Raw genomic sequence first — 72089 nt, forward strand, 5'->3', positions numbered from 1 at the left:
AATATAAAGTGACGTTCTTTCGCATTAAGATTTTGTGCATCCAAACAATAAAAGCGCATGAAAACCTCTGCTTCCCTCTGCGTAGGGCCTATCTTTTACTTTTATCTCCTACCTTACATAAGAGTCATGGTGATCTTCACCCTTCCTTTTTAAAATGTTATCTTTTGGCAAGCACAACATGTTGGAAAGATCCTGGTATATATGGCTAATTGGATGTGAGTTTTCATGAACTATTATTGTTGACACTACCCTTGAGGTAAAACGTTGGGAGGCAAAACTATAAGCCCCTATCTTTCTCTGTGTCTGATTAAAACTCCATACCCATAAGTATTGCACGAGTATTAGCAATTGTGAAAGACTATATGATACCTGAGTATGTGGACTTGCTGAAAAGCTCTTATATTGACTCTTTCTTATGTTATGATAAATTGCAATTGCTCCAATGACTGAGATTATAGTTTGATTAGTTTTCAATGAAGTTTATGATTCATACTCGAAATTGTGATTTAATTGTTACTCTAGCATAAGAGATCATATGACAAGAATTATATAAGTTGTTGTTCTAAGAATGATCATGATGCCCTCATGTCCGTATTTTATTTTTATCGACACCTCTATCTCTAAACATGTGGACATATTTTTCGATTTCGGCTTTCGCTTGAGGACAAGCGAGGTCTAAGCTTGGGGGAGTTGATACGGCCACTTTGCATCATGCTTTTATATCGGTATTTATTGCATTATGGGCTGTTATTACACATTATGTCACAATACTTATGCCTATTATCTCTTATTTTACAAGGTTTACATAAAGAGGGAGAATGCCGGCAGCTGGGATTCTGGGCTGGAAAAGGAGCAAATATTAGAGACCTATTCTGCATAGCTCCAAAATTCCTGAAACTTCACGGAAGTTATTTTCAGAATATATAAAAAATACTGAGCGCAAGAAGTTCCGGAGGGGGGCCACACCCTGCCCACGAGGGTGGGGGCGCGCCCTACCCCCTGGGCGCGCCCCCCTACCTCGTGGCCCCCTGGTGGCCCTCCGATGCCCATCTTCTGCTATATGGAGTCTTTCGATGAGGAAAAAATCATAAGCCAGCTTTCGGGACGAGACTCCGCCGCCACGAGGCGGAACCTTGGCGGAACCAATCTAGGGCTCCGGCGGAGCTGTTCTGTCAGGGAAACTTCCCTCCGGGAGGGGGAAATCATCACCATCGTCATCACCAACAATCCTCTCATCGGGAGGGGGTCAATCTCCATCAACATCTTCACCAGCATCATCTCCTCTCAAACCCTAGTTCATCTCTTGTATCCAATTCTTGTCTCCAATTCCGGGATTGGTACCTGTAGGTTGCTAGTAGTGTTAATTACTCCTTGTAGTTGATGCTAGTTGGTTTATTTGGTGGAAGATCATATGTTCAGATCCTATATGCATATGAATACCCCTCTGATTATGAACATGAATATGCTTTATGAGTAGTTACGTTTGTTCCTGAGGACATGGGAGAAGTCTTGCTATTAGTAGTCATGTGAATTTGGTATTCGTTCGATATTTTGATGAGATGTATGTTGTCTCTCCTATAGTGGTGTTATGTGAACGTCGACTACATGACACTTCACCATTATTTGGGCCTAGAGGAAGGCATTGGGAAGTAATAAGTAGATGATGGGTTGCTAGAGTGACGGAAGCTTAAACCCTAGTTTATGTGTTGCTTCGTAAGGGGCTGATTTGGATCCATATGTTTCATGCTATGGTTAGGTTTACCTTAATACTTCTGTTGTAGTTGCGGATGCTTGCAATAGAGTTTAATCGTAAGTAGGATGCTTGTCCAACTAAGGACAGTACCCAAGCACCGGTCCACCCACATACCAAATTATCAAAGTACCGAACGTGAATCATATGAACGTGATGAATACTAGCTTGACGATAATTCCCATGTGTCCTCGGGAGCGCTCTTCTCTATATAAGAATTTGTCCAGGCTTGTCCTTTGCTACAAAAAGGATTGGTCCACCTTGCTGCACTTTATTTACCTTTGTTACTTGTTGCTCGTTACAAATTATCTTATCACAAAACTATCTGTTACCTATAATTTTGGTGCTTGCAGAGAACACCTTGCTGAAAACCGCTTATCATTTCCATCTACTCCTCGTTGGGTTCGACACTCTTACTTATCGAAAGGACTACGATAGATCCCCTATACTTGTGGGTCATCATGCATCCAAACCCCGTGATATGATACGCTCTGTCACACATAAACCTCCTTATATCTTCCTCAAAATAGCCACCATACCTACCTATTATGGCATTTCCATAGCCATTCCGAGATATATTGCCATGCAACTTTCCACCATTTCATTTATGACACGCTTCATCATTGTCATATTGCTTTGCATGATCATGTAGTTGACATCATATTTGTGGCAAAGCCACCATGCATAGTTTATCATACATCTCACTCTTGATTCATTGCCCTTCCCGGTACACTGCCCGAGGCATTCATATAGAGTCATATTTTGTTCTAGTATCAAGTTGTAATCATTGAGTTGTAAATAAATAGAAGTGTGATGATCATCATTAATAGAGCATTGTCCCAAATAAAAAAATATAAAAAAAAGAAAGGCAAAAAAGGCCCCAAAAAGGAAAAAAAATAAAAAATAAAAAGGCACAATGCTACTATCCTTTTTTCCACACCTGTGCTTCAAAGTAGCACCATGATCTTTATGATAGAGAGTCTCTTGTTTTGTCACTTTCATATACTAGTGGGAATTTTTCATTATAGAACTTGGCTTGTATATTCCAAATATGGGCTTCCTCAAATGCCCTAGGTCTTCATGAGCAAGCAAGTTGGATGCACACCCACTTAGTTTCTTTTGTTGAGCTTTCATACATTTATAGCTCTAGTGCATCCGTTGCATGGCAATCCCTACTCCTTGCATTGACATCAATTGATGGGAATCTCCCTAGCCCGTTGATTAGCCGCGTCGATGTGAGACTTTCTCCTTTTTTGTCTTCTCCATAACCTCCATCATCATATTCTATTCCACCCATAGTGCTATATCGATGGCTCACGCTCATGTATTGCGTGAAAGTTGAAAAAAGTTTGAGATTACTAAAGTATGAAACAATTGCTTGGCTTGTCATCGGGGTTGTGCATGATGAGAGCATTCTTGTGTGACGAAAATGGAGCATGACCAAACTATATGATTTTGTCGGGATGAACTTTCTTTTGCCATGTTATTTTGAGAAGACATGATTGCTTAGTTAGTATGCTTGAAGTATTATTATTTTTATGTCAATATTAAACTTTTGTCTTGAATCTTTCGGATCTGAAAATTCATGCCACAATAAAGAAAATTACATTGAGAATTATGCTAGGTAGCATTCCACATCAAAAATTCTGTTTTTATCATTTACCTACTTGAGGTCGAGCAGGAATTAAGCTTGGGGATGCTTGATACGTCTCCAACGTATCTATAATTTTTTATTGTTCCATGCTATTATATTATCTGTTTTGGATGTTAATGGGATTATTTATACACTTGTATATTATTTTTGGGACTAACATACTAACCCAAGGCCCAGTGCAAATTGCTGTTTTTTTTGCCTATTTCAGTGTTTCGCAGAAAAGGAATATCAAACGGAATCCAAACGGAATGAAACCTTCGGGAGAGTTATTTTTGGAACAAACATGTTCCCGAGGACCTGGAGTGGCTGTCAAGAAATCAACAAGGAGGCCACGAGGCAGGGAGGCGCGCCTGCCCCCCTGGGCACGCACACACCCTCATGGGCCCCTCGTGGCTCCACCGACCTACTTCTTCCTCATATATATATATCCATATACCCCGAAAACATCCAGGAGCACCACGAAACCCTATTTCCACCGCCGCAACCTTCTGTACCCAAGAGATCCCATCTTGGGGCCTTTTTCGAAGCTCCGCTGGAGGGGGAATCAATCACGGAGGGCTTCTACATCAACACCATAGCCTCTTAGATGATGTGTGAGTAGTTTACCTCAGACCTTCGGGTCCATAGTTATTAGCTAGATGGCTTCTTCTCTCTCTTTGGATCTCAATACAAAGTTCTCCTCGATCTTCTTGGAGATCTATTCGATGTAACTCTTTTTGCGGTGTGTTTGTCGAGATCCGATGAATTGTGGGTTTATGATCAAGTTTATCTATGAACAATATTTGATTCTCCTCTGAAATCTTTTATGTATGATTGGTTACCTTTGCAAGTCTCTTCGAATTATCAGTTTGGTTTGGCCTACTAGATTGATCTTTCTTGCAATGGGAGAAGTGCTTAGCTTTGGGTTCAATCTTGCGGTGTCCTTTCCTAGTGACAGCAGGGGCAGCAAGGCACGTATTGTATTGTTGCCATCGAGGATAAAAAGATGGGGTTTATATCATATTGCTTGAGTTTATCCCTCTACATCATGTCATCTTACTTAATGCGCTACTCTGTTCTTATGAACTTAATACTCTAGATGCATGCTGGATAGCGGTCGATGTGTGGAGTAATAGTAGTAGATGCAGAATCGTTTCGGTCTACTTGTCGCGGACGTGATGCCTATATACATGATCATGCCTAGATATTCTCATAATTATGCACTTTTCTATCAATTGCTCGACAGTAATTTGTTCACCCACCGTAATACTTATGCTGTCTTGAGAGAAGCCACTAGTGAAACCTATGGCCCCCGAGTCTATCTTTAATCATATAAGTTTCCAATCTATTTTGTTTCACAATCTTTACTTACGCTGCTTTACTGCATCACCCTTTCCTCTTCAAGGGAAAACCAACGCAGTGCTCAAGAGGTAGCATGCCCCAAGGGGGCACAACCCACCAGGGCACGCCAGGGCCCCCTAGCGCACCCAGGTGGGTTGTGCCCACCTCGGTGGCCTCCCACAACCCTTCTTTGCACTATAAATTCACAAATATTCTGAAACCATTTAGGGTTAACCTAGATCGGAAGTTCTGCCACTGCAGGGCTCCGTAGCCATCGAAAACCAATCTAGACCCGTTCCAGGACCCTGTCGGAGGGGGGGAATCATCTCCGGTGGCCATCTCCATCATCCCGGCGGCCACCACGATGAGGAGGGAGTAGTCCACCCTCGGGGTTGAGGGTTTGTACCAGTAGCTATGTGTTTAATCTCTTTCTCTCTCGTGTTCTTGAGATGTCACAATCTTGATGTATCGCAGGCTTTGTTAATATAGTCAGATCATATGGTGTTTTCCCCTCTCTATCTTGTTAAGATGAATTGAGTTTTTCCCTTTGAGATCTCATTGTCATTGGATTGAATACTTTTATGGATTTGAGAACACTTGATATATGTCTTGCAGTTGAATACTCGTGGTGACAATGGGGTATCGTATTGATTCACTTGATATATGTTTTGGCACTCAACTTGCGGATTCCCGCAGTGATATTGGGGTAATCTATGCATAGGGGTCGATGCACGTTCTTGTCCTTGTTTCTCCGGTAGAAATCTTGGGGCACTCTTTGCAGTTCTTTGTGTGGATTGAGTATTATGAATATGAATATGCTTTGGGGTTATTCTAGTACGAACTCTAGGATAGATCGAATGGAAACAATAGCTTTGTGTTATTTTAGTACGAACTCTTGAATAGATCAATCGGAAAGAATAGCTTTGAGGTGGCTTCGTACCCTACAAACAATTCCTATCTTTTGCTCTCTGCTAATAGGAACTCGGGAGTGATTCTTTGTTACACTTTGAGGGATAATCATATGATGCAACTATGTTAGCACTGTTGAGAGATTGCACTAGCGAAAGTACGGACCCTAGGCCTCCTTTTTAAGCATTGAAAAACCGTTTTTGTGCCTGTTTACTATTTGCTACCTTACTGTTTTTATTTATTCGGATTATAAAAATATATTTCTACCATCAATATTACACTTTTATCACCATCTCTTCGCCGAACTAGTGCACCTATACAATTTACCATTGTATTGGGTGTGTTGGGGACACAAGAGATTTCTTGTATTTGGTTGCAGGGTCATTTGAGAGAGACCATCTTCATCCTACACCTCTCACGGATTGATAAACCTTATGTCATCCACTTGAGGGAAAATTGAAGGAAATATGCCCTAGAGGCAATAATAAAGTTATTATTTATTTCCTTATATATCATGATAAAAGTTTATTATTCATGCTAGAATTGTATTAACCGGAAACATAATACATGTGTGAATATATAGACAAACAGAGTGTCACTAGTATGCCTCTACTAGACTAGCTTGTTAATCAAAGATGGTTATGTTTCCTAACCATGGACAAAGAGTTGTCATTTGATTAACAGGATCACATCATTAGATGAATGATCTGATTGACATGACCCATTCTATTAGCTTAGCATCCGATCGTTTAGTATGTTGCTATTGCTTTCTTCATGACTTATACATGTTCCTATGACTATGAGATTATGCAACTCCCGTTTGCCGGAGGAACACTTTGTGTGCTACCAAACGTCACAACGTAACTGGGTGATTATAAAGGAGCTCTATAGGTGTCTCCAAAGGTACATGTTGGGTTGGCGTATTTCGAGATTAGGATTTGTCACTCTGATTGTCGGAGAGGTATCTCTGGGCCCTCTCGGTAATGCACATCACATAAGCCTTGCAAGCATTGTAACTAATAAGTTAGTTGTGAGATGATGTATTACGGAACGAGTAAAGAGACTTGCCGGTAACGAGATTGAACTAGGTATGGGATACCGACGATCGAATCTCGGGCAAGTAACATATCGATGACAAAGGGAACAACGTATGTTGTTATGCGGTCTGACCAATAAAAGATCTTCGTAGAATATGTAGGAGCCAATATGAGCATCCAGGTTCTGCTATTGGTTATTGACCGGAGATGTGTCTCGGTCATGTCTACATTGTTCTCGAACCCGTAGGGTCCGCACGCTTAAGGTTTCGATGACAGTTATATTATGAGTTTATGAGTTTTGATGTACCGAAGTTAGTTCGGAGTCCCGGATGTGATCACAGACATAACGAGGAGTCTCGAAATGGTCGAGACATAAAGATTGATATATTGGACGGCTATATTCGGACATGGAAGTGTTCCGGGGAAGTTTCGGATAAAACCGGAGCAACGGGGGGTCACCGGAACCCCCCGGGGGGTTAATGGGCCTCATGGGCCTAAAGTGGAGAAGAGGAGGGGCTGCCAGGGCAGGCCGCACGCCCCCTCTTCCCCTAGTCCGAATTGGACAAGGAGGGAGGGGGCGCCCCCCCTTTTTCCTTCTCTCCTTCCCCCTCTCCTACTTGGACAAGGAAAGGGAGGGGAGTCCTACTCCCGGTAGGAGTAGGACTCCTCCTGCGCGCCTCCTACTAGGGCCGGCTGCACCCCCCTTGGATCCTTTATATACGGAGGCAAGGGGCACCCCTAGACACACAAGTTGATCCACGTGATCATATTCTTAGCCTTGTGCGGTGCCTCCTTCCACCATAGTCCTCGATAATCGAACTCGGAGGTGCCGTAGTTTCGGTGCTTGATCGGTTGGATCGTGAAGACGTACGACTACTTCCTCTACGTCGTGTCATCGCTTCCGCAGTCGTCTGCGTTGGGTACGTAGACAACACTCTCCCTCTCGTTGCTATGCATCACATGATCTTGCGTGTGCGTAGGAATTTTTTTGAAATTACTACGAAACCCAACAGTGGCATCCGAGCCTAGGTTATTTATGTTGATGTTATATGCACGAGTAGAACACAAGTGAGTTGTGGGCGATATAAGTCATACTGCCTACCAGCATGTCATACTTTGGTTCGGCGGTATTGTTGGACGAGACGACCCGGACCAACATTACGCGTACGCTTACGCGAGACCGGTTCTCCGACGTGCTTTGCACATAGGTGGCTTGCGGGCGAACTGTCTCTCCAACTTTAGTTGAACAGTGTGGCTACGCCCGGTCCTTGCGAAGGTTAAAACGGAGTCTATTTGACAAACTATCGTTGTGGTTTTGATGCGTAGGTGAGATTGGTTCTTACTTAAGCCCGTAGCAGCCACGTAAAACTTGCAACAACAAAGTAGAGGACGTCTAACTTGTTTTTGCAGGGCATGTTGTGATGTGATATGGTCAAGGCATGATGCTGAATTTTATTGTATGAGATGATCATGTTTTGTAACCGAGTTATCGGCAACTGGCAGGAGCCATATGGTTGTCGCTTTATTGTATGCAATGCAATCGCGATGTAATGCTTTACTTATTACTCAAAGCGGTAGCGATAGTGTAGAAGCATAAGATTGGCGAGACGACAACGATGCTACGATGGAGATCAAGGTGTCGCGCCGGTGACGATGGTGATCACGACGGTGCTTCAAGGATGGAGATCACAAGCACAAGATGATGATGGCCATATCATATCACTTATATTGATTGCATGTGATGTTTATCTTTTATGCATCTTATCTTGCTTTGATTGACGTTAGCATTATAAGATGATCTCTCACTAAATTTCAAGATAAAAGTGTTCTCCCTGAGTATGCACCGTTGCCAAAGTTCGTCGTGCCCAGACACCACGTGATGATCGGGTGTGATAAGCTCTACGTCCATCTACAACGGGTGCAAGCCAGTTTTGCACACGCAGAATACTCAGGTTAAACTTGACGAGCCTAGCATATGCAGATATGGCCTCGGAACACTAAGATCAAAAGATCGAGCGTGAATCATATAGTAGATATGATCAACATAGCGATGTTCACCATTGAAAACTACTCCATTTCACGTGATGATCGGTTATGGTTTAGTTGATTTGGATCACGTGATCACTTAGATGATTAGAGGGATGTCTATCTAAGTGGGAGTTCTTGAGTAATATGATTAATTGAACTTAAATTTATCATGATGTTAGTCCCTGATAGTATCTTGCTTGTTTATGTTAATTGTAGATAAATGGCCCGTGCTGTTGTTCCGTTAAATTTTAATGTGTTCCTTGAGAAAGCAAAGTTGAAAGATGATGGTAGCAATTACACGGACTGGGTCCGTAACTTGCGGATTATCCTCATTGCTGCATAGAAGAATTACGTCCTAGAAGCACCACTGGGTGCCAGGCCTGCTGCTGGAGCAACACCAGATGTTATGAACGTCTGGCAGAGCAAAGCTGATGACTACTCGATAGTTCAGTGTGCCATGCTTTACGGCTTAGAATCAGGACTTCAACGACGTTTTGAACGTCATGGAGCATATGAGATGTTCCAGGAGTTGAAGTTAATATTTCAAGCAAATGCCCGGATTGAGAGATATGAAGTCTCCAATAAGTTCTATAGCTGCAAGATGGAGGAGAACAGTTCTGTCAGTGAGCATATACTCAAAATGTCTGAGTATAATAATCACTTGATTCGGATGGGAGTTAATCTTCCAGATGATTGCGTCATTGACAGAATTCTCCAATCACTGCCACCAAGCTACAAGAGCTCTGTGATGAACTATAATATGCAAGGGATGAATAAGACTATTCCCGAGCTCTTCGCAATGCTGAAAGCTGCGGAGGTAGAAATCAAGAAGGAGCATCAAGTGTTGATGGTCAACAAGACCACTAGTTTCAAGAAAAAGGGCAAACGGAAGAAGAAGGGGAATTTCAAGAAGAAAAGCAAGCAAGTTGTTGATCAGGAGAAGAAACCCAAGTCTGGACCTAAGCTTGAAACTGAGTGCTTCTACTGCAAGCAGACTGGTCACTGGAAGCGGAACTGCCCCAAGTATTTGGCGGATAAGAAGGATGGCAAGGTGAACAAAGGTATATGTGATATACATGTTATTGATGTGTACCTTACTAGAGCTCACAGTAGCACCTCGGTATTTGATACTGGTTCTGTTGCTAATATTTGCAACTCGAAATAGGGACTACGGATTAAGTGAACACTGGCAAAGGACGAGGTGACGATGTGCGTGGGAAATGGTTCTAAAGTCGATGTGATCGCGGTCGGCACGCTACCTCTACATCTACCTTCGGGATTAGTATTAGACCTAAATAATTGTTATTTGGTGCCAGCGTTGAGCATGAACATTATATCTGGATCTTGTTTAATGCGAGATGGTTATTCATTTAAATCAGAGAATAATGGTTGTTCTATTTATATGAGTAATATCTTTTATGGTCATGCACCTTTGAAGAGTGGTCTATTTTTGATGAATCTCGATAGTAGTAACACACATATTCATAATGTTGAAGCCAAAAGATGCAGAGTTGATAATGATAGTGCAACTTATTTGCGGCACTGCCGTTTAGGTCATATCGGTGTAAAGCGCATGAAGAAACTCCATACCGATGGACTTTTGGAACCTCTTGATTATGAATCACTTGGTACTTGCGAACCGTGCCTTATGGGCAAGATGACTAAAACACCGTTCTCCGGTACAATGGAGAGAGCACCAGATTTGTTGGAAATCATACATACAGATGTATGTGGTCCGATGAATGTTGAGGCTCGTGGCGGATATCGTTATTTTCTCACCTTCACAGATGATTTAAGCAGATATGGGTATATCTACTTAATGAAGCATAAGTCTGAAACATTTGAAAAGTTCAAAGAATTTCAGAGTGAAGTTGAAAATCATTGTAACAAGAAAATAAAGTTTCTGCGATCTGATCGTGGAGGAGAATATTTGAGTTACGAGTTTGGTCTACATCTGAAACAATGCGGAATAGTTTCGCAACTCACGCCACCCGGAACACCTCAGCGTAATGGTGTGTCCGAACGTCGTAATCGTACTTTACTTGATATGGTGCGATCTATGATGTCTCTTACAAATTTACCGCTATCATTTTGGGTTATGCTTTAGAGACGGCCGCATTCACGTTAAATAGGGCACCATCAAAATCCGTTGAGACGACACCTTATGAACTATGGTTTGGCAAGAAACCAAAGTTGTCGTTTCTTAAAGTTTGGGGCTGCGATGCTTATGTGGAAAAGCTTCAACCTGATAAGCTTGAACCCAAATCGGAGAAATGTGTCTTCATAGGATACCCAAAGGAGACTGTTGGGTACACCTTCTATCACAGATCCGAAGGCAAGACATTCGTTGCTAAGAATGGATCCTTTCTAGAGAAGGAGTTTCTCTCGAAAGAAGTGAGTGGGAGGAAAGTAGAACTTGACGAGGTAACTGTACCTGCTCCATTATTGGAAAGTAGTGCATCGCAGAAACCTGTTTCTGCGACACCTACACCAATTAATGAGGAAGCTAATGATAATGATCATGAAACTTCAGAACAAGATACTACTGAACCTCGTAGATCAACCAGAGTAAGATCCGCGCCAGAGTGGTACGGTAATCCTGTTCTGGAAGTCATGCTACTAGATCATGATGAACCTACGAACTATGAAGAAGCGATGGTGAGCCCAGATTCCGAAAAATGGCTTGAAGCCATGAAATCTGAGATGGGATCCATGTATGAGAACAAAGTGTGGACTTTGGTTGACTTGCCCGATGATCGGCAAGCAATTGAGAATAAATGGATCTTCAAGAAGAAGACTGACGCTGACAGTAATATTACTGTCTACAAAGCTCGACTTGTCGCAAAAGGTTTTTGACAAGTTCAAGGGGTTGACTACGATGAGACCTTCTCACCCGTAGCGATGCTTAAGTCTGTCTGAATCATGTTAGCAATTGCCGCATTTTATGATTATGAAATTTGGCAGATGGATGTCAAAACTGCATTCCTGAATGGATTTCTGGAAGAAGAGTTGTATATGATGCAACCGGAAGGTTTTGTCAATCCAAAGGGAGCTAACAAAGTGTGCAAGCTCCAGCGATCCATTTATGGACTGGTGCAAGCCTCTCGGAGTTGGAATAAACGCTTTGATAGTGTGATCAAAGCATTTGGTTTTATACAGACCTTTGGAGAAGCCTGTATTTACAAGAAAGTGAGTGGGAGCTCTGTAGCATTTCTAATATTATATGTGGATGACATATTACTGATTGGAAATGATATAGAATTTCTGGATAGCATAAAGGGATACTTGAATAAAAGTTTTTCAATGAAAGACCTCGGTGAAGTTGCTTACATATTAGGCATAAAGATCTATAGAGATAGATCAAGACGCTTAATTGGACTTTCACAAAGCACATACCTTGACAAGATTTTGAAGAAGTTCAAAATGGATCAAGCAAAGAAAGGGTTCTTGCCTGTGTTACAAGGTGTGAAGTTGAGTCAGACTCAATGCCCGACTACTGCAGAAGATAGAGAGAAAATGAAAGATGTTCCCTATGCGTCAGCCATAGGCTCTATCATGTATGCAATGTTGTGTACCAGACCTGATGTGTGCCTTGCTATAAGTCTAGCAGGGAGGTACCAAAGTAATCCAGGAGTGGATCACTGGACATCGGTCAAGAACATCCTGAAGTACCTGAAAAGGACTAAGGATATGTTTCTCATATATGGAGGTGACAAAGAGCTCATCGTAAACGGTTACGTTGATGCAAGCTTTGACACCGATCTGGACGATTCTAAATCGCAAACCGGATACATGTTTACATTAAACGGTGGAGCTGTCAGTTGGTGCAGTTCTAAACAGAGCATCGTGGCGGGATCTACGTGTGAAGCGGAATACATAGCTGCTTCGGAAGTAGCGAATGAAGGAGTCTGGATGAAGGAGTTCATATCCGATCTAGGTGTCATACCTAGTGCATCGGGTCCAATGAAAATCTTTTGTGACAATACTGGTGCAATTGCCTTGGCAAAGGAATCCAGATTTCACAAGAGAACCAAGCACATCAAGAGACGCTTCAATTCCATCTGGGATCTAGTCCAGGTGAGAGACATAGAGATTTGCAAGATACATACGGATCTGAATGTAGCAGACCCGTTGACTAAGCCTCTTCCACGAGCAAAACATGATCAGCACCAAGGCTCCATGGGTGTTAGAATCATTACTGTGTAATCTAGATTATTGACTCTAGTGCAAGTGGGAGACTTAAGGAAATATGCCCTAGAGGCAATAATAAAGTTATTATTTATTTCCTTATATATCATGATAAAAGTTTATTATTCATGCTAGAATTGTATTAACCGGAAACATAATACATGTGTGAATATATAGACAAACAGAGTGTCACTAGTATGCCTATACTAGACTAGCTTGTTAATCAAAGATGGTTATGTTTCCTAATCATGGACAAAGAGTTGTCATTTGATTAACAGGATCACATCATTAGATGAATGATCTGATTGACATGACCCATTCTATTAGCTTAGCATCCGATCGTTTAGTATGTTGCTATTGCTTTCTTCATGACTTATACATGTTCCTATGACTATGAGATTATGCAACTCCCATTTGCCGGAGGAACACTTTGTGTGCTACCAAACGTCACAACGTAACTGGGTGATTATAAAGGAGCTCTACAGGTGTCTCCAAAGGTACATGTTGGGTTGGCGTATTTCGAGATTAGGATTTGTCACTCCGATTGTCGGAGAGGTATCTCTAGGCCCTCTCGGTAATGCACATCACATAAGCCTTGCAAGCATTGCAACTAATAAGTTAGTTGTGAGATGATGTACTATGGAACGAGTAAAGAGACTTGCCGGTAATGAGATTGAACTAGGTATGGGATACCGACGATCATATCTCGGGCAAGTAACATACCGATGACAAAGGGAACAACGTATGTTGTTATGCGGTCTGACCGATAAAAGATCTTCGTAGAATATGTAGGAGCCAATATGAGCATCCAGGTTCCGCTATTGGTTATTGACCGGAGACGTGTCTCGGTCATGTCTACATTGTTCTCGAACCCATAGGGTCCGCACGCTTAAGGTTTTGATGACAATTATATTATGAGTTTATGAGTTTTGATGTACCGAAGTTAGTTCGGAGTCCCGGATGTGATCACGGACATAACGAGGAGTCTCGAAATGGTCGAGACATAAAGATTGATATATTGGACGGCTATATTCGGACACCGGAAGTGTTCCGGGGAAGTTTCGGATAAAACCGGAGCATTGGGGGGTTACCGGAACCCCCCGGGGGGTCAATGGGCCTCATGGGCCTAAAGTGGAGAAGAGGAGGGGCTGCCAGGGCAGGCCGCGCGCCCCCTCTCCCCCTAGTCCGAATTGGACAAGGAGGGAGGGGCGGCGCCCCCCTTTTTTCCTTCTCTCCTTCCCCCTCTCCTACTTGGACAAGGAAAGGGAGGGGAGTCCTACTCCCGGTAGGAGTAGGACTCCTCCTGCGCGCCTCCTACTAGGGCCGGCCGCACCCCCCCCCTTGGATCCTTTATATACGGAGGCAAGGGGCACCCCTAGACACACAAGTTGATCCACGTGATCATATTCTTAGCCGTTTGCGGTGCCTCCTTCCACCATAGTCCTCGATAATATTGTAGCGGTGCTTAGGCGAAGCCCTACGACGGTAGTACATCAAGATCGTCACCACGCCGTCGTGCTGACGGAACTCTTCCCCGACACTTTGCTGGATCAGAGTCCAGGGATCGTCATCGAGCTAAACGTGTGCTAGAACTCGGAGGTGCCGTAGTTTCGGTGCTTGATCGATCGGGCCGTGGAGACGTACGACTACATCAACCAAGTTAACGCTTCCGTTGTCGATCTACAAGGGTTCGTAGATCACACTCTCCCCCTCTCGTTGCTATGCATCACCATGATCTTGCGTGTGCGTAGGAAATTTTTTGAAATTACTACAAAACCCAACAAAAATTGCTACTGTCCTACAAAAATCTGCTCTTGGAGGCCCAACACGTGTCTACAAGAATAAAGTTGCGTAGGAGACATCAAGCTCTTTTCTGGCGCCGTTGCCGGGGAGGTGAGTGCTACCTATTGAGCATGCGTTGGTTTTCCCTTGAAGAGGAAAGGGTGATGCAGCAAAGCAGCGTAAGTATTTCCCTCAGTTTTTGAGAACCAAGGTATCAATCCAGTAGGAGACCACACGCGAGTCACCTCGTACCTACACAAACAAATAAGAACCTTGCAACCAACGCGAAAAAGGGGTTGCCAATCCCTTCACGACCACTTGAAAGAGTGAGATCTGATAGAGATAATAATAACAAGATAAATATTTTTGGTATTTTTATGATATAAATTGAAAGTAAAGATTGCAAATAAAATAGATTGGAAACTTGTATGATGGAAAATAGACCAGGGGGCCATAGGTTTCACTAGTGGCTTCTCTCGAGATAGCATAAGTATTACGGTGGGTGAACAAATTACTGTCGAGCAATTGATAGAATTGAGCATAGTTATGAGAATATCTAGGTATGATCATGTATATAGGCATCACGTCCGTGAAAAGTAGACCGACTCCTTCCTGCATCTACTACTATTACTCCACACATCGACCGCTATACAGCATGCATCTAGAGTATTAAGTTCATAAGAATGGAGTAACGCTTTAAGCAAGATGACATGATGTAGAGGGATAAACTCATGCAATATGATATAAACCCCATCTTTTTATCCTCGATGGCAACAATACAATACGTGTTGTTTCCCCTACTGTCACTGGGATCGAGCACCGCAAGATTGAACCCAAAGCTAAGCACTTCTCCCATTGCAAGCAAGATCAATCTAGTAGGCCAAACCAAACTGATAATTCAAAGAGACTTGCAAAGATAACCAATCATACATAAAAGAATTCAGAGAAGATTCAAATATTGTCCATAGATAATCTTGATCATAAACCCACAATTCATCGGATCTCGAGAAACACACCGCAAAAGAAGATTACATCGAATAGATCTCCAAGAAGATCAAGGAGAACTTTGTATTGAGATCCAAAGAGAGAGAAGAAGCCATCTAGCTAATAACTATGGACCCGAAGGTCTGAGCTAAACTACTCACACATCATTAAAGAGGCTATGGTGTTGATGTAGAAGCCCTCCGTGATCAATGCCCCCTCCGGCGGAGCGCCGGAAAAGGCCCCAAGATGGGATCTCACGGGTACAGAAGGTTGCGGCGGTGGAATTAGGTTTTCGTGGTGCCCTCTGATGTTTTCAGGGTACGTAAGTATATATAGGAGGAAGAAGTAGGTTGGTGGAGCCACGAGGGGCCCACGAGGGTGGAGGGCTCACCCAGGGGCGTAGCCGCGCCCCCTGCCACGTGGCTTCCCCATTGGTTGCTTAACGTCCACTCCAAGTCCTCTGGATCACATTTGTTCCAAAAATCACGCTCTCGAAGGTTTCATTCCGTTTGGACTCCCTTTGATATTCTTTTTCTGCGAAACACTGAAATAGGCAAAAAAACAACAATTTGAGTTCGGCCTCCGGTTAATAGGTTAGTCCCAAAAATAATATAAAAGCGTATAAATAAGCCCATTAAACATCCAAAACAGAATATATAATAGCATGGAACAATAAAAAATTATAGACATGCTGGAGACGTATCAGCCACTCATAGGGAGGACAATCAAATAACACCTCATGTTTCAAATTTGTTACACAACGGTTATCATACGAGCATGCTACGGGACTTGCAATATTCAACACAAGTATTTCTCAAATTCACAACTACTCAACTAGCACACTCTAATATCACCATCTTTATATCTCAAAACAATTATCAAGTACCAAACTTCTCATAGTATTCAATGCACTTTCTATGATAGTTTTTATTATACCCATCTTGGAGGCCTATCATATTAGGACTAATTTCATAACCAAAGAAAATTACCATGCTGTTCTAAAGGAATCTAAAAATAATATAAGTGAAGCATGAGAGATCAATAATTTCTATAAAACAAAACCACCACCGTGCTCTAAAAGATATAAGTGAAGCACTAGAGCAAAATTATCTAGCTCAAAAGATATAAGTGAAGCACATAGAGTATTCTAATAAATTCCAATTCAAGTGTGTCTCTCCCAAAAGGTATGTACAGCAAGGATGGTTGTGGTAAACTAAAAATCAAAGACTCAAATCATACAAGACACTCCAAGCAAAACACATATCATGTGGTGAATAAAAATATAGCCTCAAGTAAAGTTACCGATAGAAGAAGACGAAAGAGGGGATGCCTTCCGGGGCATCCCTAAGCTTAGGATTTTGGTTGTCCTTGGATTTTACCTTGGGGTGCCTTGGGCATCCCCAAGCTTAGGCTCTTTCCACTCCTTATTCCATAATCCATCAAATCTTTACCCAAAACTTGAAAACTTCACAACACAAAACTTAAACAGAAAATTTCATGAGCTCCGTTAGTATAAGAAAACAAACCACCACTTAAGGTACTGTAATGAACTCATTATTTATTTATATTGGTGTTAAACCTACCGTATTCCAACTTCTCTATGGTTCATAACCTCCGATACTAGCCATAGATTCATCAAAATAAGCAAACAACACGCGAAAAACAGAATCTGTCAAAAACAGAACAGTCTGTAGTAATCTGTAGGTTTCGAATACTTCTGTAACCCCAAAAATTCTATAATAAATTTCTGGACGTGATGAATTTATCTATTAATCATCTGCAAAAAGAATCAACCTAATCTCACTCTCTAGTAAAAATGGCAGCAAATCTCGTGAGCGCTAAAGTTTCTGTTTTTTACAGCAAGATCGCTAAAACTTCCCCCAAGTCTTTCCCAAAGGTTCTACTTGGCACAAACACTAATTAAAAGCATAAAACCACATCTAAACACAGGATAGATGAATTATTTATTACTAAATAGAACCAAAAACCAAGGAACAAAAATAAAATTGGGTTGCCTCCCAGCAAGCGCTATCGTTTAACGCCCCTAGCTAGGCATAAAAGCAAGAATAGATCTAGGTGTTATCATCTTTTGTTTTTATTTTTTTAGCAGAGTCATGCTCGAATCCGGGAGGTTCTTTAAGTTTCCCATCATATTCGGAAATTTTTAGATCTAAAGGATCCAACCGCTTATTGCAAAGGGTAATCAACATATTCATGCGGTGAAGGTTTCCGCTAACACTCTTAAGAGGTTCAAGAGACTTTTGTAAAATTTTCGTTACTTCGCAAATCTTTTCAAAAACTTGTGTCTCTTCCTGGGTATGATGTGACCCCTTATGTTGAGTTAGTGCTCCCACTATTCCCTCTATGATTTCATGAGCAATACTGGGATCAATTTCGATAAAATTCCCTTTGGCAACGCAATCCAAGAGTTGTCTATGCAACATATCTAGCCCAACATAAAAATTGCGAAGTAAAATTCTAAAATTCACCTCTAGGGTGCAATTATGATAAGATTCCAACATCCTAAACCAAGCATCTTTTAAATTTTCTCCTTATCTTTGTTTGAAGTGAAGAACTTCAAATTCTGAGACAAAGGGGCAGATAAGGGACTAGCCATGACGGCACATGGGACACAAGGAACAAGCGAAAAAAAGACGAACGGAAAGAGAGGGCGAATAAAACGCAAAGGGTGAAGTGGGGGAGAGGAAAACGAGAGGCAAATGGCAAATAATGTAATGCGAGGGATAAGAGTTTATGATGGGTACTTGGTATGTCTTGACTTGTGCGTAGATCTCCCCGGCAACGGCGCCAGAAATCCTTCTTGCTACCTCTTGAGCACTGCGTTGGTTTTCCCTTGAAGAGAAAAGGGTGATGTAGTAAAGTAGCGTAAGTATTTCCCTCAGTTTTTGAGAACCAAGGTATCAATCTAGTAGGAGACTACACGCAAGTCCCTCGTACCTACACAAACAAATAAGAACCTCGCAACCAACGCGATAAAGGGGTTGTCAATCCCTTCACGGCCACTTACGAGAGTGAGATCTGAAGATAATAATAATAAGATAAATATTTTTGGTATTTTTATGATATAGATTGAAAGTAAAGATTGCGAAATAAAATAGATTGGAAACTTATATGATAAAAGATAGACCCGGGGGCCATAGGTTTCACTAGTGGCTTCTCTCAAGATAGCATAAGTATTACGGTGGTGAACAAATTACTGTCGAGCAATTGATAGAAAAGTGCATAATTATGAGAATATCTAGGCATGATCATGTATGTAGGCATCACATCCGCGACAAGTAGACCGAAACGATTTTGCATCTACTACTATTACTCCACACATCGACCGCTATCCAGCATGCATCTAGAGTATTAAGTTTAGAAGAACAGAGTAACACATTAAGCAAGATGACATGATGTAGAGGGATAAACTCAAGCAATATGATATAAACCCCATCTTCTTATCCTCGATGGCAACAATACAATACGTGCCTTGCTGCCCCTGTTGTCACTGGGAAAGGACACCGTAATATTGAACCCAAAGCTAAGCACTTCTCCCATTGCAAGAAAGATTAATCTAGTAGGCCAAACCAAACTGATAATTCGAAGAGACTTGCAAAGATAACCAATCATACATAAAAGATTTTAGAGGAGAATCAAATATTGTTCATAGATAAACTTGATCATAAACCCACAATTCATCAGATCTCGACAAACACACCGCAAAAAGAGTTACATCGAATAGATCTCCAAGAAGATCGAGGAGAACTTTGTATTGAGATCCAAAGAGAGAGAAGAAGCCATCTAGCTAATAACTATGGACCCGAAGGTCTGAGCTAAACTACTCACACATCATCGGAGAGGCTATGGTGTTGATGTAGAAGCCCTCCGTGATTGATTCCCCCTCCGGTGGAGCTCCGGAAAAGGCCCCAAGATGGGATCTCTTGGGTACAAAAGGTTGCGGCAGTGGAAATAGGGTTTCATGGTGCTCATGGATGTTTTCAGGGTATATGGATATATATATAGAGGAGGAAGAAGTAGGACGGTGGAGCCACGAGGGGCCCACGAGGGTGGGGGCGCGCCCGGGGGGCAGGTGTGCCTCCCTCCCTCGTGGCCTCCTCGTTGATTTCTTGACGTCCACTCCAGGTCCTCTGGATCACGTTTGTTCCAAAAATAACTCTCCCGAAGGTTTCATTCCGTTTGGATTCCATTTGATATTCCTTTTCTGCGAAACACTGAAATAGGCAAAAAAATAGCAATTTGCACTGGCCTTGGGTTAGTAGGTTAGTCCCAAAAATAATATAAAAGTGTATAAATAAGCCCATTAACATCCAAAACAGATAATATAATAGCATGGAACAATCAAAAATTATAGATACATTGGAGGCATATCAGGGCACCCCCAGGTGCTGCTTTGGCCCATCAGGAGTCTTCTGGCCCATAAAAAATCCACAAAAAGTTTCGCGGTGTTTGGACTCCGTTTGATATTGCTTTTCAGTGATGTAAGAAAAAAGAAAAAAACAACAACTGGCACTGGGTCAAAGGTTAGTCCCAAAAAATGATATAAAGTTGCTATAAAATGATTGTAAAACATCCAAGAATGATAATATATTGGCATGAATACTTCATAAATTATAGATACGTTGGAGACGTATCAGTTAGTTCGCAACAGTGGCGTCAGGAGCAAGGGGAAGAGAGGATGGATATCTAAGGCAGAGCTGGAAGAATGGGAGGAAATGCTCTTCCTCTGCCCTCTTTATACCCACCCGAGACAGCGAAACCGTGGCCTCGGCGAAGTGACACTTGCCCCATTTCCTCCACGATTTCCCATTTTGCAAGATACGACCGCGGGAATCCAGGCACGTTCATCATGACACGCCAGTCAATGTGAGACCAACGAGCATCGCACTAGTCTTCCTTCCAGTTATGATGGGATGGGATAAGGTGGGTTGGCGACGCCTCGATATCTAGAATGTATGTCACGGAGCTCCGACCTAGGATGCCACAACAACTCAGGACTCCGTATTTCGAGCAACGGTGGCTCTGAGAGGTCAGGAATAGGCAAGTCTCACGGGCGAACTCAAACCCCTAAGTCTCAGTGTAACACAAAACATAAAGGAATGCCCAAATCCTCGAAGCCCCCACCAGCAACTCCGAAGTCATAAAGACAACGTCCAAGAAGCCAAATACTTGGCAGGCACGAAAACCCATTTGAAGCTAGACTCATCAGGTCAAGCCATAGTGATTGTCAAGACAAGAGGAGCCCGTCTAGGTTCTCATCCCTGGAGACCAAGATACTCTAATTCCAGACACGCTCGGGGGCTACTAACGGTGCAATACACCGATCCTATGTGGCTTGGACAGAGCCTGGCAATAGGAGAAGCTCAGATGCCAGGATAGAGCTCAGAGATAATCTTGGCATGCAAGCTAAAATGAAGGCGACATGAGATCAGATAGATTCTTGTGTAAAGCCCTGTCGTCTAAGGCGGGGCTAGGGGTAGCCATTCCCATCTCCAACGTAGACTCAACTCTCGGTAGTCATATGCACATCTCCCTCGTAACCCTCTCGCACGAGGAACTCCACCATGAATACAAAATAGAAGAAGGATGCAGGGAATTACCTCAAATACGAGGGCCGGAACCTGGATACCCCCTTGTGCAATCTCCCCTCTGGTACCTTTGGCCGCATTAGCCATCCTACTGGGTACTGACGATTTTCCGAACTGAGAATGGTGCAGTGCAACATCACGCTATCTCCTGGGGTGTTTCTTCCAACGGCGACGTGTTAGCATCATCAGTTGTAGCAGCCAGGGGGGATGTGTGGATTGCGGCATCGTTCAAACATGGCATGGGGAGGAGGGGAGCAAGCCTCGATGGTGGTGACGGCCAGCTGTAGTGCTTTGTCCCGATCTGGATTGGAGGAGATGCGGGAGAGAGAGAGAGAGGGAAGATGCTCTGCAGAGGGGACGCAGGGCTGGCAACTTTAGATCATTTTGCTTGTCAATGTTTGCTAACTGACGGGTAAAAAGAATGCTTGATCAAAATTTTGCCTAACTAAGTACTCCCTCTGTCCTATAATATAAGTGTGTTTTTTTGTGTAAAAAGCGTTCTTATAGTATGGAACGAAGGGAGTATTTGGCAAGGAAAACTTGGGCTAAAACCTAACATACCCATATGGTTCCAGCTTTCGACGTATTACAACACAAAGGCAGGTAACAAGTAAGGGATTAATGAGAACATTTAGATTCAACCGACTGATTTCTCGGGAAATCACTCGGGTCGCTCGTGCTACACGTGGTCACTTGACCCCGCGACACCTCCCTTGTCCTTATCTCTTAGCCGATCGATCCTTCTTCCAGATCGAGCCGACCCCTTTTCGCCCTTTCTCACACACTCCTGTACGAGATGCGTCACAACTGTCGGCTGCTGCTGCAACCAGAACCCTGACGTCTCCTCTTCCCCTCCCGTAGCTCGACCTTCCCATTTCTTCGCCAAATCGAGTGTCGTCGACGCTGCCGAGACGCCGCGTAGCATCCATGGCTGAGAATGGGGGAGATTTGCGACGGCGTTGCAATGCAACATCCATGGCGCTGCTCGCCGGCAACGGTGCTGCAACCCCGATGCTTCAATGGAGCATCGCCGGCGCACGGTGTTGCGATGAAGCATCATCGGAGCCGTCGGTGCTTCAATGGAGCATCGTGTGGGGAGGGGGTGGGGGGTGTTGCTATGAAGCATCATCGAGCCCGCCGGTGTTTCAATGGACCATCACCGTGCCGCGGGGGTGCTTCAATGGAGCATCATTGGGCCGCGAGGGATGCTGCGATTGGACGGCTTGCCAGGTAGTTGATCTTTTTCTAAGATCAACCGGCTGCCGGCGGGTTGGAACAAGCTGAATACAGACGACGCGTTCAAGGAGGAGGACGGGACGGGAGGAGCCGATATGATACTACGAAATCATGAAGAACGTATCGTCTTTGCATCATGTCATTTTCTTCATACATGTTCTAGCGTTCTTGAAGTGGAAGTTTCAGCATGTGCGGAAGGCATTGCACTCGCCTTGGAGTGGAGCATGGAGCCTTTTATCGTCGAAACAAACTGTTCTCTGGCTGCTCAAATCTAACATCTTCTATATCTAAATAGCTAGCCCCCACAAACATATTTCTCTCAACATGCAAGCATGCCACCTCATCATTCAACATGCATAAGGGAAGGCCCACCTCAACATGCCACTATTCATATTAAAAATCCACTACAACATGCATGCATGTGAAATTTCATTTTATTATGCTATTTACATTTAATTCTTATATACTTTCAAAAACTATTGTTTCAAGAATTCATGTTCCATATAATCAAAATCTTATTGAAATATTGCAAACATTCCCGCAACAACGTGCGAAGTTGATCCCCACTACAACCCATTCTCTCACCATGCACACTGTCCACATTAGCAATCAACATGCAACCATCCACCTCAGCAGTCTAGCCACATCATCGATTCCATCCTGTGATTTAGTTTTTCTTTTGTAAATAATACTAGGTCCATGGAAAAGACTCTCGGTCTCCCAAGGATGGCAACTCAGAAAAACATACGCAAGCACCCGAAGAGACATGATCAATCGTGGGATTCAAAGAGACATGATCGATAATTATTGGCATTCAAAGAGACATGATCGATCGTTTTATTTACCTTCTACATCAAAGAGACACCCGAAGAGCTAGTGCCTCCATGTCACTTAGAATCCCTTCATAAATATCTTGGTCGATTTAGCTGGAGGATCGGCGGCGCGCAAGGGGTCAGAGGACCGGAGTACCGGACCTCATCTCGGGGTTTCGCAACGAGCCTGTGCTGTAGCTCAAGTTGGCCATCTGCATCAGTGAGGAGTAGGAGGACAGAGAAGTAGGAGCGGTGACACGCAGGGATTGGGAGGACCGCATCTCCGAGCTCCCCAACGAGGTTGTGCTACCGCTCAAGTCGGCCATCTGCAGTGGCGCGCTCCCGTCGCGGTAGTGCAACCTCTCGGAGTAGTGGCGGCCCGTGTCTCATTGTTCTGCCTCCGATTCTTGCCGGGCGCGTCGTCGATGGCAGGGACGGGGGGCCAGCTCGCGGCCCTCGGAGCAGCGGCGGCCTGTGTGTCATCGCTCTGCCACTGCCTCCGAGTCTCGCCGAGCGCGTCGACGACGGCAAGGACGGGGACAGCTCGCGGCCCTCGACAGGTGAGAGCGTTTAGGCGAAACGAGGCTTGATTGGCCGCCGGAGAAAATAGATAGAACTGTAAAATCCACCATGCCCAATGCTTCAGTGACCTTGGCCATCTTCCATGCTCACTCATGTGTCGCACGCACCAGGGCAAGGTAGAATTAGATGCATGTCTCGGCTCGCCAGTTGTCCCGTCCCGTCGTTATCCTACAACAGCACCGCCAAGACGGCATATCCGGCTCCGTCGGCTGCGGCAGACTCAACGCCGTGGAGCGTGGCGATGCCCAGCGTGACGACCCACAACGTGGAGGTGGATCGAGCAGTGCGATTCACCTGTGTTGTGTGGCTAGGATCTCGGCGAGGAGCATGCGGGGGTGGTGGCAGAGGAGACAGGGGAGCAGATCGAGGCGTGCGGTAGAAATGCCTGCGTCTTCCTCATGGTAAGAGGGTCGGTCAGAGAGCCTCCTCGGTTTTTTCCCATGACTGAGCTTATTTTATTTTGTCAGGTTCCGTCGATGCTGCATAGGTGCTAGACGTCTTGCCTGACAAGGATAGTTATCGTTGTTGCAAAAATTGGTGATTCTTTGTTGCTGTATAGGCCTATTGCTGTTCGCAGTCTACATTGCTCTCATATCATTTAGAGAGCATAGGATTCTGATTAATTCTATTTGCTACATCAGAAAACTCAACATCGTAACTGTGCTGGAGCCTGGATGACATTGAGCATGCATAATAATGTGCATTTACTGGGTTTCATGACATATATGTATGATTATCTGAACATTTCAAGTAGTAGTATAACGTTATCTCATTTTGTTGATACTGTGGTTTCAACTATCGGCGCACTATTGCCGTTTTGCTGTGCTGCCGTTATACATTGGAGATCTCTATACATTGCCCTTTGGTTTTGTCAAAAGTAAAGAATGGTAAAAAGAAAAGTTACTTGCTATGCTTTCCGTCTATTTTCCCTTTGCACATAAACCATTTACCTTAAAAAAATCATTTTTTTGAACTTGAATTCACACGTTTTACTTGATTGCTTCATTTTAATCAGCAGACTGTTGGTTCCTACTTTCATAACGTCCTACTTGATTCATTCAAAATGTTTCGCGACAACACATGCGGTACCATCTAGTGTTTACGGATGACGCGTCAAATAGATCTCCAGTGGCTGTGCTTTAGTTGAGGAAGAGAAACAACTGCTTAATTGTGGGCAGCACTCTTTGTCCAGAGGACTGTAACGAATCCCCTTGATTCAAATGAATTTATATTTCCCCGCAAAAAAAAACCCGGCTGATTTGTAGCAGCCGCAAGGATTAAACACACGGACACTGAAAAGTAGATGTAACTCGGACTCAGCAGCCGTTGGATCTCCGGTTTTCGTTCCCCCGGTTGCATCCCGATCGCTGAAGTTATACTGAACCGGCATGTCGCCATTCTTCAGAGGTGCTGTTGCAGAAGATTCAGGGCCAGGCACACTCGCCATGTTCCGCAACAAGGTCCTCGTGCGCGCCGTCCCCGTCCCCTCCTCTTCCTCCTCCGCACCGTCGCCGCCGTTCCTCCTCCGCCAGGTCTCCTTCTCCGCCGCCGCTCCATCCCTCGACCTCGACATCCTCTGCTGCAGGCTGTCCCGCCGCCACCGTCTCGCGTGCCTCCCCCAGCCCCCAGCCGACGCCCTCGTGGTCTACCAGGTCTCGCTCGCTCAACTGCCTCGCTTCCGCTCGGTCCTTGGCGAAGAGATGTAACACGTGGGTTCCGATCACTGCAGAGATGCCAGTCTCGCGCGGCCGCCGAGGTGGCCTCCGAGATCGCGGCTGCCTTCACGGGCGCCTCGGTGAGCGTGTCCCTCACCTGCTCGACGTTTTGATGCTACGAGTATTTGCTGGTTAATTTAGTAATTTTGCGTCCTCCGTTGTAAGGTTGGCGAGGAGGAGGAGGTGGTGTGCTCAGGCGCGCTGGTTGCAAAAGCGGTTGAGTGTGGACTGCGATGTCTGACGCTTGAGCGTGGATGGAGCTTTGTCGGGGAGAGCATATACGCCCAGTCCACGTTTGCTGCCAGTGAGGAGAGGACTGATCTCTGCGTGTTGAATGTGGTATGATGTTTTTCACCCTGTTCACGTAGCTTTGGATTGCTGCATGTTGGTGTGTATATAAATGCCATGCCTATGATCTCCATATGCGGACATGATTGCGCATGTTGCTAAATTGACCGATTCAAGCCTGATCCAGAAATGGGTGGAAAACGGGTATGCAGAGCACATGGCCAAATCCCACGCAGTAGTTATCATTGTTTGGTCTGTAAAGAAGCCAACTGCATTGTCTAAGCTTGATTAGAGCCAGCTTTATGCAGTCCGAATTAAATCAACTTTGCTGTACCAAGACCAACCTGTAGATTGCTGGGACACAGGAATTTTCAGTTAACTTCAGAACTTAAGTGCCGTCTCTGCAACTGAAGTGTTCATCCCTTCATAAGTATCATGTGTACATCCTCTGGTTTGGCTACACTATTTCCGTTAATTGTCATTGTCTGTCTTAATACGAGCCTTTGATATCATATGATTTTGTAGCTTACCATCTTTGGTTGTCGAATTGGTACAGGAAGTCAGATCTGGACTAAATGATGATTATGAGTTTGTTGTCTCACCTGATGCATTTCGGTTTACTACACTTAAGGTATTCTTCATTGTTCATTGGGCGCCTTACAACACAAACTAGGTAAGTTAATTATTATGTATTGCTGCTAGATCTCAGATGTTGCTAGCTCCAATGTGATGGAAACGTTCCAACATATTAAGGAAGTAAGTTTGGATGGTTATAACCTCCAGACAGCTTGTGCAATTCTTCCAACATTACAGGAAGGCCATGTGATTGGTAAGCTAGAGTTTTAGTAGTACTTGCTACATCATCTCATATTCTTCTCAAGATATTTGTTTTACTTTCATAGGTTTTAGTGAACTACCTCCTTCTGGACAGATCTTGGACAGCTTTACAAAGCTTTGCTCAGTTAAGGTGGTATATTTGGCATTTCCTACCATCATTTTTGATTTGGTATGCTTTCCCTCAGGAGTATTTCCTGCATTTAACATTTTTTTTCTCATTTCACAAATTTTGCGTTCTGCAGCATGGTTTGGAGATGAACTACAGTTATCATGCAGCAGTCAAACTGACATGCGGAGCTTCCTGCGAGAAGCAATGGTTATGATTTTTCAAGTACAATTGTACATTCAGTGCTGTTACAGTTGTTATTAACATGCTGATCATTATTATTTATCAGTTCCATGTCAACATGCATCTGATGTTCTGCTTTAATTACCTTTATCCAACTTATGTAGGTTGCCTTCTCCATTTGTCCTCCAAGGTCCGGGGCTTCAGCCTGCCCCAAAATCTGTTAGAGCATCAAAGGCAATGTCTTCCATGCGGTCTTTTATAGAATTGTTGAAAGGTGATGACTATTCTGTTGTCTGGTAGAAATATCCTCTACTAACTGTGAATTGGCATACATGCTTCTAGTTGTTGTAATCAGGAGTTGCTGAAAACCATGTTTCCCGGTGTTGTATGAGAGTTATGCATGGCAGTGTAGATATGGCTTAGCATCTACAGGAGAATCATAAGTCTGGTCCCTTGGGATGTGTGTTCAGGTCCTATGTCGGATCATACTAATAATGTTGTTTATCTTTACTCAACGACTCTAGGGACTATTTTTTTAGAATGCGAGAAATAATAACTTTGTTGGATCATACCTGACGTTTGCTTCTTATTCTAGCTTGGAATTTCTTTGGTCAGAGTCAACTAGTAATCAAGGTAATCAACTAACCTTTCAAGTAATTAACGCTGCTGTCATTCAACGCATCATATCGTTTCCCTTTTCTTCACATCATACTATAATATGGTACAAAAATGCACGTTAAAGACTATTTATATTTTCTTTTTTGTACATATTGCTGTTCATGCAAGCACTTCACTTGTATTGATAAATCACGGCTATCCGTTTTAATATGAATTTGTCATTTTGAACTATGTGAACCTTTATCTGCCAGCATGTAATTATACGTATTGGGCATAGTAGGTCTCTGTTGTTTTTAAGGTGGGCTGTAATGTTGCAGGAACAACTGGTAGTTAACTGCACAGCTACTCTGCCTACTTGGGATAAAGCCACAAGTAAACTGGCAATGCACACTGCAAGAGCCGAAAATTCAGAGGATCTTCGCTTAGTTCATCCAGGTTTTATGGCCAAAGACCAATCATTGACTTTAGGTACGTTTTGTCGAACGAACTTGTTTGCCTGTATGGCTGAAATATTGATTCACCGCCTGTTTTGACTAAATGCATATGTATTTTCTACTATCACAAGACTTCCGGACCCCCAAACCAGCTGTCTTTTGCTCTTCGGTTGCCAAATTGTGCAATACCAAAGTTGAGATAGCTCAGTCTTTGGATGATGCTGGCACTGGCGATGACACACATTCCATCAAGCATGGTTGTCAATCAGAGTCTGTTGTCCTAACCAGTTCATTCAAATGTAAGACTAGATTTCTCTTCTTTTTCTTGGTTTTCATCGTTAGGAAATGCAAAAAAATAATTCAGGTTAATAAATCATGTTACTTATTCCTAATAGGTAATTATGCTAATTGAGTTTTATCTACGTAATTCATTAATTATGACGGTCTCATTTCCTTCACAGTAAAACTGAGAGTGACTGCAGTTCTTCTGTATTAAAATATCTTCTGCAGCACAAATAACATTATTGAAGCCTTCATTTAGCAGAAGTAAACGAGCAGATAAAAACAAAACAAGCTGTTCTTCTGGTAAATATTATTACATTTGTCAATTTGTGTTTGTTGATCATCCCATAGTCAATTCATTTTCTTAGTTAGCAGATTCCTTTTACTAGAAAAAGAAACTACAATTTCACTCGGTACTATCTTTTGCATCAGAACAATCTGATGCTGATAGTTCAAACAGATCGAGTGAAACCAGCCTACCAAAATCGTCACTTGGAAGTTTTCCTAAAGCAAGCCATGCTAATCCTGTCGATTCATCATGTGCAAGTCTTCTCAAGCAAGTCATTCAGGTATACACTTACCCAAAAGGATATCCACACCTTTGATCTAGTGTGCTTGGATCATAGTTACCGGATGTGCTCCAACCATAGTCGAACTCTGATCTTGGTCGGGTTTTCATTCCCGGTTCATTGTACGATTCAGTAACAGGAGCCATGGTGGTTCGAAGCCACATCTCTGGGGCATCTAGGATTTGTAGCAGTGCTAATGCCAAGGCATGTTGCCATTGTGTCGCAAGTTGGAGCTGCGGTGGTTAGTCGCCACATCGCTGGGGTGTCTAAGATTCGTTGGCAATTAATTTCCCATATAGTAGAGGAAGCGGGTTGATTATACTGGAACACCATGTTGCAAACACCATGGAGTGATTTTCTTATGTCATATTTTCGCGCTAGATGCCTTCTTCTTTTTGTGGGACTATATATTATACTCCCTCCGCCCGGAAATACTTGTCGGAGATATGGATAAAAATGGATGTATCTAGAACTAAAATACGTCTAGATACATCCATTTCTCTGTCAAGTATTTCCGGACGGAGGGAGTAATAAACAAATTTATCTTACATACCCTGATTCGAACGTGGATTGGTACCAATGTGCTGTATTATTTATGGGACTCGAATTTTGAACGTGTCCCATCATCCTTGCAGACTTCTGTGAATCCTAAAAGGAAGCATGCAGAGATTCTAGAAAACAGTGGTGAAGGAGGAACTGTAAAAGGTATTACGAATCAGGGTAGTGTTCCAGACATATCAATTGTACTAACACGTACAGGAGATCTAATCATCCATATTTCTTGTGCAGTGCACCAAAAGGATTGTTGTGAAAAGAGGAACTTGGATACGAGGAAGATATGTCAATGCCCTTTATTTTATTTTCTCATATTATTTGCTATGTGAGAGAATACTGTTAATTCTAACAAATACTCCCTCCGTCCGAAAATACTTGTCATCAAAATGGATAAAAGGGGATGTATGTAGAACTAAAATACATCTAGATACATCCCCTTTTATCCATTTTGATGACAAGTATTTTCGGACGGAGGGAGTAAGAAGTTTCATAAAATAAGTACAATATATTTGTTTGCATAAGTAAATTTGGATCTTGTCGATACTATACGGGAATGAAAGCATCTTAAGGTGAGATATCTTGTACTTCAAATATAAAAGAATAAAAATGTTACTCAACAGATTAAAAACTGCTCAACGGGGAAGGGACACCAAGCCACTGAGTTTTTTTCGTAGTATTGTTGTTTTGTTGTGGGTGCATAAAACAAAAAATGTTCTGGACTGGGATTGAGGAAGGAAAATACCTATTTGCATCAGTTCTACAAAGTACCATCCGAATGGAAGCTGTTATCTAGGAATTCACGGAATTTGTCATTCTTTCTGCTTGACACTGCACATGCAATAGTTTGTGAATCGCAAACCTACTGGAATATTTGTAGCTGAACTTGAACACAATATAGTCTTAGTTGCCATTTCAGTAGTGCTAACTCAGATATTGTTGTGTTCACAGTAAAGATTGTGCACCTAATGTCCCGCAAGACACAGCATCAGTGCTACATATTCAGAAGGATGTGTTTAGAACAAAAGTAAAACCGACAAAATCAAAGTCTATGGTTGGCAAGAATGAGATAACTGCTGCAACAACTTCGAAAAGAAAGCCAGAAGTTGTCAAAGACGAGCTAACCAAAAAGGTGAGTTCCCTAATTTTCTTTTTATCGATGATAATCTCTGCGAAGTGTTTAGTTATATATGAGGTGATTTCAACAATGAAGTTATAGTTCGGGATTAATTTTTTTCAGGCAATAGATCATCAAAAGGATGTTACTAACAAGGTGACAAAGGCAAAGCCAGGAAGTGTTAAGGATGAGTCAACTTCAATAACAAAGACAAAAACAAAGCCAGATGTTGATAAGGACGAGTTAACTGCAAAGGTGTTTGTCATTTATTTGTGTTTGAAAGAGGGCAAGCCAGATGTATATACTGCTTTAGGCATTAACTTAATAAATTAGTAACTTGACATAAAATGCTTTCAGGTGATAGATCATCATAAGCGAGGTCAGCTGCGTCTGCTTACAGTTGCTGATCTAAAGTGCTTTCTCAGTGCAAAAAAAGCAAAAGTTGGAGGTTCAAAGGAAGTGCTTATCCAAAGAGCAACTGAACTCCTTTCTTGACATTAGGTATTTCTGTTAACACCAAGTACTTCCAGCGTAAAATGTGCAGTATTGTGTTTGCAACATGGTGTTTCTGTACAATCAACCCGCTTCCACTACTCTGTGCTTATAATTCTAGTCTGTCTTCATGATATTCAACGTACTTTTTAGAAAACAACGTGCTTATAATTCCGTGGTTGAACTTAAGTTTTCTTTTGTCGCCATCTAGGACAGTGCAACAACTTATGGGAGCTACATGCTACACATAGTCGCCCACACCAACCACGGAAACTGGTTTGGCCCTACATTCTGGCTGGTGCCACAACAGATCATGGCTAGTAAATCACAGATAATATCTGAATGACAACAAACAATTTGTTGCTCTCTCTAGGGGGCGGGGGGACGGTGCTTGATCAAGATAATGGTTTTCCATGGACCAGTTCAAGTATTTACATAATTAATCAGTAGAATTGTTGATATCATAGTTATATTGCATATGCGCTGATTAAGATCGATGGAGGGCACCTATTTCTGAGGTTCGCTAGTTACTGGTGCTCATCGCTCTCCAGCACGCATGGGAATTTGATGGAGAGATGCAAACAAAGACACTATTGGGCATGGTGGACCATGCGTAGAATGTTCACTCAAAATTCCAGTGAGGATCTTGTACTTACTAGTTTTGGTGTCTTCACCGAGATTCCAAACAACCATCAGAACGTGTGTGTCAAGTTTTCCTGGGACCGTGTACTTCTGTGTCCCTTGCGTTGTTTTTTTTGCAAACTTTTTTGTCTTCATCTATATTCTGCGGTTGGTTGGGAAGCTGCGAGATTGGCGAGAAATCCAGAGCTGCCTCCAAATGTTAACACGAAATATATAACGAGCCTTTTCACAAAAAATAGAGTATGCAACAATTCTTGTGAGTACTGACACGATGCATCTTCACGGCACCACTGCTGTCACCCATGGCGAGGTCGGGGAAGTCTTTTGTAAGTCAAAGAAGTAGTCAAACTTGTGGAAGCAAGCAGACTAAGGTGAGCTTTATATATTGGTCTGAAGCCCATACGACTCAAAACACAAAAGACATTTGATTTGGGCAGCTAGATACCGATGCTGCTAGCAACTGGAGTTGATTTTCCATCATAATTACGGTTCTACCCAAAAAATGTTGTAGAATCATGGTGACAGATTGGATATTATCTTACTCAATTAGTTCCTCCTACATTTTTAGTTGCTAAAATAGTGATCTAAACGCTCTTATATTTTTTTACGGAGGGAGTACATCATAACTCTAAAAAATAGTAGCGCGTTCACTTCGCATTTAGTTTTTGAACTGGAGCAAAACTATAATTTGAATTGTTGTCATGTTGTGAACCAGCATAGAAAACCGTCGCACATTTTCAACTAACATTTGTAACGAGACATATCCTATCATTAGCAGAATGAGGTATGATTGCAATTAGCCACCGATCCAATTCAAGTCATGATTATGGTTACCAGGAAACTGTATGAAGAGCACTCGCATGCTCCAAGGAGCCTCACGTATGTGTCAGGAAGCCCATCATCTCTCATCTTTGCGTATAGTTTATATTAATTGACCAGGCCGACTGATATGTGCATTCGATCTTCATCGCTCCGGCATACAATCTTAACTTCGTACACACACATAGTACTCCCACACTGATCTCATGTCTGCAATGTCCATCTGTTCTGATACGCAGTATCTCGAGAAATTAGTGTTGGATAGGTGCCCCCAACAACCACATATGCTAGAGTATATATATATGTGAGCACGTTGTTTGTGTTCTGATATCTTATGATTGAAAATGCTAGCTTGATGCTTGCCCAGTCGCCCTGATCTAACATGAAATATCTCTGAGAAATTAGTGTTGTATAAGTGCCCCCAACAACCACATATACTAGAGCAGTATTTATATGTGTGAGCACATTGTTTGTGTTCTGACATCTTAAGATTGAAAACGCTTGCTCGCGATCGTGCTAGAACTTGGCAAAAATAGATGGAATCAAAGATGGTACATGGGAGAAGGATTCAAATGTGTCGAAGATGCTAAGAATAGGATACATCAGGATTAAAGCTAGATCAATTCGTGTCCATTCTCCTATGCAATTGGTTTTCATTTGTGGATGAGGTGTGGTTTGAATTACAGACACCAATCGAAGCACTAGATTAAAGGAAACTACAAGTAGATGCACATTGGATTGTCGGACTGTTTCACTGTTATATATAGCATGAGTGTCTCAACTATGATCAGTTGGTAAGTTCGCTAGATATGCTTCCCGCTGATCCAGTGCATTCATATTAAAGCTCTCGTATATTGGACCATGATCAGAGAAAACTACATGTTTTTACCAAAAAAGGGTTTCCCCCCGCTTTGTATACAAAGCAACCAACCGAGTCATCCAATGATAGGTGCTGGGGCGGAAACAGCGCAGTCACGCCCAAAAGAAAAGAAAGAGAAAATACAAGAGAAACAAATGCCGACAACGGCGGATCGACAAAAAACCGGAGAAGCCTCGTGGCCGCTGCACCCACCAACGCCCACCAAGCTCCGAGCCTCCGAAGCACCGGTACCAATCAACACCTCTAAGAAGGGACGCGGCGATGACGGCGCTGTTGCCAAGGGTTTCCCCAGGTACGCGGCGAGGAGAGAGGAAGGGTAGCCCCGACGCCCTCCAGGAAGGTCCGGCGGCACCCACAAGCGCCACCGCGTCGGTGTCGGCCAAGCCAACAGGGATTTCTCCCGATCCCAACCTCCACCTCAGGCACTCCAGAGCTCGCCACCAAACAGACCCTCACCCTGCGCCAACCCGGTCACGAAGCTTCCCACGCCGTCTCACCACGACACCGTGAAGCATGGTCTGCACAACGAAGAAGAGGAGCCGGGATTAGGGCAGCAGCACCGTCGGCACGCGGGAGGGCCCCACCTCCACCGTCAACGACGGTAGCTGACCGGACGCAATAGCAGGAACATACCAGGCCCGTGGCCGCATAGGCCCGGCCGGGATCTTCGAGGCCTGTAAAGTTCCCGCTTTCGTGCTGCAGCCGGCACGCAGTCGGCGCCACCGCCCCTGACCAAGCCGCTCCCCTGCCTCCCTGCACAGAGAGCCGCCAAGTGGAAGCACCACCACCACGCGCACCGCCGGCCACCACCACCAGGTCGCCGGACCGCCACCGGCCAAACCGCACCACCGCTGCACGCCCGTGACAGAGAGGGCCCAATGCAGCCGCCAGCAGCCCGAAGCCGGACCCCAGCCGCCGCCCACGCCGCCTGCCGGGCGGATCCGGCCGCCGCGGCGAGGTGCACACCACCGCGCAGCCAGCCACGCAGCGCCACACACCGCTAGGGGGGCGCGCGCCGCCACGCCGCGGTGCCCCGCGCCTGCACTCGAAGGAGGAGGAGCCCGCGCCGCCCCATCGCGCGGAGGAGGTAGAACACGCCCCGCCGCCACCGGCGCCGGTCGGGCTTTGCCCGGCCGCGCCCCCTGGCGGCGGCGAGGGAGGAGGATGGGAGGCTGACGGCGGGGGGATCTGGGCGCCCGGCCCGTCCGCCTCGCGGGTGGCGGCGCGGGGGGGATCACGGGAGGGAAGGGTTTTTTCGCACAACTTTTTTTTTGAAAGCTTCAGAAAACTACATGTTACCTGTTGGTCAGTTGCACCCAACACATATGAATTGTTTTCATATCCTGTTGTCTTTGGTAAGCTGGACATCACTGACACAAAAACTAGACTCCGCTTTTGAAGAATATATTAAGCTATTTATGACCATGCACCAATAATATATTAAACTAGACTCCGCTTCTGAAGTTCGCATATTCTTCTTCGACACTCGGTCCTTGCGGTGCCTGAATGTAATGAATAAGTCCTTTAACTAGACTCCGCTTTTGAAGAATATATTAAGCTATTTATGACCATGCACCAATAATACTAAGATTTTTTTAACATAAACATTAGCATCTTTTCTGCATATTACAGAAGGGTGCTATTAAGCGCCCCCCCCCCCCCCCCCCCCCCCCCCCCCCACCTCAATCAACCTCATACGATGGTACAAACTGTGTGCGATAATGGCATCACACACGCTTCAAAAATAAAACCGTGTGCTTGGAAAATAAACGTGTGTGATTAGTAGCCAACCGCGCACGAATGGAAACTGGAAACTGTGTGTGATTACGTGCACACGGTTATACTGAATGAATTGTTGGCAAAGTTGTTAGTTATAACCCATAGTTTTAGAAATGGAACTGTGTGTGATAACATGCACGCTGTTATACTGAACGAATTGTTTGCCTAGTCGTCCATTTTGGAAAGTAAACCGTGTGCATTTGAGGTTACACGGTTTCGCAAAGACAATTTTCTGTGATGACTGATGACGTTAACCATTCCACACATAACTTATAGGAAAAACATGTGCCAGATGGCACAGACGGTTCATATTGGCCCACCGTGTGAGATATATTTTCCATGACATGCAGTTATCCTTATGACTATGTGTGATGGTATAAACTTCCGCACACATGTCTAATGTCCTAATTAATTGTTTGCGATACCATCAACTCATAAGAAGGAACTCTTTAATAGCACCGCGCTGCCCTTACCAAGTACACCAGACTCCTGCATATTTTTTCCGCCAAACGCGCAGATTTCCTGCCCCTCTCCACCGACGATACAATGACGCGGTCGGCTTTATATAGGCGGACCGTCGCCAACGGAAGGCGTGTTATCTCTAGCTAGCTAGCTCGCTAGTGTTCCCCTCCAATAGTTCGTGAATCGCAAACCCACTAGAATATCTGTAGCTGAACTTGAACACGATATACTATTAGTTGCCGTTTCAGTACCGCTAACTCAGATATTGTTGTGTTCACAGTACAGATTATGCACGTAATGTCCCGCGAGACACAACATCAGTGCTAGATATTCAGATACTCAGAAGGATGTGCTTAGAACAAAAGTAAAACGGACAAAATCAAAGTCTATGGTTGGCAAGAATGAGATAACTGCTGCAACAAAATCGAAAAGAAAAGCCAGAAGTTGTCAAAGACGAGCTAACCAACAAGGTGAGCTGCCTAATTTTATTTTTATTGATGATGCTAATCTCTGCGAACTGTTTAGTTAACAATGAAGTTGTAGTTCAGGATTTTTTTTTCAGGCAATAGATCATCAAAAGGATGAGTTAACTTCAACAACAAAGACAAAAACAAAGCCAGATGCTGACAAGGATGAGTTAACTGCAAAGGTGTTTGTCATTTATTTGTGTTTGAAAGAGGGCAAGCCAGATGTATATACTGCTTTAGGCATTAACTTAATAAATTAGTAACTTGACCTAAAATGCTTTCAGGTGATAGATCATCATAAGCGAGGTGAGTTTGCGTCTGCTTACAATTGCTAATCTGAAGTGCTTTCTCAATGCAAAGAAGGAAAAAATTTGGAGGATCAAAGGAAGTCCTTATCCAAAGAGAAACTCTGAACTCCTCTCTTGACATAGGTATTTCTATTAACACCAAGTACTTCCAGCGTAAAATACTGTGTTTGCAACATGGTGTTTCTGTATAATCAACCTGCTTCCTCTACTCTGTGCTTATAATTCGAGTTTGTCTTCATGATATTCAAAAGACTCTTGAGAAAACATGGTGTTGTTAGAACTTCAGTTTTCTTTTGTCGCCATCTAGGACAGTGCAACAACTTATGGGAGCTACAAGCTACACATAGTCGCCCACACCAACCACTGAAACCGGTTTGGCCCTACATTCTGGCTGGTGCCACAACAGACCATGGCTAGTAAATCACAGATAATATCTGAATGACAACAAACAATTGTTGCTCCTCTAGGAGGGGAAAATGGTGCCTGATCAAGATAATGGTTTTCCGTGGACCAATTCAAGTATTTACATGATTAATCTGTAGAATTATTGATATCATAGTGATGCTGCATATGCGTTGATTAATATGGAGGGCACCTATTTCTGAGGTTCGCTAGTTACTGGTGCTCACACGGGAATTTGATGGAGAAATGCAAACAAAGACACTACTGGGCATGGTGGACCATGCGTAGAATGTCCACTCAAAATTCCAGTGAGGATCTTGTACTTACTAGTTTCGGTGTGTTTGCTGAGATTCCAGACAGCCATCAGAATGTGTGTCAAGTTTTCCTGGGACTGTGTCCTTCTGTGTCCCTTGCGTTCTGTGTTCATTTTTTTACGAACTGGTTTGTCTTCATCTATATTCCATGGTTGGTTGGGAAGTTGTGAGATTGGCGAGAAATTGAGAGCTGTCTCCAAAATGTTAACACTAAATACATAAGGAGCCTTTTCACAAAAAGGTAGAGTATGTAACAATTCTTGTGAGTACTGACACAATGCATCTTCGCGGCATCACTACTGTCACCCATGGCGAGGTCGGGGAAGTCTTTCTGTAAGTCAAAGAAGTAGTCAAACTTGTGGACGCAGGCAGACTAAGGTGCGCTTTATATATTGTTCTGAAGCCCATACGACTCAAAACACAAAAGACATTTGATTTGAGGAGCTAGATACCGATGCTACTAGCAACTGGCGTTGATTTTCCATCATAATTACGGTTCTACCAAAAAAACTGTTGTAGAATCATGGTAACAGATTGGATATTATCTTACTCAATTAGGTTCTCCTGCATTTTTAATTGTACATCATAACTCTCTAAAAAATAGTAGCGTATTCGCTTCGCATTTAGTTTTTGAACTGGAGTAAAACTATAATTTGAATTGTTGCCATGTTGCGCGCATTTTTAACCAACAACTGTAAAGAGACATATCCTATCTTTAAGAGAATGAGGTATGATTGCACTTAGCCACCGATCCAATACAAGTCGTGATTTTGGCAACCAGGAAACTATGAAGAGCACTCGCATGCTACAAGGACCCTCACGTACGTGTCAGGAAGCCCATCATCTCTCATCTCCCCGTATAGTTTGTATTAACAGACCAGGCTAACTGAGTATTAGCATTCTATGTTCATTGCTCCGGCACACAATCTCAATTTCGTACACAGACAGAGTACTCCCACACAGATCTCAAGTCTGCAATGTCCAGCAGTTCTGATACGCAGTATCTCGAGAAATTAGTGTTGGATAAGTTCCCCCAACAACCACATATGCTAGAGTAGTACTCCCTCCGTTTTTATTTACTCTGCATATTAGAGTTGACTGAAGTCAAACTTCGTAAAGTTTGACCAAGTTTATAGAAAACAATATAGACATTTATCATAATAAATCTATACGATGTGAAAGTACATTTAATAATAAATCTAATGTTGTTGATTTGTTATTGTATATCTTAATATTTTTGTATATAAACTTGGTCAAAGTTTGTAAAGTTTGACTTTGACCAAAGCTAATATGCGAACTAAATAAAAACGGAGGGAGTATATATATGTGAGCACATTGTTTGTGTTCTGATATCTTACAATTGAAAATGCTAGCTTGATGCTCGCTCTGATCTAACATTTCTACCGTGCTAGCTAGAAGTTGGCAATAACAAATGGGTCAAGGATGTTACATCTGAGAAGGATCTCAAGGTGTAAAAAATGTTAAGAATAGGAGGCATTGGAATTAAGTCTAGATCAAATCGCTTCCATACTCTCATATACTAGGTTTTCACGTGTGGATGAGGTGTGGTTAGAATTATAGACATCAATCGAAGTACTAGGAGCCGAGTGGTAGCTAGCCATTGGATTGTTTCATTTCCTTTTTTGGAATTATTGGCTCAACTATGATTAGGAGGTAGATCTGCCAGATATGCTACTGACTGATCCAGTGCTTTCTCACAAAAGCTCTTGTATACTGGACTATGTTCAGGAGAAGTTGTAAAACTTGCATGTGAGTGGGTCGTCGATTATCTTCAATGGTGTCCCCGTTCGACGGCTTGCAGTAGGCACCATGCCCTTTGCCGGAGATGATGTGTTGGTGGAGGAATTGCTCTGCTTGGTGGGGTCGCGTACTTGTCATCCTTCCCGGCCACCGTCTGGGCCGGCTCTGCGTGCTCAGGGGTGAGCAGCTCTACCTACCAATGGCGTGGCGTCCTACGGTCCAGGACGAGAGGGCAGGGGGGCCTCTTTGGAGGCGGAGGCGGATGGCGGCTGCAGTGGTGGTGCACGGTAGGTGTCAGTGTGGTCGTCCTCCGTCGACGAGTAGTCTCCTTGGCTTCACCTTATCAATGGCAGGATGTGGAGCTCGCTGAGGACTTCAATGCTCAAGCCTTTGCTTGGTGCATATCGATCCCGTTAGTCATTCTGTAGCATCATGTATCTTTGCCGTTTTTCCTTTGTTTCATTTTTTTTTCTTTTCTTTTTGTGGTATGCTTGAATGTATTGCGGTGGTGATTGCTTTATAATATAAAGCGGGGGAAATCCTTTTTCGTCAAACTTACATGTGAATCACTTGCAGCCGACACATAAGAATCATTTCTATGTCCTGTTATATTTGGTAAGCTGCACATTACTAACACAAAAAAGTTGATTCTTTCTCTGTCGTTTGTGAATTCTTCTCGGACAGTCGGTCCTTGGGGTGCGTGCAAGTAATGAGTAGCTCCTTTCGGACATCGCTTTTGAAGCATATATTAAGCTTTTTCTGACCATACACCAAAATTACTAATGTCTGTACATAAGCATATTCAAACATCTTTTTCTGACATATATGAGGGTATTTGAAGGCCCAAGAGAGGCAATCCTGGATAGTTTTGTTTTTAATAAACCCACACTGGTTTTTGTTGAGAATAATGATATCCTTTTAAAGTCTATCTGCAAGCATTTTTGTGATGATTTTGATGAGCATACTCAGGAGGGAGATAGGACTAAAACCAGAAGGACATTCAGGATTGGCTTTCTTAGGGATAAGGGCAGTAAATGCATTGTGGTCACTCTGGAGGTTCACTCCATCACAGAAATCAAAGCATAGCTTGTAAAATTGTTCCTTGATGATGTGCATGCATTCTTTTCATGAAGAGACCATCAAACCCCTCAAGTCCAGGGGATTTATCATTGGGCATGTTCCTCATAATTAGGGATGGCAATGGGTAGGGTATGGGTGGGTACAACTCCCTTGCACCCAAATCCGTACCCACAAAAACTTTCTCTACCCACCCACTTCAATACCAATGGGCACAAAATGATACACATGCCCGTACCCATCGGGTATTATATAACTAATGGGTATCCAGTGGGTACAATATATAACATTTACATTTTAAAGAATAAAGAAATGAGTCTAAAAAACAAGTGATGATGGGCGACCAGTCTAGCAGCGACGCGGCCTTCTCCAATGGGTGGTTTCTTGGAGGCGGCAAAGGAGTACAAGCAGTGATTGGTGGAAGCCTAGCGTAGTGGGGCAGTGGTGGGAGCTGGGGTCGCTGGATCAATAGTTGGACAAGAATGAGGTGGCGATGAGTCGAGATTTTTATCATTTTGATGAGTCACATAGGACTTAGAGGGAGTGGCGAGATGGTGGTTGCGGGCCCATGAGTATGAGCTATGTTGGTTTAGGGGATAAGGGAAATGGGGTTGGGCCACATGAGATGAACGTTCACTCCACATGTCATAGGAGTTATTTTCATTTATTAATATTTTATGGATATCCATTGGGTTACCCACGGCGCAATTTCATACCCATGCCCTACCCATATATTTTGCGGGTATGGATACCCATTTCCAATGGGTACGAAATCTTGCAAAGTCTTACCCATGCCCGCTATTTTCGGGTAGGGTACCTGCAGGTACCCATACCCATGTGCAAAACCGACATCCCTACTCATAATTTCATAAATTTTCTCATTGGTGAATGGATTTTCTAGATGACTTAAACCATAGTCTCTGGATAGGTGGCTGCATAGAGACATCATTAGAACTACCCGATCCCTCTTTGAAAGGATGACAACTTTCTAGTCATGATCATTAGCAGATAAACCATCTTCAAATTTTGAAGAGGGTATGTATGCTTGTAATTCCTAGATGCAATAGTATGAAAAATGTGTCTTCATCTCGTAATTTTGCCATACGATGTTTGCCTTTTCTCTCTCTAATATAATCTCTTCGCCTCAGCAGTTTTGCGGTGTGGTCAATAAGGGCCTCTCTAAAATTACCTCCTTGTATGTAAAATGGCCTTTGATATTCAAGACCATCCAATAGGGCAAGAAAATAGAAGTATTGTTCAATTAGTTTCTTAAGGTTGGAATGTTTTTGCTCCATTTTTTTAAGTCCTCTAAGAATATATCTAAATCTGCTAACAAGATCTAATTCGGAGTTGCTATAGAAAGCAGCATTATTCCAGTTGTTTTGTGCAATGTCTTAGAAGTTCTCAAATTCCAACCAGTGTTCCTCAAATCTAAAGATTTTACCCTTTGGATATTATTATCAAATCCTTAGATATCCATATGTGGTTCTAGCCAAGGGGGTTGCTATAGTGTGAGGGTATGAAAATGTGTATTCAGGGGATGTTAATACCCAGTCAAGTTTTCCTAGAAAAGGGGAGACCTTGAATGATACTGTTGAAAAGCAACATGTTATTTTGATCTCCACCGGGACTGTTCATGTTGTCTGGGGATCTAATAAAATTAAAATCACCCGTAATAATCCAATGTTCTGATTCTAGATATATCCAGATTTGTTAACCAGTTCGTAAATTCATTTTTTTCCCTTGGGAAGAATTAGGTCCATAGACATTGGTAATATACCAGATGCCATTACTGATATGGCATTTGAATTCCACTGTAATTTAGTAGTAGGATTGGGAAATAGTTCTATCAGATAACATAGAGCCATTTCATCTGGTCATAATCCCCCCAGACACTCCCTTATATGGTACAACATCTGTAACTTAATATAAGAGGTTTTTTTACACTGTCATGGACTCTAATAATGCCTTGTGAAAAGTTATAGAGGGAGTACATAGGAAAATTAATTAAACATAGGACAAAATTTTCTAATGTAAGAGTTCTCAAAAGTATCCCTTTTTGTCTCTTGTAGACATATGACACTGCAATTACTTTCATCTATTTCCAGTCTAAGATAATCCCACCTTTCCTGAGAGTTGATACCTCTCACATTTCAATTTCTATTCATCTGGAAACAGTAAATGATAATATGTCTTGTACTACATAGTACAAGAAATTGACTGAAAAATATGCCCAATTACGGTCATGCAGTGGATGAGCATGATTAGAACATCGGCATGCAGAGAATTCACATATAGGGCATGGGACATACACACAGAAGAGCTCATAATAATCATAGGAAGTGGTTCTTCAAGTATAATGAAAGTCTGGGGGCATTGGGCAATAATCTAGGATATGAAGTACTTTGGATAGAACATAGATAAACTTGATGCAACACAAATAGGAACCAAGATAAAATAGGCAGGTAGAATTAAGCCTGCCTTCAACTCTATCCTTATGCAGATCAGGAACTATCATGGGAACTCTCCATGTTGAGTGCATTTTCAGACACCAAATGATCTTGCAGGGTGGGGAATGGAAGGTGTGGTGGAGGAGGTGCATTATTATCAGTAGCAAGTAGCAACAACATCAAGCTGAGCTCCCAAATTCAGCGCAACACGTTTTCTCTTGTCAGCAGTCTTCTGTTTCTCAGCAGCAGAACTGGCAGTAGCTTGATCCCTTAAGCCCTGATTTATACTCTGAGTCCTACAACGTTAATTTGGGGAGAGATTGATGCACTGGCAAATGGCATTGATTTTCCATCCTAATTATGGTTCTACCAAAAAATGGTCTATAATCATGATAATAGATTGGATACGATTATAATTTTATCTGAAAGTTCATAGTACGAGTGTACAACCCCTCCACATTTAGTTTTTGAACTGGAGTTTTAAAACTGTAATTTGAATTGATGTTTTGTTGCAAACTGGCATAAGAAAAACCGTCACGCATTTGACAACCAGGGAAACTTTACGAGGAGTCTAACATATGTGCGCCAGGAAGTCCATTGTCTCTCATCTTGCCTTCTACTTTGTATTAATTGACCAGGCTGATTGAGTATCGGTATTCAATCCTCATCACCCCGCAGATACTTTCAGCTTCGTACACACACGCAGTAATCTCATGCATGCAATGTCCAACAACTCTGATATAGAGTATCAGGAGAAATTAATGTGGGATATAAGCGCATCCCCCCCCCCCCCCCCCCCCCCACACACACACACACACAACCATATATACTCGTACTAGTATATACATGTGAGCACATTGTTTACTTTCTGATATCTTAAGATTGGAAATGCTTGCTCGCGCTGTGGGAGTAGGATCCAAAGGTGTCGAAGATGCTAAGAATAGGAGACCTCAGGATTAAAGCTAGATCAGTTCGCTTCCATACTCCCTTACACTGGGTTTTCACGTGTGGATGAGGACTGGTTAGAATTACCTACAGGAATCGAAGTACTAGACGCAGGGAACGTATGAGTAGTTACACACTGTATCCTCGCATTGTTTTGTTGCCATATATAGCATGAGTGTCTCAACTATGATCAGTGAGTAGGTCCGCTAGATATGCTTCCCGTTCATCCAGTTCATTCACATAAGATCTCTCATATACTGGATCATGATCAGAGAAAGCTACATGTTACCTGTTGATTATTTGCGTCCAACACATATGAATTGTTTTCATATTTTGTTAGTTGTTATCTTTGGTAAGTTGCACGTTACTGACACAAAAGAGTTCATTTCTTTTTCGGACGTTCGCTTATTCTTCTCGGGCACTCAGTCCTTGGGATGCATGAATGGAATGAACAAGTCCTTGTTTAACTAGACGTCACTTTTAAAGCATGTGTTAAGCTTTTTCTGACCATACACAAATATTACTATGATTTCTTTATGTAATCATAAGCATCTCTTCTGCATGGAGTTTTACGCACGTGCTAAAATATGTAGGTGATATAAGCAGTGCTATAGCAGCACGGTTCTTGTTGTGGCATATATTTTCAACATCAGTAGCGTATTCACACTGGAATTGCCGACGGTTGGTGAAGTAGTAATCATTTGAGTTTTCAAGCAGGGTACCCATTAGCAAGCCCCCCCCCCCCCCCCCCCCCCCCCCCTTCACCATTAGTTCTAAATAATAAACATCATCAAGTGCACACTCTCAACAACCAACCTCTCGTCTCTAACATAAGGTCATAGGAGAACAATATAGAGGAGGCATGAATGGCATCGATGAGTGATGTAGAGTATGTCTGAGCTCGAGTAGGAAAGAAAGGCATCAGGAGTTCATGCCTATAGTCTATAGATGAAAAGCAGGGCCATTTGCATGTTCGTCTAAAACAGTTCAGGCCCCTCTTGATTGCTAAAAAGTGGAGCGGGCGTGGGCTGGCGAATAGATCATCACGATAAGCTCAAACAGTTGTGGGCAATGTACTTGCTCAAGATGGTGACATATGGTGTAGAAAACGGGCACTGATGTATGCTTGTGATCGTGTGTATGTGAATCTTCAGAAGGACACAAGCTAAATATAGTTTATATTAATCATGACGCATGACACCGGCCACGAGGCTTCCATCAGTAACACGCGTTGTTGCTTGTTTGAGCCTGAGAGATATCAAGAAGTGGAGACACGGCCATCTTAGAGCAACTCTAGCGAATTCTGTAAAATCTTAGCCTAAAAAATGGCCTTTGAGGCCGGCAGCTTCTGCCAGTCCGGTGGCGCCCTCTTGGCGGTGCACCCGGGCTTCGGCCTGGTAGCTCTGCACTACTGGATGGGGCGGGGTGGCGCCCCCCTCTCCAGGCGCTGCAAATCTGGCCAGCTTGCTAGCCCGACGTGGCTGGCGGCGTGGTGGAGGGCGCCGGGGTGGCGGCCCCGGACTCGGTGGCAGCGGCTTCGGCTGGGGTGGCGCGCGTCTGGACATGGTGGATCGTGGGATCCCATGTTCAGTTCGGGTTTGGCCTCAACAAGAAGGATGGTGATTGTTGGCTGTGCAGGTACGGGCAGGTGGTGGTTCAGCATCTCCAGAAGAAATCTAGTTTCCGGCCTCTCCGAATCCGGCGACGTTGACGCGTGCGGGTGTCGCACTCTTTCTTGAAAGCGTCGTTGTTGTGGGGTGCTCTTTCACTCTTCCCATGGCCTTGGCTTTGGAGGAAAATCTCAGATCCGTGGGATCGGGCGATGAAGGCGCCTTCAGGTCTTCTTCCTCCTTGGGAGCGTCGTTTCAGAGTCGGCCACAACCTGGAGACGAGGGGATGGCGGCATCTTCGCTGCGTGGTTTGTTGAGGCGGCCGTTCCGGGGCGCCGATTTCTGTTTGGCAACGATGATGACGTTGAAAGGAGCTTGGGTCGCGGCTCGGGCTTCGGCAGTCGGATCTTCCCGGCATGTCCGAGGTGCTCTTCCGTTGGTTGCTGTGTTGTTTTGAAGTCGGAGCTGCGGTGGAGCGAGTCCAGCTGGTACGATGACAGACACTCGGTGATAGTTTGCGGAGGGCGCGGTCGGCGCAAGTCCTGCATATTTCCCTTGCGAAGCTCGTTATCAAAGTCGGAGCTATTGGTTGTCTGTGTGTGTGGCCATCTGTTGGCATGTGGCCAGGTTGGCCGGTGGTACGCATGTTGTGTGGGTTGAGTTGTATTGGTTTTAGCCCGGCTTTTCTTAATTAACCGGGCAATTCTCACTATCTTCTTAATCAATAAAAATGGCAAGTATTTTTGCCTTGTTTAAAAAAAATGTCCTTAAGGGTCTAATGGAGGGTGGGGGATCCTGCGCGAGAACTAGGGTTCTTTGTTCGACAGCGGAGAGTCCTTTTGGGGGAAATCATGGCGCCTCTTCGGGATGAATGACAAAGTCATGTAAAAGGGGATAGCCAGGGCATGTGTGGGCTCCATGGGCCATGGGATTATGACACATGGAATCCACAATTGCCTCTCTGAACCATTTTCCAGCACATGGCTTCTTGATTTTTCGAACTATTTTTGCTTTACTTTTCCTCGCCCCAGAAAGTGCCTTTCTTCGTGGATTCTTCAATATGCAGTTTCTAAAATTTTGTGCCCCCTCCCGGTGCAATTCTACAATAAGACAGGATGAATTTGATTGAATAATCACGATAATCAAGTAATTTATGTCCTGGAATTGTGATGCAAAATACACATATATCAATGACCACGGGCATTTTTTTCGTGACATCACTATTGTCCCTCACAGCGAGGTCAGTGAAGTCGGATTTGAATTCAAGGAAGTAGTCAAAGTTGTGGAGGCACGCAAACAAGATAAGTAGTCGTGTTTAGACACTTCCAAAAACCTTAGCTCACCTGGTGCAGGTTTTCAAAGATGAGTAGATGACCCAGTCATTACCAGTCCACCATCCGAACAAATAGGAAACTGTTCTTTCAGTGAGTATGTTAATGACCGGTAACTAATACTCTCTCCGTAAAGAAATATGAGAGCGTTTAGATCACTTTAGAGGTATCAGCGTTGACTGTTGAGAACGAATAACTTTGGAGAAACTCCGCTGACGCCTGAATTAGGATCGTGCCACGCGCTCGACAAAAGGAAAGAGAGGTGTGTGCCTTATCAAAAATTAGGACAACCCAATCACCCCTCGAGTGGAGAAGATTGCCTCCGCATGTAATTCCCAGATCTCAGGCATAAACTTTCGGTAAGCTTTAGCCTTTGTCCATCTTATCATTACAGTTCTTCTTTTTAACTGCATCCTAGTTACAGTTCTAGAAAAAGTGTCGTAGGATCATGATAACAGACTAGATGGAATGGCGCGCTCTGCCGCGCTCGGCTGTAGCTGTTTTCTCCGCATCCATATTTCATCTGTAATGTACAACCATTGAAAAATGCAAGCCAACAACTGCATATTATTGATGTATTGGAGAAGTGCAGGCTCGGTCACTAGGAATACATGTTTCAATCGTGATATATCAGGAAATACAGGTCAGGTGCAGGTGGTGCATGTTTCCATTGTGGTGTATTTGAGAATTTTGGTTCACACAAAATGATAGTGAAAACAGTAGCCCTCCACAGAAAATCATTGTAGCCAGTTTGTTCTTTATTTCTTCCATATATACAACTAGAAGATACCCCGCGCGTTGCGGCGGGAATCCTCGAGAACTTGTATGGAAATTCTGAGTTGAGAAGCAAAGGAAAGTTATCTACAAAAAAAAAGGTAAAATGAAGGGAAGTTTAATATGCATAGTGTAATAGTTGCAATATGAAATGTCTTTTGCTTTTATTAGTTCTCAATGTATTATGTTAAGTCTAGGAATCATTGGGTAATCAAACGGAGGAACCAATCTGTATAGATTACATTTTAATCATGAGAAAATGTATTATTATTTGCGATGGTTACACCGAACAGACAAAATCAATAAAATAAGCCAAAGGGTAGATAAAACACATCATAAATAGGAGGTGAAGCGAGGAGACGAAGTGTGGATGGCCCTTGTATTTTGAATTGTGATGACATGATATGGCAAGTTCGCATGGGAAGGAAATATAGTTAGTCCAGATCAACTTATTGCTATAGGATATGATGTAGGGGTTGTGTTGTGTTATAAAATTGAGATGTATATATGCATGTATCAGTGCATTATTCATCACCAAAAAACTAAACAAATGACCTGTACAATGAAAGATAGTTGCAGGGTTTTTATGAACATAATCGACATGTAAGAATAATATCACTTTGCAAGAACATATAGGTGTAAAAAAACGAACTATAGTCTATAACCCCAAAGAAAAATAACACACACCGGGCACATCACTATAGAAATGATCATTACAAAGGGTACAACTGAAGATAGTTTATCCAGAGGGTAAGAACAATTGCACCGTGTCTTTTTTTTCCTGGCCCTTTCTTATCCCGCTATGAGAAAAAACTGAAGTACAATATATGATTCCAACTGAAAAGAAAACACACTGAGCACATCAGTAAAGAAATGAACACAACCAAGGGCAACCAAAGTGAGTTGGTATCTGCGTATATATGACAGATGTAATGAAATGGTCTACTCAGATTTGCAGGCATGAACGGAACACCTGGATAATGTAAGAGGCCGTGATAAATTGTAGAGTAGCACCGTTTGAGAATAAAATTGTCCATATCACCATCAGACTGAGAATAAATGGTCATAATCACTTAATCAGAGAAGGGAAAGGAACCACATGACCATTAGGGCATCATACAGAATATATGCAAATATTATTTACAATCCGATTTGTTTGTCTGTACCTTGAATAAGAAACACCCAGCTTTGATCTTTCTCGTGTACATAATGTGTTCAACCTGCATATCATCCAGACTACAGACAATTTTGGCAATAGTTTGGAAGAAGTCCAACTTGAACTGCTGCTGGCTGGATCAAGACAGAGGAAGAGAAGAGAGAATAAATTTGCTTCTTGGATGTCTGCTTGATGGCGCGCATCTAGGAGGAAAAATAAGGCACTGGAAACATACAAAGGTGTCATTGGATTCAAGATGCAAACCTGTATGCTCTTTCAATGGTTCTTCTACCCCGTACAACATGTGGATGTGCCGTAGCTGTGTGAAACCTGCTCCTGTGTACGGGATCAAAATCCAACAGATGAGGATAGAGATCCGAACCTGTCTGATCTTTCAATGGTTCTTCTACCCCGTACAACATGTGGATCTCCTGCAGCTGTGTGAAGACCTGTTCCTGCACGGGATCAAAATCCAACAGATGAGGATATAAATCGAGATCGAGATCAAGATCAAGAGAGAACCTGTAGATAGGGAAAGGCGGCCTCGTCCATCCGTCATCACGCTCGAGGAAGACGGTCAGCGGGAAGCCCTAGCGGCGGAGGAACACCTGGTTGTGGCTGGTTGAAGTAGATGTCAAGTTGTCTGCCCCCTAGTGGGGAAGGGAAACGATGGGTTCCCAAGCAAGATCGCCCCTCGGTTACAAACTGCAGCGGATCTTCACGGCTGAAACGAAAAACATGGGAGCTCGAGTAATTGTCACCATAATACTAAACGTTTTCCTAAGCGAGCGAGGAACTATCCTTTTATTACGGAGAGAGGTTGAGCTTTGATCGGCTGTTCCGTTTGGAAACGGACCTGCTGGGAATTAAATAGAAGTACATATTGGATGGTGGCTTGAAAAAAACCTTGCAGGGGGGATATGCCAGCAAGCGATGGTAAGTATATGTGGAGAAGGAAAAATAACTAAGAAATGAAGTGACGTGGGTGGAATTTGCTGAGGTGGCATGATGATGATGTGGACGGGCTGGATGTTGAGAGAATAGGTAGTAGTGGGGATCAACAAAATGCCCACCCTTCATAGAAAATCATTGTAGGAGCACATGTGAAGTTTTTTCTTTTCAATTCGTTCACTAAAAGGTTCAGGTTCATTTATTTCGCTTTTGCCTCTTTCAGTATGATGGAACCCACAGTGGGCTCGGAAGATTGAAGTGTAGCTCTTGCTATGGGTGCTTGGCCCATGCCTCAGCCACAATTGATTTTTTTTTTTGAGAAACCAGCCACAGCTGATCTGCAGATGGCCTCAACGCTTGCCCTACCCAATCATGCGCGCGACAAAGAAACTTCTAGGTGATTTGATATGATCCTACACAAAAAAATTTGAAAGTTTTTTTGAAGTTAAATGCCACATATCAAGTACTTCCTCCGTCCCAAAATTCTTGTCTTAAATTTGTCTAGATACGGATGTATCTAATATTAAAATTTGAATTGATACATCCGTATTTAAACAAATGTAAGACAAGAATTTTGGGACGGAGGGAGTAGTACAAACCCTTACAAAAATATATGTACAAGAATTTAACAAATACATTCAAATCCTAGTGGTGCCGATGTCTTCTTTCTTCTGCATCCACCAACGACGCGTGATGAACAAAACTTGTTCCCCCCTCTGGATCTCCTTGTGAAACAAATTTGTTTAAAACCAAGACATGATCCTTACCACTGAGCTATCTGTAGTTCTCAAACTCCTACATTTTTAATTCCTACAATATAGCTTTCTCTAAATGTTTATGCGTACGGTCCCTTTCACATTTAGTGTTTAAACTATAATTTGAATTATTGTTCGGTTCCAAACTAGCATAAGAAAACGTCACACATTTTCAAGGATCAATTGTAACGCGAAATATCCTATCTTCGGCAGATTAGGTATGATAGTAATTAACCACCGAGCCAATCCAAGTCGCAGTTCTGATAACAAGAACTGTACGAAGAAAACTCACGTGTTCACTCACATACGCCATGAAGCCTATAGTCTCCTATATTGAAAAAGACTTTCACCGCTTTATATATAAAACAACGATCAACAACAATTCGATACAAATGCACACCATCACAACATACGCACACCCAAGTCAAGATACATAGGCGCTGAACGCAGCAACATTGTCCCAAGCACTACAAGAGCAACCGGGGTCCTCAACTGTGAACACGCCATCGCGAAGAGATGAAACCGCATACGATGAACTGTGGACTCCATGGCGGTGCCTTCAGGAAGGATACGACACCAGAGTGCCGCCACCGCCCGGCCCGAGGTTCAGAGTTTTCGTGGAGCGACACGACGGGCACGAGAGCCGCGACGACGCCTTTAAAAAGGGAACGAGTTTTGCCACCGCCGGTCCGTCCAAACATAGAACAGATTTTCACCCCAGCTAACACTCGTCGCCACCGAACGCCACATCCCAGAAACCACGCTGCCCACACGGTCATGGTCACCAGGCAGCACCGAGCCACGGGCTCAGTCCCTGAGCACCGCGCTACCATCAGGGCCGCCGCCCCGGCATCCAAGACCTAGACACCACCTCACCCGTGATCCGCCGCTACCCCAACCAACATGGGGGTCCCCCAACACCGAGACCCAATAGGCCGGTCAAAATGGCCTCCATCGACCCGTGTTGTGGCACCGGGCTCAAGACGAACTCGGTCTTGCTGCCGGGTGCGAGACGAGTTCGGTCCTGCTGCCGGGCGCGAGACGAGCTCGGTCCTGCTGCCGGGCGCGAGACGAGATCGGTCCTGCTGCCGGGAGTGAGACGAGCTCCGTCCTGCTACCGGGGATGAGACGAGCTCGGTCCTGCTACCGGGGACGAGACGAGCTAGGTCCTGCAACACCGGGCGCGACATGGGCAATGGACCGCAGCTGGAAAGAACCAACCCTTCGACGAAGGTAGTGTCAGGCGACGAGGTGAAGGATCGAAGGCCAACCCAGGCCACTCACTGACGGCCGACGCCGGAGATGACCAGCCGCCGCCGTGACACGATCCAGACACTGCCATGAGCCGCCACCATGTCGTGGCAGCCCACATCCACGCCGGGGCTCCGAGGGACAACCCTGAGCCGCCCATCGACGGCCATGGGCCAGATCTCTGCTGATTTGGCCGACAACCGCCGCCGCCCCCTCCCGGAGACCACCGCCACCACCCGCGTCGCCCGCACGACCGCCGCTGCAGCCATCACCAGATTTGCAGCCTTCGCGCTCATCAGTTATGCCCTGCCACCACCGCACCAGCTGGCACGCCTCACCACGCTGGAGGCCGGCCCAGCCTAGTCGGACACCGTCGCCAGCCCGCACCACCGCGGCCCGCGACCCCTATTGCCAGGATTTGACGAGGAAGCCTCGAAGCAGCCGGCCACCTCGCCCTCCGCACGCCCAAGCCCGCGCCTCTAGAACCACGCAGCCGCCGCCGCTCCGCCGCATGGCCGCACCACCGGCACGCTGCCCGGGTCATCGTCGCGCCGTCCCGCGAGAACGACGCGCGCCTCACCGCGGCCCTGCGGCCCGCGCCACCGGAAGCCATGGAAGAAGGGAAGAAGGCCCCGCCGCCACCTACGCCAATCGGGCTTCACCCGGCGTCGCACTCCGGTGGCGGGCGGGGGGGGGGGGGGGGGGGGGGGGGGGGGGGGGGGGGGGGGGGGGGGGGGTGGGGCGAGGGCCGCTGGCCGGCGGCGGCTAGGGTTCGCCATGCCGCCCACGAGAGCGGCACGGGCGAGTTTCTTCCTTTTTTCTTTGCCCACAACGGAATTTACAATGTCCTATAGTCTCCTATCTCATATACTTGTAGCAATTGACCAGGCTGATTGAGTACCGACTTTCGATCTTCATCACTCACACATATAGGATGTGTTTGATAGGCTGCATTAGGTCTGTCCAGACCCACGCGGGCAGAATTTGGCCCGTTTGGTTGTCTGGGCCGCATGCGATTCGTGGTCCGCATGAACCTCAAAACAGGCCTGGGTCTGGCTCTAGAGGAACAGCCGAATCGGCCATTGTTTGCAAGCTAGGCTCGCTCGAGCCACGTGTGGCGAGCGCCTGCACGCCTGAGGAAGCGCGGAGATGGCACGGTGGCTTGTAACTCCCCACGCCCCTCCTGCCACCTCCCTCGCTGGTTCACACCCACTCTCTCTCACCTCACCGCTCGTTTGGTTTCTCCGATGGCCATGCTGCCATCGCGCTACACCCCACCCACTCCTGTCATCACCGGCAGCAATCCCATCCAAGAGAGGTGGATTGCCGGCCTCTCCGCAGCCGAAGTAGATCTGGCGACGGCACTGCGAGCTCCCTCCCCTTTCTGCACCATGCCGCCGCCCCAGGCCAATGCATTGTCGGCGCCGGTCGCTCCGGCTCCGCCACCGGAGCCGGTGGTCCTCTCTTCGGCCCAAACCTGGCAGGTATCCAATACCTGTCGGTGCCGTCCTTTGCAGGCCCCTCTTATGGGGTATTTTACCCCCATACGAGGGTTTTCTCCTCTACGTCCGGTGCAAGGGGAGGGGAGCTCCAGGACGCTAGTGTCATCTTCGAGCCGGCGCAAGACGAGGTGCACAGTCACGGCCCTCGGAATGGCCAGGTCCTCTTCATCGGCGGCAGCAGCACCCCTCTTCCTGCCGGGTTTTTCACCACGACCGGCGTACGCTACACCGGCAACCCCCACTGCAAGCTCTCAAACTCCCTTTGCTTCATTCTTAGGGTTCTTATGGTAGTTCCAAGTGTGTTAGATTAGATTGTCGACAGTACATTGGACCTGATTCGATCCAATTCGACTGGATTCGATCATAATCCACTGTTTTGGGCATGAACCAGAGTGCATGTGTACTTTGTTCATCCCACATGGCTAGATTGTTCATAATGCAGTGTTAGTTTGCATCGTGTTAATGCCACATTGTTACTTTGTACTGCCAAATTGTTAGTTTGTAGTGGCACATTGTTACTTTGTACTGCCACATTGTTAGTTCTTAGTGATGTTACTAGTGTATATACTACTATTCTTGCTGCTATTGTTAGTTCTTAGTGCTCCTCTTGCGCTTGTTGCTAGGGTACGTGAGTGCATGTGGCATGCAAGTAGGACATACCTGAATGCCAAAAATAGTAGGTGCAAGTAGGACATGTGAGTGGTGGCTTGATCTGATCAGTGAAGGAAATATGCCCTAGAGGAAATAATAAAGTTGTTATTTATATTTCCTTATATCATGATAAATGTTTATTATTCATGCTAGAATTTTATTAACCAGAAACTTAGTACATGTGTGAATATATAGACAAAAACAGAGTGTCCCTAGTATGCCTCTACTTGACTAGCTCATTAATCAAAGATGGTTAAGTTTCCTGACCATAGACATGTGTTGTCATTTGATGAACGGGGTCACATCATTAGAGAATGATGTGATGGACAAGACCCATCCATTAGCTTAGGATAATGATCGCTAAGTTTTATTGCTATTGCTTTCTTCATGACTTATACATATTCCTCTAACTATGAGATTATGCAACTCCTCAATACTGGAGGAACACCGTGTGTGCTTTCAAACGTCACAATGTATCTAGATGATAATAAAGATGCTCTACAGGTGTCTCCGAAGGTGTTTGTTGGGTTGGCATAGATCAAGATTAGGATTTGTCACTCCGAGTATCGGAGAGCTCTGGGCCCTCTCGGTAATGCACATCACTATAAGCCTTGCAAGCAATGTGACTAATGAGTTAGTTGCGGGATGATGTATTACGGAACGAGTAAAGAGACTTGCCGGTAATGAGATTGAACAAGGTATGATGATACCAACGATCGAATCTTGGGCAAGTAACATACCGATGACAAAGGGAATAATGTATGTTGTTATTGCGGTTTGATCGATAAAGATCTTCGTAGAATATGTAGGAACCAATATGAGCATCTAGGTTCCGCTATTCGTTATTGACCGGAGAAGTGTCTCGGTCATGTCTACATAGTTCTCAAACCCGTAGGGTCCGCACGCTTAACGTTCAATGACGATTTGTATTGTGAGTTATGTGTTTTGGTGACCGAAGTTTGTTCGGAGTCCCAGATGAGATCACGTACATGAGGAGGAGTCTCGAAATGGTCGAGAGGTAAAGATTCATATATTGGAAGGTTATGTACGGACACCGGAATGGTTCCGAAGAGGTTCAGGGATTTTTCGGAGTACCGGGAGGTTACCGGAACCCCCAGGGAAAGTTAATGGGCCTCATGGGCCATAGTGGAGAGGAGGAGGCAGGCCATAGGAGGTGGCACCCCCCCATAGCAGTCCAAATTGGACAAGGGGTGGGGGCACGTCCCCCCTTTCCTTCTCCCTCCCCCCTCTTTCCCCTTTCCCCCTCTCTGTTGGAAGGAAGGGGGAGCTGATTAGGACTAGGAGTCCTAGTGGGACTCCCCCACTTGGCGCGCCCCTAGGGCCGGCCGGCCTCCCCTCTCCTCCTTTATATATGGGGGCGGGGGCACCCCAAAGGCACATCAATTGTTCTCTTAGCCGTGTGCGGTGCCCCCCTCCACAATTTACTCCTCCGGTCATAGCGTGGTAGTGCTTAGGCGAAGCCCTGCGTGGATCACATCACCATCACAGTCACCACCTCATCGTGTTGAACGAACTCATACTCGACCCTATGCTGGATCAAGAGTTCGAGGGACGTCATCGAGCTGAATGTGTGCTGAACTCGGAGGTGTTGTACGTTCGGTACTAGACCGGTTGGATCGTGAAGACGTTCGACTACATCAACCGCGTTAACCTAACGCTTCCGCTTTCGGTCTACGAGGGTACGTGGACACACTATCCCCCTCTCGTTGCTATGCATCTCCTAGATAGATTTTGCGTGATCGTAGGATTTTTTTTGAAATTGCATGCTACGTTCCCAACAATCAGTGTCAGCACTGATAACTGTAAGCATTGATCAGAGTGGCACAAATCATGTGTTAATAGTAATCATTGTAAGCTGTGTTCAATGAGCATAGATGATGTCCTACTTGTTAGCTTTGATCGTGTGTCATATGTTGCTAACTGATATCCATCAAGTTGACAAGATAATGAAGACGGAGTGGGATAGAGCCGGTGGTGGTGCGTAGGTCGTCGCTGGCGTAGAGGGGCAGAGGACCTCATCCCCACCAACCGATGGCTGAAGAGGGTGGTTGTAACACCCCGAATGTAACTTGCCATATTTGTAACTCCGACTCTTGCCATTTTCGGCTTTAAGTTATGAGATTCCCTTCGTGGTTGGTGAGGGAGTCCTGGATTAGGGGGTGTTCGGATAGCCGAACTATACCTTCAGCCGGACTCCTGGACTATGAAGATACAAGATTGAAGACTCCGTCCCGTGTCCGGAAGGGACTTTCCTTGGCGTGGAAGGCAAGCTTGGCGATACGGATGTTCAGATCTCCTACCATTGTAACCGACTCTATGTAACCCTAACCCTCTCCGGTGTCTATATAAACTGGAGGGTTTTAGTCCGTAGGACAACATACACATCAACAATCATACCATAGGCTAGCTTCTAGGGTTTAGCCTCTCTGATCTCGCGGTAGATCTACTCTTGTACTACCCATATCATCAATATTAATCAAGCAGGACATAGGGTTTTACCTCCATCGAGAGGGCCCGAACCTGGGTAAAACTTCGTGTCCCTTGCCTCCTCTTACCATCCGGCCTAGACGCACAGTTCGGGACCCCCTACCCGAGATCCACCGGTTTTGAAACCGACATTGGTGCTTTCATTGAGAGTTCCTCTGTGTCGTCGCCGTCAGGCCCGATGGCTCCTACGGTCATCAATGGCGATGCAGTCCAGGGTGAGACCTTCCTCCCCGGACAGATCTTCGTCTTTGGCGGCTTCGCACTGCGGGCCAATTCACTTGGCCATCTAGAGCAGATCGAAAGCTACGCCCCTGGCCGTCAGGTCAGATTCGGAAATTTAAACTACACGTCTGACATCCGCGGGGACTTGATCTTCGACGGACTCGAACCACCGCCGAGCGCGCTGCACTGTCACGACGAGCATGATCTAGCTCTGCCGCCAAACAGTTCCCTGGAGGCCGCACCCGCGTCGGCTTCGACCCTTAGTTCGGAGCCAGCCGCGCCGATCGAGGATGGGTGGTTGGACGCCACCTCGGGGGCTGTGATCCCAACAGCGATTGAGCTGAACACCAGCCCCGTACTCTGCGAGACTCGTGACTCCACGAAGCCGGACTCTTCTCCAGACTCCGAACCCTCCGTGCCCCTGCCGATCGAATCCGATTGGGCGCCGATCATGGAGTTCACAGCCGCGGACGTCTTTCAGCACTCGCCTTTCGGCGATATCCTGAAGTCACTGAAGTCTCTCTCTTTATCAGGAGAGCCCTGGCCGGACTACGGCCAGCAAGGTTGGAGTACGGACGATGAAGAAATTCAAAGCCCACCCACCACCCACTTTGTAGCCAGTGTCGACGATTTAACCGACATGCTCGACTTTGACTCCGAAGACATCGACGGTATGGACGCCGATGGAGGAGACAATGAAGAACCAGCGCCTGTTGGGCCCTGGAACGCCACCTCGTCATATGACGTATACACGGTGGACGCACCAAAAGATGACGACGAGGAGCGAAAGGACGCACCGAAGGCCTGTTCCCTCGAAAAGTAGTCAAAACGGCGACGCAAGCGCCGCCCCAAATCCCGCCTCGACAGAAATAGCGATCACACAGACCCAGCGCTGGAGCAGGGCGAACCGCTGCCGGACAACGGCAATTCGGATATCCAAACCGAACAAACAAATCCTATCAGGGATAATGGTCCGGACGACATAACGCCGGACAGGCACCCGGAGCATCAGAATGCCCGCGAAAGGCTCGTTGCCACCGCAAGGAGCCTTAAAAAGCAGAAGCGAAGGCTCAAGGCCGCGCAAAACAAACTCCAATTCAGATGGAGTAAAATACTTAATACAGCAGCAATGTACGGCGACGATCGCCCCTCAAAGAGCTACCCAAAGCGGAAGCTGCTACCCGAATTCGATGAGGAGGCCTCCAACCCCCCACAACCAAATATCAAAGCAACCACCTGGTCGGATAGACGACCCCTCTATCAACACAGAACGACATACAATGCCACTCACAATACAACACGCGACCCACGCGAGAGCTCGCACCCAAAGGACGGCGCAACAAGATCCATCTATGGACCACGCAAGCGCGCCCCAGCATACAATGCAACACAACAAGCATCAGAACAACGCGGTACACCCAGTTACAGGGGTGCCGCACACCCCCTATGTTTCACCGATGAGGTGCTAAACCATGAATTTCCAGAGGGATTCAAGCCCGTAAAGATAGAGGCATACGATGGGACAACAGACCCTGGGGTTTGGATTGAGGACTATATTCTTCATATCCATATGGCTCGAGGAGATGATCTCCACGCCATCAAATACTTACCCCTCAAGCTCAAAGGGCCAGCTCGTCACTGGCTCAAAGGCCTCCCCGAAAGCTCCATTGGAAGTTGGGAAGAGCTCGAAGACGCCTTTCGGGCAAATTTTCAAGGAACTTATGTCCGACCTCCGGATGCGGATGATTTGAGTCATATAACTCAACAGCCCGGAGAGTCAGCCCGAAAGCTTTGGAACAGGTTTCTCACTAAAAAGAACCAGATTGTCGACTGTCCGGACGCCGAAGCCTTGGCAGCTTTCAAGCATAGCATCCGTGACGAATGGCTCGCCAGACACCTTGGCCAAAATAAGCCGAGAACGATGGCCGCATTAACAAACCTCATGACCCGCTTTTGCGCGGGTGAGGATAGCTGGCTAGCCAGATGCAGCACCAGCGACCCCAGTACATTTGAAGTTAGAGATGGAAACGGGAAATCACGGCGCAACAGCAATAGCAAACGCTGGAATAAAGAAGACAACACGAAGGGCACGACAGTAAATGCCGGATTCAAAAGCTCCCGGCCAGGTCAAAAGCCGCCACTAAAGGCACCAGGGATGAACCGTCCAGCCTCAACAAAATTCTGGACCAGGTATGTCAGATACATAGTACCCCTAGCAAGCCCGCTAATCATACCCACAGAGAATGTTGGGTCTTCAAGCAGTCCGGCAAGCTCAACGCCGTACACAAGGGGGAGGATACACCAAGTGAAGACGAGGACGAGCCTCCCAAGCAAGACACTGGGGAACAAAAGAAATTCCCACCAGAAGTCAAAACAGTAAACGTACTACACATGATCAAGGAAAAAAACAATGCGGCACCCCCAGGAAAATATACCCAAGTGCCTGTCACCGCGAAGTCTTGCCAATGGTCGTCTCAACCGATCATTTTCGACCATCGCGATTACTCAGCAAGTATCCGACACGCAGGATGGGATGCCTTGGTATTAGACCCAGTAATTGGCGGATATCACTTCACACGAGTCTTGATGGACGGCGGCAGCAGCCTAAACCTAATATACCAGGATACAATCCGCGGGATGGGGTTAGACCCAACACAAATTCGCCATAGCAATACTACCTTCAAAGGAGTAACGCCAGGCCCAGGGGCTCGTTGTACGGGCTCCCTCCCACTACAAGTTATATTCGGCTCCCCCGATAACTTCCGTAGTGAGCATTTAACCTTCCACATCGCTCCGTTTCAAAGTGGCTATCAAGCACTGCTCGGGGGCGAAGCTTTCGCTCGCTTTAATGCAATACCACACTACGCCTCCCTCACACTCAAGATGCCCGGTCCACGCGGCATCATTTCAGTGCACAGAAATATCAAGCGATCTCTACGCGCCGAAGAGAGTGAGGCTGCCTTGGCAGCCACACACTAAAGGCGCCCGGACTAGCCAAAGCGCCCCATAGGTCGTCAAGACCTCAGACACAACTAATCGAGTCCGGCGCCGCTACTTATACCGAATAAATGGTCACACCCCTATTTACAAGGGGCTCAACGCGCGCAGACATGTGGCCATTCCTCCTCATTTTAAATAGGCATAGTTTCTTTAATTATCTTTTTTGCACGACAACCTTTTTCACCTAAATTCCTCTCTTTTACAGACGATCATCATGCCACACCCATCTAGGATACGGCACAACGGAGACATAGGCGCAGACGTGCAGCAGGGACCCGCTCCAAGAATTCTTTTTAGATTAAGACCCTGCGTAAACCTTTTTTTACTGTCTCTTGTTGATACATATCCACCGTTGAGAAGGATGCTGATGTCTTGGCATGTGGCCACGCCAGACCAATGCACGTACCTGGACATAAGGGGCTTCTTACGAAGGCCATTATTTAGGCCCGGTTTATACCACAAAGACCGAATACCTTAGGGAGTGTTCGGCGTCGCGAGTTTGGCCCTATATGCATCAGCTCCGAATCATTGTCTTTGGTCAAATGTTGGGTTTGCCCGGCTCCTGTGTTTTGGTGCCTTACGTTCCGCTTTACCGGCTAAGGTAGCACCAGGAGAACTACTGCGATTGTGCCCTGGTTCATCCGGACGAGCACCTCAGTAGAGAAAGCCGAAAACTGACTGTCATGATCTAGCGCGAGACTGGTCAACCACTCGATGACCCATGGGAATGTTAGAATTCCTCCACCTTAACGAAGGGCCGCTTTCCGGCCAGGCATATACGCACCCCGGGATCGGGAGAGTGCGGAGCCACCAGGGGCTATCTAGTAGCCCCACTGTCAAACTCCTATGGCTAAGTGAAAGTGTTAAAGCATTATAGTCCGGTAGCCTCGCTCGCTCCGCTATCACCTCCTTAATAGGACCAAGACGTTGGGTTAAGTGTGAACGCGTGTTTCTGCGAACACCTCCGCATTATATGCGTGGGGGTTGAAGCCGACGACTGCAATCTTTCAGGTTATACACATGTATACATAAACGGCCGCCCAGGAGGCATCACATTACTTTCAGGCAAAAGTATAAAAGTAGCCTTATGAAAATTTATAAAAGCATTTCGCTTACAATGAGATTACATGTCACTCAAACATAATATTTTTTGAGCACTGGGTCTCTATCAAACGAGCACCCTCAAGAACTTCCTCAAAGTAGTGCTCAGCAGCCCTTCGACCTATGGCCGAATCCTGCGCTGCAACAGTGGTAGCATCCATCTCCGCCCAGAATGCTTTAGCACGGGCAAAGGCCATTCATGCGCCTTCTACACACGCCGACCTCTTCATCGCATTAATGCGCGGCACCACGTCAAGGAACTGCTGCACCAAGCCAAAATAGTTGTTCGGTTTTAGCCTTTCCGGCCATAGCTGATCCACAACAGACCTCATGGCGAGTCCGGACAACCTATTTAGTTCGGCCCATTTAGCTAGTTGGTCAGACAACGAAAGTGGATGCTCGGGAGAATGGAATTGTGTCCAAAACAGCTGGTCCACTTCACGGTCCGTCTGACCCTTGAAGTACTTGGCCGCATCAGCAGCGCTCGCCGCCAAATCCATATACGCATCCTCCGAACTCCACAGCCGATCCAGAGGGGCATACCGTGGATCTCCGAACTTCCTCTGCAGCATAAAGGATTTCCCGGCTACAATATCCCCGGCTTCCCGCAGCTCCTCCTTCTTTGCCCTCATAGCAGAGCGGAGGTCTTTTCCCGTTGCAGCAACCTTCTCAAGGTCCGATGCCTTCGCCTGGTTTTCCTTTTCAAGAGCCCGGCAACGGTCGACGGCGGCTTTTAATTCTACGGCCATATTGGCCATCTTATCCCGGCTCTCGCCATGCGCGGCCTTCTCGGCTCGCAACTCTTCGGCCGCCTTCAAAGGAGCCGCATTACCCAACCTTGCTTGTTCCTTGGCTCGGGCAAGTTCCGCCCGCAAGGTTTCAACAGTGGCAGCTCCATCTGCAGTAATAACATGTTAAATATACTGGCTTCATGCTGCTCTTACTATGCGGCGTTTACCAGATAATAACACTTACCCTGCGCCTCGTCAAGCCTTTTGTTAACAAGCTCGATGTCGGCGTCTGCCGCATCCAACTGCCGTTTTAAATGGGCAAACTCGCTAGTCCGGCTAGCCACCGGAGCTTCCATCACCTGCTCATACAAACAGTATGGTTACTACCTGGGATTATGATCCTCTGACGTCGTCGTTCCCAACGACAACCAGAGTCTCAGGGGCTACTATCTACACAAGGCACACTTAGCATGTGTAGGACTATCATACATTATTTTACGTACATCAAAACCTGTCAGTAGACTCATAAAAGCTTTATGCAATCCGCTTTCGGCGGACAAGATTCTCTCCATCACCCTATTCATCAGCACACGGTGTTCATCTGAGATGGCCGCTTGCCCCACCAACTCCCTCAGAACATCCGACCGCACACTAGATGGTGCCGGACTTGTTTGTCTGCTCTCTTCGGGAGCCGGACACTGGGAACTTCGAGGGTCGACGAGATTATCTTTTGGCCTCGCCGGACTCGGAGAGGCCCTCCGCGACGACACTTCAGGGTCGCCCGCTTCCGGAGCGAAGGAGTCCGAAGGAGGCGTTTCGCTCTCCATCATCTCTGGAAGAAGATCCCCCGAAGACGAGCTCATTTGAGAGGGGCTAAGGCCCGAACTGCAAAGATACATGCAGTGGTTATCTTCTCAGAAGAAAAGACGACATATCTGTACTATTAAGGTATTTTGGGTCACTTACGACTCGTGGGAGAATTGATCCCCCCGAGGACTTTGTGCGGCAACCCCCCCCCCCGGGGTAGGACCCTCTGTGGGAGACTTCTTCTCCCGTTTCGAAGCTTCGGCTTCCGAATCCCCAAACGCAATCCTTTTCCTCTTCTGGTCGTCTTCCTTCGTGAAGACGCTCGCTCCCTCGGCTGGAGCGGCCGGCGTTTGGGGCCCGCGACCGCCCGCATTTTCCTTCAAGGGCTCCAGGCAAGGTGCGGTCTGGAGCATCTTTTCCAATATCGGATTTTCCAAACCCTCAGGGAGGGGGGCCGAGCACCGAATCAACTTCGCCTTCGTTAGCCAGTCCTGGTCAAAAAGCGAACTCTCAGAAATAACTTCGCATCAAAAGAGAGGTAGTACGCTCGGTCGGAAGATGCCTTACCTGCTCGGCGGCACGGTTGCTACTCAGGCCCACGTCCCGGGTAATTTCCGGACACTCCACTTGAGGTCCGAAGAACAACTTGTACATCTCCTCGTGCGTCAGGCCGAGGAAATTTTGAATGGCGCGCGGTCCCTCGGGATTGAACTCCCACAAGCGAAGAGGCCGGCGTTTGCAAGGCTGGACTTGACGAACCAGCATAACTTGTGTTACCGCGACCAAACTGAAATCTCCATTAAAGAGATCTTGAATGCGGCTTTGCAGTATAGGCACGTCCTTGGCCGGACCCCAACTCAATCCTCTGCTAATCCATGACATCAGCGGTGGTGGAGGGCCTGGGCGGAAGACAGGGGCGGCCGCCCACTTGGCACTTCTAGGAGCCGTGATGTAGAACCACTCCTGTTGCCACAATTCAGACACCTCTGGAATGGAACCTTTGGGCCATGCAGCTCCCGTCATCTTGTGTATTGAGGCGCCTCCACACTCCGCATGTTGCCCCTCGATCATCCTCGGTTTTACTTCAAAGGTCTTGAGCCATAGGCCAAAGTGAGGGGTAACCCGGAGGAAGGCCTCGTACACAACAATAAATGTCGTGATATGAAGAAAGGAGTCCGGAGCTAGATCATGGAAATCTAGCCCATAGTAAAACATCAAGCCCCTGACAAAAGGATCCAATGCAAGGCCTAGACCTCGGAGGAAGTGGGAGACGAACACGACGCTCTCGCTGGGTTCGGGGGAGGGGACGGCCTGCCCCCGGGGAGGCAGCCGATGCAGAATCTCGGCGGTCAGATATCTGGCCTCCCTCAACTTTTTGACGTCTTCTTCCATGACGGAAGAAGGCACCCATCAGCCTTGAAGGCTAGATCCGAACATGACTGAAGGTTCGGAGCACCTGACCTGAACTTTGGGCGTTTGAGCTTGAGGTGGGGGAAGGATTCGATTGAGCACGGGAGGGAAAAATAAAAGGCCTCGTCCCTTTATAAAGAGGGTGGATATCGAGCGTCCTCTCCGTGTCCGTTTGGACTTGCCTATGATCTAAGTCCTAGAAGCGGTTGGGTTATCCACGCCCGTATTGATGAGAATCCCGAAATAAGGGGACACGATCTCTGCTTTGACAAGACGTGCCAAGGAAACCGCCTCGCATGACGCACTGAGGGGGGATAATGAAACGACTCGGATAAAGGCTTGGCCGTGGTGTGTCACGCTACGGAATACGTCAGCAGATTAGATTTGTGTAAATATTATTCTCTCTATGGCAATATGTGGAAACTTATTTTGCAGAGCCGGACACTATCTTTGTGTTCAAAATCTTCTATGAAGTACTTGGAGGAGGAACCCGCCTTGCAATGCTGAAGACAAACTGCGCGCCGGACTCGTCGTCATTGAAGCCTGGTTCAGGGGCTACTGAGGGAGTCCTGTATTAGGGGGTGTTCGGATAGCCGAACTATACCTTCAGCCGGACTCCTGGAATATGAAGATACAATATTGAAGACTCTGTCCCGAGTTCGGAAGGGACTTTCCTTGGCGTGGAAGGCAAGCTTGGCGATACGGATGTTCAGATCTCCTACCATTGTAACCGACTCTATGTAACCCTAACCCTCTCCGGTGTTTATATAAACCGGAGGGTTTTAGTCCGTAGGACAACATACACATCAACAATCATACCATAGGCTAGCTTCTAGGGTTTAGCCTCTCTGATCTCACGGTAGATCTACTCTTGTACTACCCATATCATCAATATTAATCAAGCAGGATGTAGGGTTTTACCTCCATCGAGAGGGCCCGAACCTGGGTAAAACTTTGTGTCCCTTGCCTCCTGTTACCATCCGGCCTAGACGCACAGTTCGGGACCCCCTACCCGAGATCCGCCGGTTTTGACACCGACAGTTGGGTTTTGTCTTTCGTTTTGCATTTTGTTCATGTCATGCATTCATATCATGTCATCATGTGCATTGCATTTGCATAAGTGTTCGTCTCATGCGTCCGAACCTTTTCCCCGTTGTCTATTTCGTAATCCGACACTCCCACATGCACCGGCGCATCCCTCTTGTCTCTTTTCATGAGCGGGAGAAAAACATTCTCGGAATGGGACGAGATTTGTCAAGTGGCCTTGGTACACCACCAGTAGACCGCCTGTCAAATTTCATTCCATCTGGAGGCCGTTTGATGCCCGAACGGTTATCCGGGTAACCGCAAAAGCCCCTTGTGTGTTGCAGCCCAACACCCCTCCAAAACAGCCCAATAACCCAGCTAAACCACCTCCATGTCCTCCGTCGTCGGATCACGATCGTGTGGGCAAAAACCGCACCTCATTTGGACACTCCAAACTCCCTCTACCTATAAATATACGCCCCTCCCCGAAAATCCGGGTCCAAACCCTAGCCCCGCTCCTCTCTCTGCGCCGGACACGTCCGGACGGCGCCGGATGCGTCCGCCGCCGTGCCCCGTCCAACCAGAACCCGCCACGTGGCAAGACGCCGTCGCCCGCCGCACCGGCCTGCTCAGCCCGCTTCGGGCCCCCGCCAAGCCGGTAGTCTCCGCCGCCCGTACCTGTCGCCGCCACCACGCATCACAGGCGCCGCCGCCGCCCTCCGCCGGTGCCGCCCTCCGTCCCCCGCCACCGCCGCACTGGATTTGGCCGGAGTTCGTCGTCCCCGGCCAACTCCGGCGAGGTCCCCCGGGATCGGGACGAGTTCCACTACCCCCGTCAACCAAACGCCGTCCCGCAACCCTGATCCCTCCGTCCCGCTCCGTCTCGTCCCGCGTTGACTTTTCGCGAGGTGAAATTTCACTAAGTCCCAGAGATCCTTGTAATTTTCATGCCATGTTCATCATGTCGTATCTCGGTCACCGTGGCTCCAAATCATGCATATGATATGTCGAAATGTTCGTCTCATTGAGCTATTCATGCTAGAAGCATTTCCATGATTATGATGCCTTTTTCATTGATGCAAGAGTGCTATAAAATGTTAGCTGCTGGTACTTATCAGATCATGGTGATTTGTCATTTTTGTTGCATTTGATGTGTGCATCATATGAGCATGAGGTGTGCATGTGTTTTGAACTAAAACATGCCATATTTATAGACGTGCAAGTCTTGTATTTTTGTGATCTATGTGGTGACTAGAACAAGCATGCAAACTAGGCTCCGTGATGTTGCTGTTTTCAGGGACTTAGGATTTTGCTGTCCTTTTCCTGCTGTTATTTTGATGCCATGTAAACTTGATGCTACATTGAGATCCATGCTTATTTTGCGACACTTCAGTGAGGATGTTTTGAACATGTGGTTATGATATATCCATTCATGCCCGTCATTGCAAATATGGAGTGCTCTAGCATGTCTCTTTATTGCTCTACTTTTGCTATAAAAATATTCCTGGCAAAATATTAACATGTTAATCAATATTGCCATGGTTGTTGCTAGTGATCCATGCATCCTATTAACTTGCTCTTGCCATGGTTAGCTTCATGAACATGTCATCTTGCTATTGGTATGCTTATGTTGTAATTTGATGCTTTGTGGTGATTGGAATGAGCTCGCAAAGTTGCTATCATAAATCTGTTTATGCCATGCTCTGTTTTTCTGCTAAGTCTGAAACTGATAATAAAACTTGCTATGTTTAAATGGGTGCCATCATACCTTCTATGCCTTTTTGGCTCATGTTCAGTAAGGGAATTTTGTTCTAAGCATTTAGTAGTGTCATGCCATGCCTTTGTTTGCTATGATATGTTCCTGTAGCATGTTGTTTGCTTGCTCTAAATATTGCTTCCTGATGTTATTTTTGACATGTTAGTATTTTCACTCTCTGTGAAGCTGATATCTTTTGCACTTCTGCCATGCTTGTTTGAACCTGTTTTATTGTGATTTAGCCGTAGCTCAGTGTTCATGATTTGTCAAGCATCTCTTGTACATCACTTCCGTATGCTTTGTTGCTATGTTGGAGTGCAGTAGCTTAGTTTCTTGTTGCATTCTAAGTGCCATCATGATGTTAATCGCAGTATAGCATCAATCTTGTTTTGCTTGCCATTTGCAAACCGTGCATCCGTTTCCGGTGATCTTTATATCGATTTCAACCGAAATCATCTCATGTTTACAGCAGCATGCTTGGTTTGCCGAGTTGATGCCTTGATTATTTTTCCCTTCCGGAGCACGCATATGCATTGCATATCATGTCTTGCATATCATGCCATGTTTTGCATCATGTTGCTTGTGCATTGCACCGTGATTGATTGTTGTTCCATTGCTTGTGTTCTTGCCTTGGGTAGAGCCAGGAAACGAGTACGTGAACGAGGAACCTGTTGAGTACGCTTACGAGGATCAAGCTTTCGACAACTCTGAGAACTTTGCAGGCAAGATGACCATACCCTCGAAATCACTTCTATCTTTGCTTGCTAGTTGTTCATTCTATTGCTATGTCGCGCTACCTACCACTTGCTATATCATGCCTCCCATATTGCCATGTCAAGCCTCTAACCCACCTTCCTAGCAAACTGTTGTTTGGCTATGTTACCACTTTTGCTCAGCCCCTCTTATAGCGTTGCTAGTTACAGGTGAAGTTGAAGTTTGTTCCATGTTGGAACATGGAAATTGTTGGGATATAATTATTATTTCTTATTTGCTTTAATGCATCTATATACTTGGTAAATGGTGGAAGGCTCGGCCCTATGTCTGGTGTTTTGTTCCACTCTTGCCGCCATAGTTTCCGTCATACCGGTGTTATGTTCCTTGATTTTGCGTTCCTTACGCGGTTGGGTGTTATGGGAACCCCTTGACAGTTCGCCTTGAATAAAACTCCTCCGGCAAGGCCCAACCTTGGTTTTACCATTTGCCTACCTACCACCATATACCTTTCCCTTGGGTTCTGTAGACTCAAGGGTCATCTTTATTTTAAACCCCCCGGGCCAGTGCTTCTCTGAGTGTTTGTCCCGAAATGGGAAACCTGCGGGGCCACCTCGGGGCAACTTGAGGGATGGTTTTACTCGTAGCTTGAACTATCCGGTGTGCCCTGAGAACGAGATACGTGCGACTCCTCTCGGGATTTGTCGGCACATCGATCGGCTTAGCTGGTCTTGTTTTACCATTGTCGAAATGTGTCGTGGAATTGTCACGGCAGATGTCCTAGTGAAAGGACTTAATTGTGGAGCCTTCGTGTCGTGGATTTGTCACGGCATATGTCCTTAGTGTCAGGACTTAGTCGCGAGGCCAACGCATCTATGCGGTAGCTTGAGAGGGGTTGATCAGGACGAGAGACGCAACATAAGACAAGGATTTAGACAGCTTCGGGCCCCGGGAAACATCGTCCGGAATAGCCCTACATGCTGTTTGTGGCTAGATCTCATTATGCTCATGAGAGAGTCGTCGCATAAGCCGGCTCCCCCTTTGTGTCTAGCCCTAGAGATTGTTTTTCTTCTCTCCCTTTGGGGAGCCCTGCCCCTCCTTATATATATTGAAGGGGCGGGTTACATGTGGAGTCCTAGTAGGACTAGGACTAGTCTATCCTTTCTCATAAGTTGAATACAAGTCCGGGTCTTGCTTCCTCATAAAGGAAATATTCGTCATCCCTTTCCTCTTAAGCCGGCCCACCAGAGTATAAGCCGGCCTGTTGGGCCTTGGGCCTTGTCATCCGTCTGATCTGCCTGCCGGGTCTCTAGTGAGTCACAATGTCCAGGTGGGTTACATGTAAACCGCCATGTCCGGGCGGATCACCAGTGAGTTGCCAAGCTCCAGCCAGGTTTCTCGTGAGTCGCCAAGCCCGGCCGGGTCATACCGCGGGGTATATCCCCGACATTAGCCCCCAGTTTAATTTGGATTTATCCATGTTAAACTGATCCTGTAAAATAAACACAAGAACAAACTTGATAGGTTGTGCTTTGGGTTAAATATTTTCCTGAACCGGCACCTGATCATCTTTAAGTCCTTATAATTTCCTCCTGGATGCATACTCAAAGATCTTATAGAAAATCTCTTTTAACAGATATGTCCAAACCTTGCCAATGCAAAAATCCAAATACTTCGTTTGAGAAATCCGGGTCAATAGGCCAGCTTCAGAGCCAATTTGCAGATATTGGTATTTTATAGAGAAATATTGTAATAAACAATCTACTTGAATCGGCTTCCAAAGCGTCGGCTTAAAAAATATTGGTCTTGAAAAACTCATCTGACTTTCAGTCGGCTTGTACAACTTGCCGGTTTATCATTGCCAAAATATCCGGTTTGTAAATATTGGTAGCACCGGGTCATAATTGTTGCCGACGCTGGATCATAGTTATTGGTGACGCCGGGTCAATCTGGTTTACTCAAAACTGAGAATTTGAAGATTTTTCTCCCTTATATCCATATTACCTGTAGCCCCAAGTCTTGAGCAGAAACAAAGTGATAACTTAAGACTTGCTTCAATATAAATATTGCCACTTTGAAGAAATCCATGTTGTTTATCTTAGTCACTAGTAAAGACTGAATACTCCATATATGTAGCCCCCAAGTGCCGGGTTGTCATGCTTGCAGCAACCTGGGACTTGTAATTGCCTTTATACTCATAAAAAACTACAACCAGTGTAGCCCCCAAGGGCCGGGTCATTATGCAATAATGAGCAGGGACTTTATAAATATGATCATATAGACTTGAACAACAACGTGTAGCCCCCAAGGGCCGGCTCAGTAAGATAATATTGAGCTGGGACTTTATATATACTTCTTTTGAAAAGAACATCATATGATGTAATCCCCATCATGGGGCTTGAACCCACGTCCACAAGGTTAAGAGCTTTGTGCTTTACCAACTGAGCAGTGGACCCTTCAATATAATGGAATAAAACGTGTGTACCTTGAATTGTTGACAGGAGCAATTGGTAGCCCCCAAGGGCCGACTCATTATGATGTGATGAGTCGGGTCTTCAATAAGGCCAGTAAAATTGTTTTTGCATTAGCCCCCAAGTGCCATGGTGCATGCTGGCAGTGACATGGGACTTGCATATTTGATATAATCTCAAACTGAATAATGTAGCTCCCAAGTGCCGGGTTGTAAGCCTGCAGCAACTCGGGACTATTCTTTCCATTTGTAGAGTAAATGATATCCATTGATAAAACAATAACCATTGCGCCAAAGCGACTTTAAATACCTTATCTGTTGACAAGTAAATCCGGAGTTTAAATACCCGGCGGCTCTTGGCCAATGGCGATTTAATATGCCTCCATTGTAAGCCAAAATTTTTATAACCCGGCGGCTTATAGCCTTTGAGAAAATCAAGAATTGATAACCCTTTTGAGACAGCAATTTCAATCTTTGATGATGGGCTGGAACTTAATCATTTATGTAAGTCATAGCTCTGTAAATCCTGCACAGAGTTTAAACAACATATGCCCTGGCGACTTAACGTCAAAAGCCAGGGCGGGTAACTACTCAAATGTAGTCTTATCCTGCACATAAGTAAATCACAAGATCCCCTGGCGGTTTACCACATGGCGGATCATAATATCCCACATATAACCATTGTGATATTTAATTTGTACTGCCGGTTTACATGACTGTGCAGTAAGGGTGATAACCCAATCCTTAGAAGCTAATACTTCCAAATATATGATGATTGTCACATGCTGGCGACTTATTGTCCAAAGCCAAACCGGGTTTAAATGAAACCACACTTATATGCTTCAGATATGAGCAAAAAGTCTCAAAACCCAAAAGATTGTTTGCAAAAACTTAAACCAAATAAAAATCGAGGTTTCTAATTCGAATACGATCAGTAAACCGTTCCAAAGGGGTTAAGCTAGGATTCGAATACGATCATGTAGCCCCCAGTGGCTTTGTCGTTGCGCCGATCAAGGGGGTACCGACATCTATGTTCTCTTTGGATCGAATATGACCTATGTTTGAACAGGAAGCCCCCAAATGACCTTGAGAGGTTTTTAACGACCCTGATTCGAATATGATCCAAGTCGGACCCAAAAGGAGTTAAGCTATGATTCGGATACGATCAAGAAGCCCCCTAGTGAGTTTGGCTTTGCACATCAAAAGGGTTACGACAGCTATGTTCTCTTTGGTTCGAATACAACCTATGTTTGAACAGGAAGCCCCGAAGCGACCATAATAAGGTAAGCCGTAAGACAGGATATTCATGTTTGAACCGCACATCATGGCAGCAAGTTCTCTTTGGCAACCTTTAAGAACTCGAATCTTGCGAGAGACTAATTCTTTTGAACCGGAACTTTGAACCAGATTTGAAAGCTTTCAAAACTTTGTGGGAGATAGATTGTTTGAACCGGATTTGAGAGCTTAAAAGCTTTGTAAGAGACAAATTTACCTTGAGCCGGATGTTTGAACCGGTTTTGAGAGCTTCAAAGCCTTGTAGGAGAAAAATGTCTTTTGAACCGGATTTTAAACTGGAATCTTTATGTTGAACCGACAATTTTCTGACGGTCTTTAAATTTTCATAAATATGGTGGTGTCCTCCGGAACCGGGTTATCATTCTCTCCAGTGACCCGGAGTTCTCGAGTCATGTCATTATAGCCCCCAAGTCTTAAGACTACTCGAGGAGTTGGCTTGAGACTCTCCATATTTGACCGTGATATAAACCAGTATGAGTCCTTCAACAGCTCAGTGATATAACTTGTCCTGCATTGGAGAACCTCACAAGACAGAGTAATCGCTCTTAAAGAAAGCAATATGTTATATAAAAATATACTGGATGGATTTCACCTGATATGTTAGGCCGGAAATTATCCGCCGCAGAGTTGGTGATCACTATGGTGAAGTTGAAGTTAATCACGGGCAAGTCGACCGCAGGAGCAGACTGATGAGTCGGTCGCAGCGTTGTAAGCCAGTGCGGACGAGCAAGTTGTCTTCTGTGCTGTAGGCCAGCGCGTACGCATGAACCGGCCGCGAGGGTGGACGGGCGAGTCGTCCATGACGTTGTAAGGCGGTGCCGATGGGCGAGTCGGCCGGCACATTGATATAAACTGGACCGCGACACGCGTGTCCGTGAAGCCGCGTGGCAGCCGAACATGCATTCACGGTACATCACCACCCCTTTTTTCTGTAATAGTCCTCCTGCGTAAAAATATTACAAGGCAGAGTGATTGTTCTTGGATGAATTAATATGCTCTTAAAATACCGAGGAAAGATATCACCTGGTGTCTTTTTCGGACGAAATGATTGCGCAGCAATTTTACCAAATGATGGCCTTTACGTCCAAAACATATAACCATGCCTCCATCCAGTTTTTTAAATAAGTCGTACCCCCTTGGCGGGTTACATAGACGGAGGTAGCAGCTCAACCCCTGCTTCGACGAGGGCGGCGCGAGGCCCAGACAGAGGTTATGCAGGGGCGGCTCAGCAATGCAGGGTCACATCAAAAGCGGAGAGCAGCGGCGGCTCAACGGGGGTGTCGGTCGGGTCACGCCCTCGGCGGTCTTCAAGGAAATGTCACCGGCGGAACAGAGCCCATTACACTGCAAGGGCGGCTCTCCTGGGCGGAGGAACGGCGCGCCGGCGGATCAACAACAACAGGGTGGCTCGTCGCGTGACAGGAGCGGCTCAACACAGCCACGGCAGTTCTTCCAGAGAGATGATGTGGAGACGAGGCGCGATGGCGATTCAGACGGGAGGCGACGGTGACCGCTGTAACATCCGGTTCAATGGTAAACAGGCGGCGCCGGCGACTCACGGCAACGGGGCGGCTCTCGCAGCAAGGGAGAGGCGCACAGCAGGGATCTGGCGGCGACTTAAAGTGAGGCCGGGGCGGCTCAATCCGGCGCAGCAGACACGGGACCGGGGCGGTCAGGTGG

At 45.5% G+C, this 72089-nt stretch overlaps 2 protein-coding genes across 6 annotated transcripts; one reads left to right on the forward strand and one right to left on the reverse strand.

Annotated features, from left to right (window-relative positions):
* The first annotated feature begins 25264 nt into the window (after positions 1-25264).
* On the forward strand, positions 25265-37251 carry LOC125522845. 4 transcript variants are annotated; one of them, XR_007289992.1, is made up of 22 exons: positions 25265-25543; positions 25621-25686; positions 25772-25945; positions 26451-26525; positions 26597-26723; positions 26797-26861; positions 26974-27047; positions 27185-27294; positions 27616-27653; positions 27956-28106; positions 28204-28371; positions 28583-28657; positions 28787-28923; positions 29559-29628; positions 29713-29759; positions 30425-30607; positions 30716-30847; positions 30950-31093; positions 35947-36136; positions 36215-36315; positions 36418-36564; positions 36749-37247. XR_007289992.1 is itself a non-coding variant. In XM_048687885.1 (19 exons), the coding sequence occupies exons 1-18, from the start codon at positions 25280-25282 to the stop codon at positions 31085-31087; spliced, it is 2094 nt and encodes a 697-aa protein (XP_048543842.1). In that variant the 5' UTR covers positions 25265-25279; the 3' UTR covers positions 31088-31093; positions 31296-31856. The 4 variants fall into 4 exon arrangements, 2 of the variants coding, with proteins under 2 accessions (XP_048543842.1, XP_048543843.1); XR_007289991.1 differs by having other exon boundaries at positions 36418-37251; XM_048687885.1 differs by lacking the exons at positions 35947-36136; positions 36215-36315; positions 36418-36564; positions 36749-37247 and adding an exon at positions 31296-31856.
* A 10016-nt stretch (positions 37252-47267) lies between these two features.
* Positions 47268-49129, reverse strand: LOC125523362. Of its 2 annotated transcripts, XM_048688407.1 has the most exons (5): positions 48784-49129; positions 48526-48716; positions 48272-48395; positions 48079-48154; positions 47268-47942 (listed from the first exon to the last, which is right to left on the reverse strand). In XM_048688407.1, the coding sequence occupies exons 1-5, from the start codon at positions 48811-48813 to the stop codon at positions 47845-47847; spliced, it is 519 nt and encodes a 172-aa protein (XP_048544364.1). In that variant the 5' UTR covers positions 48814-49129; the 3' UTR covers positions 47268-47844. The 2 variants fall into 2 exon arrangements, with proteins under 2 accessions (XP_048544364.1, XP_048544363.1); XM_048688406.1 differs by having other exon boundaries at positions 47268-48154.
* Positions 49130-72089: the final 22960 nt, after the last annotated feature.

The sequence above is a fragment of the Triticum urartu genome, chromosome 7 (genome assembly GCF_003073215.2).
Source record: "Triticum urartu cultivar G1812 chromosome 7, Tu2.1, whole genome shotgun sequence".
NCBI classification, from domain to species: Eukaryota; Viridiplantae; Streptophyta; class Magnoliopsida; order Poales; family Poaceae; genus Triticum; species Triticum urartu.

Coding starts and splice junctions, on each gene's coding strand:
- LOC125522845 (XM_048687885.1), top strand. CDS start 25,280: ATGTCGCCATTCTTCAGAGGTGCTGTTGCAGAAGATTCAGGGCCAGGC. Junction 26,724..26,796: donor ACAGGAAGGCCATGTGATTG/GTAAGCTAGAGT, acceptor TTACTTTCATAG/GTTTTAGTGAACTACCTCCT. Junction 27,295..27,615: donor TTTTATAGAATTGTTGAAAG/GTGATGACTATT, acceptor TTCTTATTCTAG/CTTGGAATTTCTTTGGTCAG.
- LOC125523362 (XM_048688406.1), bottom strand. CDS start 48,813: ATGGACGAGGCCGCCTTTCCCTATCTACAG. Junction 48,717..48,783: donor CCGCCTTTCCCTATCTACAG/GTTCTCTCTTGA, acceptor GATCCCGTGCAG/GAACAGGTCTTCACACAGCT. Junction 48,396..48,525: donor ACCATTGAAAGAGCATACAG/GTTTGCATCTTG, acceptor GTCTTGATCCAG/CCAGCAGCAGTTCAAGTTGG.